Below are 67,482 nucleotides of genomic sequence, written 5' to 3' on the forward strand. Positions count from 1 at the left end.
AGACAGACAAGCACAGTCGATCGAACAAAAATATCCAGAATGGTTCTGCATCTGTGAGTAATTTACCTTCAAACGGAGAAGACACTTCAGAACTGGTGTTGGAGAGCCGATCAGATCGATTTAATGCAGCATCAATGTGTGTATCGATATCAGCAGGGACACAAGCTTGTTAGAACACCGCCTGTCTTACACTGTACTAGTACTGTAGTATTGTGAAAGTAAAATTCACATGTACAGCAATGTATGAGGTTTTCATTTTTAGCATATTTAGAACAGTTGTTTTAACACAACACACACACACACACACACACACACACACACACGTCGTCGTCCTCCGCTCTATCCGGGTCCAGGTCGTGGGGGCAGCAGCCTCAGCAAGGAAGCCCAGACCGTCCTCTCCCCAGCCTCTTCCACCAGCTCCTCCGGGGGAATCCCGAGGTGTTCCCCGGCCAGCAAAGAGATATAATCCCCCCAGCGTGTCCTGGGTCGGTCGAGGCCTCTTCCCGGACGGACATGCCTGGAAAACCTCCCGAGGGAGGCGTCCAGGAGGCAGCCTCACCAGATGCCTGAACCACCTCAACTGACTCCTCTCGACATGGAGGAGCAGCGGCTCTACTCTGAGCCCCTCCTGAATGACCGAGCTTCTCACCCTGTCTCTAAGGGAGAGCCGAGCCACCCTGCGGAGGAAACTTATTTCGGCCACTTGTATTCTCGTTCTTTCGGTCATTACCCATAGCTGATGAGCATAGATGAGGGTTGGAACGTAGATCGACCGGTAAATCAAGAGCCTCGCCTTTTAGCTTAACTCCCTCTTCATCACAACAGACTGGTTTAGCACCCCCAAGACTGTGGCTTCGGCCCCAATCAGCCTGTCAATCTCCTGCTCCATCCTTGCCTCACTGGTGAACAAGACCCCGAGATACTTGAACTCCTCCACCAGTGGCAGGACCTCCCCCCGACCTGCAGTGGGCAGGCCACACACACATAAAATGGAATTAATTTTTGCCGTCCCTCTCTGACTAATGTGTTTTTATATTCCTATTTTCAGGAAATCTTTGAGTTTGTCTTTTGCACGCTTGGGCGCAAGCGTTGCGGTGGGATCGCTGACGATTTCCACCTCATCTTTAATAATAATAGCAGCTGCGGTTGTTGGAGGAATTTATCTCATTAAACGTAAGTGATTTCATTTCAAAAGAGAACTTCCCCTGACTGATCGTCACGCATCTCTATACACTTTATAGTGTTGACTAGAACTTTTGTTTGTTTCAGGAGGGTGTGACAACCAACAAAAGCAGAAGTGACAGGATCATTTTCTACCAGTCACTGCAAAAATGTACCAACATCACGAATATAAGAATATTGTGATTTGTTTGACAATGAGAGTTTGGATACTATGACCAGAAGTGGGTGGCAGGTCATTTTGAACTGTACTGCTATTAAAGTGATACTACACAATGTTACCCACCCAACCAAACAGGAGACACCTGGAAGCATTGGGAATGGAGCCAAGTACACCACACACACACATTCAGTGTGGAAACGTCCCTCACATTTGGTCATAGTCCAATCATACCTGAAACTGAGAAATGTCCCATTCCTCTCTGGTATCTAAACTTGCCTAGACGTCTGGTAAACAGGATGAAGCCATCATGTCACACGAACACACACACACACACACACACAGCCTGACTACACTACAGTATAAAAAGACATGTCATATTCTGTATCGTTGGAAGATATCTCTGACTGCATTGCTAGTAGGGCTGGACGCTATGAATAAAGAGATTCCCCATCTGGCACCTGAGACTCAGTCCTCTGATTCCTCTCATCCTCCTTTTTCCGCCACAACAGATTCACTCCATGTATTGTCTGTGCTTTGATGTACTTGTGATTTCGAAATCTTTAACCTAAATGCAAAGCTGAAAGTTTGACATTAACAAGCAGACTTTACACTGTCCTGAAGTTCAGTGTCATTTATCATTAACTATTATGGCCAATGTCAGGAGACCGATAAGCTGATGTGAGTGCGAAGAAAGTAATTTTTGAAACATTGGCACTAATATTGGAAAAAAAACCTCTCAGTGGTGCCACATCAGCCAAAGCAGAGAATGAAGTAAATCATGAGGTCAAAACCCTGACAGTAACTGAATCAATGATCTTCCTCAGAATCTAAATACCTCTTCAGAGTAAATATACAAATTTGTTTACTCCTATTGGATTTTGTATTTAGTGTAGTTAGCCTAAGTCACATGACCTTTAAGACCCAGTTGGTCTTTGCATATTGCGAGCCCCCACCTGTAGCGTCATGTCTGTCAAGTCTCCGTTCATTTCTGCACATTTCACATTTGATGTCTTCTCATTCCTGTTTTATTTTGAAATCACCGACCCTGTGTCTCCGTTCCAGATCCACCTCCTTCACGCCCCTCCCCCCGTCTTGTCACACCTGCTTCCTGATTGCTCTCCACACCTGCCTCCCATCTCCCCTGATTACCTCTTGTATTTAACCTCATGTCTCCCACTGGCTCGTCTCCGGTCCTCGTGCGTATCACGGTCACAGTCTGCTCATGTTTGACCTTGCTCGCTTGTCCTTTGACCTTGCCTTTTGCCTCCTGACCTTCTAATACCTTTGCCTGCACCTCTGAACTGACTACCTGCGTACCGGAACAAACTCACCCTTTGGTCTCAGCCTGGTCTGCATTGTGTGTTTGTGTGCCTGGTGCCCCTGATACAGATTATACAAGAAAGACAAATATGTCGGAGTGAAATAATAAAGTGAAGATGGCAATAATAACAAATTCATAAATAAACAAACCACTTGACATTTTGTAGCTGATTTAAGAGAGGAGGAAGTAAAAGCTTTATATGTTGAGCCTTGGGTTTGATGCACGCGTGTGTGGTGCTTGTACTATTTGTACCAGATCAGATGTTCCAGGAATACTGCAGTAAAAACTACAAAATATCCACGATGTTTCTGCATCTGTAATGAATTTATCTTCAAATGGAGAAGACGCTATTTAGAACTGGTGTTCGAGAGCCGATCAGATCAATTTAAAGCAGCATTAATGTGGGTTTCAACACAGCAGGAACACAAGCTTGTTAGAACACAACCTGTCTTACTCTGCATTCTAAAATGAACAATGGAAAAGTCGAACATATGCTCATGTGTAAGGTTCGCATTTGTAGTATTTTTAGAACAGCTACTTTGACACACACATGCACACAAGCAAAGTGAGAGCAAATGAGATGGAAATGAGGTACAGAGCAGACTGAACAAGCAACATCATCAAATTAATTATCCCCAGTGTCTGAGCGCAAGAAGTGGTGTGTTCGTGTGTGTGCGCGCGCGCGTGTGTGTATGTGCTGACTATGAAACAGAATAGAATAGAGTAGCTTTGTCATTGCAACATGCACAGCAAAATTAAGTGCGGTCCTTATTTAGTGCAAACAGCTGAAAGGCAATAAATAAACAGAATAAATATATAAGGGGAAAAAACAAATAAAGGTGTCATGCCATACCAAGTACACAGCTTGTACTCTTAGTGTCATGCTGCTGTTTCTTAGCTTTGCATCTTCAAGTGATACTTCTACCATAAAACTTTTTTTTTCGCCTTTTCAAGTACTCGCGAACAGGTCTCTTGAGTTTGCAAGGACGTTTTTTTTTTCGTACTTTTCTCGCCCACAAATGCAGAAAAGGCCAGCCCTGTTTATTAGCTTCAAGCTAACAGTGACCGGTGCCTAACAAGAGCAAAGCTGATCCACAGTGTCAATTTACAAAGTCTCCTATTTTCAGGGATAAAAAAAAATATCTTTGCCTGCCACAAAGCTTAGCCTGGATTCTGGAATTAAATGTGGAAGGTTTAGCAATGTTCTCCCCATATGGGGTTATAACAGCAGTTGCCATTATTGGAATATACTTCTACTATCGTAAGTGATTCAGCCACATACATGCAGTGTTTACTAGAACTCGTTTGTTTCAGGAAACCATGACAACCAAAATAAGCAAGTGGCATGACCATTCACTATCAATTCAAAATGCAAAATGTGCAGTCATGACTATGACATGAGAATCACGAACGGCACTCATTCTGTGAATTATGCTTACTTGATGTATTGGCTGTCCTATTACTTACTTGTTATTTAAAAACACATGTGTACTTGCTGCTATGCTTCAAGACTTCAGGATCTATAATCCAACAACCTTTTTGAGAAATTCCAATCTGGCTTCTGCCTGGCCAGCAACACAGAACCAGTTCTGGTCTGGGTCACAGGCAAAGATGGCTCCCCATCCCTCCTCATTCTAAATGGTACGACTGCAGCGTTTATCGCCACGTCCTCTCTGACCACTTATACCATACGATGTTCTGACTCCACCCTGTCCTTATTCTGACCCTACCTCTATGTAAGATTTGATTTGTCTCCCAGGAGGTGCAAAGCCCCGGGCTCACCCTGTGACCTTTGGTGTCCCTCAAGGGTCACTCCTCGGTCCAACCATTTAACAGTCTTCGCATTCCCCCTTGGTTGTTTTTTAAATTAGATTTTTATCATATTGTCAGTGGTGGTTTCGCGTGTATCTGTTTGTGGTCCTGGTTTTCCTGTTTGGGGCTCCTCCATGAACAACAAAATTTCAACCCACCACACTTAATCATTCAAATTCAATCAAAAGGAACACAATGGGATTCCTTTTGATTACTTTTTTGTACAAAATGAAATGAAAACCTGAATCACGAGGTTGGTAGTAGAAAGGAAACCAACACTTCCTCATGCACCTGAACAGCTAAATCCCATGGACTGCAACAGAAAATAAAACAGAAGGGTTTAATATAAAAACAACTTTAATGAGCCGAGTTCAATCTGAAGATTTCTCAACTCTGGCAGAGCACAAATATTTCAGATCTAAAACGGACTGAGTTGTTGACCTAATACACATCAACTATGTTCATGTGCTTGTGAAGCATTCAGCCTCTACATGTGACTACTGGAGGGTTACCAAATTCAACTTAACGCTGTTGTTGATGAACATGTGTGCCGGTGTTACTGTGTGTGTCCTGGTTGATGGTGCGTGTCTCTGGTCTCAGTTCAGCTGTGGCCTGATGCTGGAGGACCAGGCTGAGCTGGTGCTATCCCATCAGAATGCGAGGACGGGTCTGAGACAGAAACAGAAGAAAGGCGTGAACCTCCAGTCGAGTCGGATCGCACTCGTGATACCAGCAGATCAGACCAACGACAACTGAAGAACACTCACACATGCCATTGGGAGCTCCAGGGTGTCGAGGGACCATCGTCTGGGTATTTCCTCCACTGGGAATCATCCGGTTGGGTATGGACTGGCCTGAAAGAGGGCGGTGGCACTAAACTGTAAAAAACTATACTTGACTTGCATAAATTCATATTTTTTCAACAAAGTTTATTAGTGAGTTTTTTTTACACTTTCCCAAATCACTGTTTGGACGAGTAGGAACAGAGGTAACCTAAACCGTTCTCAATATGAGCTGGTTTGTTTTACAAATGTTCTTTTTAAAATTGACTTCCCTTAAGGTTTTGTTTTATTTAAGAATAAAAGAATGAATTCAATATCGTGCTCTATGTTCAAACGTTCTTCAATTGAAAATCCAATGTATGACTAATCTACTGTGCAGACGGTGGAGGGAATAATAAAAATAATATCATTACCTAACAGACGAGACAGTTTAACTTGTGTGTCTTTAATGTGTGGATGTATGCTTTTATTCAGAAGCTGAACCTCCTATGTGTGTAATGTCTTGGGAGGTGTTTGTTTTCTGTGTGAGGGTGTGTGAATATGTTTGTGTTTGTGTGTGTCCAGACCTGAGAGCTGCATTGTGTATCCAGGCTGGCCCTGCTGCTCCCTCTGCTGACGAACCTTCAACTCTGCCTGCTTGATCTGCTCAGTGTGGAACGTCTGTCTCTCTGACAGAAGCTGCTGCCGCTGTTGCTCCAGCTGCGACACAAACAAATACACACACACACGCGCGCGCATACACACACAACTGGTATGAGATAAGTATGTTGCTTCTAGATTTGTCTTTGCAGAAAAGAAATAAGATGTAAAAACTTAGCCGTAGCACAGCATGTGGACTCACAGCCTCCTTCTCGCGATCCATGATAGTCTCCAGCTCTTCAAAATGTCTCAGCTTGATCTCCAGCTTCTTCATCTGGGTCTCCACCAGCAGAGCCACCAGGGACTTGATTTTTCTCTCTTCTACTGCTGCCAAGTGCTGCGAGTAGCGGAGTTGAAGGAGAGAGCGGAGGCATTATAAATGAGTGCAGGACTGGTTGTTTCAGTGCTTGTGACAAGGGAGTGAGAGAGGTGGAGGAGGAAAAGATAACGAACATGAAAGAAGAAGAGTGCTGGAGCTGTTTCATCAACTGTTTCTAGTGTGGAGTGTGTATGTGGCCACACAAAAAAAAACACGTTTTTCGGAGTGCCTTTTTTTGTGAGTTCTCTCTAAGTGGTTAACCTCTCTGAACTTTTCTAAAACTCGCTGTTATCATCATAGTTGTGTCGGGATTCATCACCCTGGCAACCATCAGATCTGAAGAGAGGCTTGTTCTTGCTTTATCTGTTTATCCCAAGCAAGATATTTCTGATTAAAAGAGAAACAAGCAGCCGAGCAGCCCTAATTCCTTTCTGACTATGGTAACTTCCTTATGACCACTAGAGGGCATAACATCCCAACCTCTACTACAAAATAAAAACACATTCAAATGTCAAACTACATTAATAAAATCTTCAGCGCTCAATGACTGACACGGCAAACTGTTGTCATGTGATGGTCATTACTATTACAACATCAGATACTGTAGCAAGGCAGCTAGTGTGCCAGCCACTACGACTGCTACTGAGTCACCATTAAGAAGAAGTAATTCTCCCAAAAGTTAAATATCTACTTGTGGACAACTGCAACACTCTTTCCTGTGAAACTCCAGTAGTGTTTTGTGGACTACAAACATTCCTCCGAGCAACTGTCTGCATGAGGGGGAGTTGATAATGATGCAATTTTTAATTTTTGGATGAACTATCCCTTTAATATACAAACAGACTCTAAATTTGGGAAGAGCTGTAAGTGTAACAACACATTCACTCAACAGCGTTGTTTGTTACCAGATCTCCAGATGTGTTCTGACATAGTTTTCTTAAGAGCTCCCCTCCAACACAACTGAGAAGCCTCGTTTCACAATGACTTCCTGGGATTGGTCAATTTAGAAATGAGAGGATGAGCTTTACCTTGGCCTTTGTGGCGGCTGAAGCCAGAGCAGCTGCTGCTGCCGTGGCAACGCAGCCTTCAACCAGATCCTGCTCCATCACTCCCCTCCCCTCGTCCCCTTCTCCCTCCTGCCGCTGTACACTCTCATCCTCGTTTCCCCTTCCTGGATCAAAGAGACACTTTCTTTAATATGGATGGACATGCACACATTCACACAGTTTCATCTCTCCATACCATCTCTCTCCTCTGCGAGTAGGTTTTCTGCATTCTCTCCCTCCACTGTTGCCCCACCGGGCTCCACCCTAACAGGGATCTGAAACAGATCCGAAACACACGCGTGCGCACACACACACGCGCGCACACACACACACACACACACACACACACACACACACACACACAGAGTTATTAACGACAATCATCAGTGGGTAGAATACAGCTATAAAACTCTCGTGTGTGTATCACCTGATGAGAGCTGGCATTTGTCTCAGTTTTTGCTGCATCCAATGAGTCTGGAGGATAGAAAGGAATAAAACAATGCAAAACAAAAGTGTCAAAGTCAAAACAAAATAAATGTTGTTTGAATGTGTGTGTCCTGTGGATCGTCTTCAGACCCACCTATCTTGTCAAGCTGGTTCGAGGTTTCAGAGATTTTATCCACTGATTCCTCATGGACCCGAGAAAACTCCTCTGAGGACAGAGACACACAGTCACCACACATTCACTCTTCATAAAAACACACCAGCTATGTCCATTCATATCAACTCCCTCTGTCTCTCACCTAATGCAGCCTTCGCCGCCGCTGATGCTACCCGTGGATCCACCACGGATGCCAAGAAGGCCACGGTGCTCATCACGGGGTTCTCTGATTGGCTGAAAGGCACGGGCTGGTACGCAAGTGGGCCAAGGGACGCCGAGGAGTCCTCCAGATAAGGGTCTTCTATCGGCAGACGAAGGAAGTGGAGGATACATTCATCCTGCGTTCTGGAGCCCACATGCTCGGACACTTTGTTCCAGTCATCTCTGTACACCTCTAAGGCCTGAGGAGAGAGGGAGTGAAGTACGTCTGCTTTCCCAAACGAGATGTGTGCCTCTCACAGTGACCTTGGCCTTTGACCACCAAAGTAAAAATCATTCAACAGCTTCAATCAACTTGAGCCCATTAAAAAAATTGTGAAAACTCAATTTGTTATATTATTATTGTATCTTACTTTGTTCTGCTCTACAATGTAGCTTCTAAAACAGAAATATAAAAATACAACTTATTCTCATCTTACCTCTAACAACAAGAGCGTCTCTTGCTCTGTCCATTCCCTTCCTGCACTCGCTCCTTTAGTCTGAGACAGACACCAGAAGAATAACGTAGGAAAAATAGTAGCATCCGTTTAACTCCTAACGTCACACTGAGCGAAAGAGGAATGAGTAAAACATGAATGAAAGATAAATGTCAACAGTGTATGCATGATTATGCACCTTTGGGTGCTTCCTGGCGTAGATGTCTGTACGCAAACCAAAGTTCTGGCAGTCTGACGGCTTCTCTCGGCTCCTCTCTGGGAAATACAGCATGTGCTGCGATGCCGAAACCTGCAGTGAGCGAGAGCCAGAGGTAACATTTATCAGGAAATAATACAAGGAGTTGTTTGCTCTGCAAGTGTGTGTGCGCGTCTGTCTGTGTGTGCGTGCGCTTTACCTGCAGGGGTTTGTGTTGTAGGGGGGCCAACCCGGATGGTGTGTCAGCCAGTACGTTGAAATGAGGGGTGGGTGGGGGTCCCATGGGAAGAGGTCTGCTCTCTGCATCCACCTGGTAGTTAATCAAACCCCACTGCTCCAAAAATGCGTGAACCCTGAACACAAACAATATGTTGTTCTTGTTCATTTTGACCCCACATATGAAAAAATGAACTATAAAGACTAAATCCCATCTGTCCTCTTGTACTAAAAGATAATAGCTTGTTTTTTTAACGGCAGACCCATTTTCCACACCACATGCCTTGTGTTTCTTCCCAGCAGATTTAATTTTTTAACACATTTGCATAACAGAACACCCACATAAGTTACCATAGTCAGCTAAAGCGGTTGATACTGCACGGTGGCAAACGCCCGCACACATTACCTCATGACAGCACAGACGTCTCCAGTCAGGTTGCGTCTGCAGGACGTTGAGCTGAGGTATTCCTGGGGGTTGAGCCGGTACGTGTCGATCATGAAGTTACGGTAGGCCAGATAGCTGCAGTGTGCAGGGGAGATGATGCTGTGAGATCCATTCATTCTTGGATTTTTTTTTTTTTTTTTTTGGAGTATCTTCCTGATGTGTGGGTGTCAGCAGCACTCACATTTCTGGAGACTTTGACTTATTCTTTCCATTGAAGAATTCAGGAAGTGCACGCTTCTCTATAGCGTGGATGCTGACCAAAATAAACACAAAGCCAGAGGGTTAGCTGAAGGTTTAGAGATGGGTGGCACTGGATTTTTGTCAATCTGATATTTCCTTGTCATTATTGTCTATTGTGTGTGTTACTCACCTATTATTGTTGAACCACGATGTGTAGCTTGGTATTATGATATGATGCGTTTGTTCCGTGATGTTTTCCTCTCCCTCCGATAGACGCGATATCTCCACTCTTCCCTCCTCATCCTCCTGGTGAAGCATCCACAAATATGAGGTTTAGTCACATGAATTCATTACTGAAAAAAAAAGAATAATCAAGACAAATGATGAATTTATTTATTTACCCTTCCTGGGAAATCATCCTCCTGCTCATCTGAAAGACAAACATTGAGGGAAAAGTGAAAACCCACAACGAAAGAGCAAGTATTTTATGTTAGCTTATTAGCCTCAGTCCAGAACCATCAATATCAGCAATCAAGACAGAGAAGTGAAACTCAATGGTCAGCCTTTATTCTCAGTGCTAATAACTGATGTGTGTGACAACTGCTTAGTAAACACAGTTTCTACAGCTTCGAGACACTAAAACACTCTGGAGAGAGTGAAAACAGGGTGAAGGATTCCGAAGCGTCAACTCTTCTGAAAACTACTAAAAGACACATGGAGGCTAACGTGTTTTCTTTTTGTGTTCCTTTGTGAACATGAAACAATTACCCAGGTCTGCCATGGTCCCTCCTTTGACAGGTGTATTCTCACTGTCCTTTTTCAGGTTGACTACAAGGGGGGGGGGGAGAGAGAGAGAGAGAGAGAGAGAGAGAGAGAGAGAGAGAGAGAGAGAGAGAGAGAGAAGGATATGAAAAACAAATAAATTAGGGTCTTTTCTTGGTTGGTAAACAAGAACATTTCTTGTTTATGGTATCTTTGAATACCATTTTTGGGTAGTACAACTTCCTCCATGTTGGGGACAGGAGTAGGGTCCTCCATATCTTTGGTCAAGTCCTCCTCTGGTTCTTCCTCCTGTTGTCCACGCCTTCTTCTGCAGACACACAAACACACACACACACACACACACACAAACATGCATTTAATGATGAAATTGTAGAGAAATACCATACAGACAGCTGTTTGAATAAAACATACCCCTTCTTTCCTTTCTTCCTGCCTTCAGAGGAGGGAGGAGATGGGGAGCGTCTTCTCTTTTTGAAAGGGGTGGACTTTGAGTCCTGAAAGAAAGAACAGAGAGAAAAGGGGAAAAAAACAAGAACCCCGTTTAACAAAAAAAAGAAAGAAAGAAAGAAAGAAGCTGTGCGTTCTGGTCAAACCCCTACTCTCTGTGCTGTCTCACACACCTGTTCGTCCCGTAGGTGAATGCGCTGACGGAGGATGATAGGTACGTTCCTGTCATCCACACAGTAGTCTTCCTCGTTCATCCACTCGTTGAAAACATCTGTGTCCAGAACCCAGCCAGCATGAACCTGGAGAACATGGACACACCCAAAAAAAACAAATACCAAGTAGGGAGTTCAGTTGCATTTCATCATGAAAGATCATACGTGTCGTATGGTGAGGAAGATCAGTGTAACAGCTGCATATATAAGCTCACCCTCCAAGGTTTCTCTGGATGTGGGGCCTCTTCAACCTCTCCGTCAACATCACTTGAAGACAACCAGCTGTCATAGCTATTGAAAAGACAAACAGCGGTCATGTACTCTGTTTATGCGGGGAAATTTGAATATGTGCTTGCGCATTACCTGTCAGGGTGCATGCCCCAGTGTACCAGGGTGTGGTTTTGTTTTCGCATGACGGGGCGCATCCACTCATCTGAAAATACGCATATTTTAAAAAAAAAAACGTATCCAGTAAAATTCTGGCACTTTTACAAAAATATCACGTGTACACACATGGTCAGACGATGACTGACCTTCCTCTGGAGAAGCAAGAGAGGAATAAATGTGGTGACTGGCAAGTGCGCGGTCCTCGGTGAGTGCACCCTGCAGACGCACAAAATGTGACTTAGTGGCACACACAGTAAAAACAGGAACTGAGAAAATGCTGTCTGCAATGCGGAAACACTAGAGGCAGGGAAAAAAAATGAAGTGACTAAAAAATAAGAAACAAAATAAACAGCTAATTATTCTAAAAGGGAAAATATTTGATAGAAAAATAATATAAAGGACTTATTAATGCAGAGAAGGAAGTATAATGTAAACAAATAAAATAAATCAATCAAATATATATTAAAAATGATATGTCATCAATAAATATGTAAGGAATAAAAATAAAGGTATTTAATTGAGAAAAAATATAAAAAGACTGAAAGATAAAGAAATAAGGATAAAATCATCAAATAATATTTGTGCAATTATTAATAAAGGATGAAAGATTTAGTGAAATTACTAAATTAGATTAATAAAATGTTAAAAAGGACAGAAAGTATCAATGTGATTAAAATAAAAATAAAGAGGTATAAAAAAAAGACAGTATAATTAACAAGACCTAACTCAGTGTCATTTTAATATTTAGTTATGATTTAGTCTGTTTAATAATCAGTCCACTCATCCCACATTTTGTACCTGGTGCTTGATGATGATGCCAGAAATTCTACCAGCCAGGTCCTGATCCAGTGTAGGGTCCAGATAAACCATCGGCAGTGACATACAATTGTGCTGTTGATACACAAAACACATGAAGTCATTCATCAACGGGGTGTCAATTGTGGGCAGGTGTCTATGTGTGTGTGTGTGTGTGTGTGTGTGTGTGTGTGTATCTTGGTCACCTGCATCAGTGCCTTTTCAATCATACCAAACATCTCAACATTCCGTTCAGTTCTCGACGGATTCTGCAGGTCAAACCTTCGCCTGTCAGGAAAAAAGTTTATCAATGTCACAGCAAGGAGGGATCAACAACTGCAGAGCAGTTTTGTGAGGGATACTGAAGTTTACGACTCACCAGCCCTGTTCAGCCTTGAACTTGTAAGCAGTTCCAAGAATATGACAGAGTCCACCCCCTGGCCGCAGGTCCAGGAAGCATTGTGCCTGCACATAAATAGAAAAAGTGTGTTTTTGTTTTGCATCTCTCAGCAAGTCTTGTGAGAATTAAAGATGCCATGCTTTCTTTCAACCTTTTAACCAATGAAGGCAGTCTTTTGTCAAGTGTTACTATATATTTGTATCCTCTGAAAGTTAAATGTCCAAACTAACTCAAGTACTTTCTACCATGAAAGGTCATGGAACTATTCAGCAGTGTATATCACTTAAAAATGCAAGAAAAACACTTAAAAATGCACCACATAAGTTGGAGACTGCTGACACTAAAAGGATCGAGTATTTCAGTATCAGTAAAATAAGTGAAACGTGACTGTGATGAGGAGAACCAGCGAGAGAGAGACTTACGGGCAGTTTAGTGCGAGCAGGACTGTTAACTTGTCTGCCAAAGGCATCTTCTTGAAACTGGAGAAGCTGCAGGGTTACTGCAGCCAGCGCTTGACATGATGGAGCATCCACCAGAACAAACTATGCACACACACACACACATTTGGGCTATAAATAATAGTATTGATTATCACGCTCTATCAAAACATTAACTTACGTGCCATTTATCTCGCCAACTTAACAGCTGCATTTGCGTTACTGACCTCCAGGATCTATCTACTGAAATAACGGAACATTTGTTGGTGCTTTATATTAATCAGCCCTCTTTATAAAATGTTATCTATTTTGAAACGTTTATTTATAATTTGGGTCACAGGACCTGCAGGTTGGGTGACTAGCTAGCTTTTTAGCCAGCTTCCTCGCAGCTAACTACCTTTTTGTAGTGCTTCCCGATCCACTGTCGCACTACCTCCAGCTGGGCTAAAGTATCAGGACTCTCCCAAAACCTGGCCGGCGGACTGCTGTCTTTTTTACGGTGTGTGGCCGTCCCGGAGCCGGCGTGGATTGTCCCGGAAAGCTCAAGGTTTGTTCCCCCGGACATTGTGGCCATAGTAAACCGAAATTATTCCCTAACAGGATAACAAAACTAGCTAGCGCGTTTGCTAGCTTCTGTTTTCTCAGTTTCTCTCGCGAGAGCCAACGCGATCATCGCAGTTCGACATAAGATTTTACTTATTTATAAATTTAAATTTTCAAAAAATTTTCATGTGCGTTGAATTTGAATCGTTTGCTGTATTGTTTGAAATAAAATTAGCGTACGATATCCGCAAATATTAATCTATACGAAGCAACATATACAGGTTTACGACAGGATAGTGCTTTTATTTTGAAGTATTTCAGTTATTTCAAGGAAATAGTGGCGAGACATGTAAACAGACGGTTAGTAGCACATTTCTGTATATTTTTGCTGTTCATCACAAACAAGCCTTTAACGTAATTTATTTCCTGATTTTGTGTGAAACATTTTATTTAACAATGACTTGCTGGCAGAACAATTGAATTATTTTAATGCGGCAATTTCTTTTATGTCATAATAATAACTAGAGACTTTGACAGGGAGGTTTGCTGAAAAAACGGAACAACCTCAACCGGGCTACAAAGTATAGGTAATTGAATTTAAGTGATATTTTGCTTTCCGTCGTATTATGAAATCCTCAGGACCAAGTAGACACTGTGGTGTTTAACAAGTGGCGAGCACCGCGGTGAGGAATCTCAATTGTGTCTTCTCTGTCCGTGTGTTTCTAGACGCTGAGATCCTATGGGTGTCCAGGGTCTTACCACCTATGTGGAGGGAAACAGCCACTTCTTCCATGATGTCAAACTCAGGGACAGCCGCCTGGTGATTGACGGCTGCAGTCTCTACTTCCGTCTCTACTTTACTCACGGTTTGGACCAACAGCATGGAGGCGACTATGATGCGTTTGCGTGCCTGCTCATCCAGTTCCTCTGCGCTCTTGCAGCCTGTGACATCCAGCCCTACGTAGTTCTGGATGGAGGTATCGATGCTTGAGTAGCTTTTATTTCATTAGCAAACACGCATTTAGTGGATGCAGTTATAGTTTATGTCAAGAATAAATATTAGGGATCCACAATATTGTAGGCACTTGATCCGTGTTGACAGATATGTGTATTTTTTTAATATACTGTATATATATTGGTATCAGCCCAGTTTTTTCTTCTTGTTGTTTTTTACAATGTTTACACGTGTCGGTCTGTGTTGTAGGCAACTCCTCTGTGTCAGTTTCCTAGCAGAGCTTTCGGATCTCATGCAAAAGGCTTCTTCCATCCCTTAATAAACAAACTCTAGAAATTCTACATTTTTTGAATATATATTTAATTTTCTCTCTTTTGTTAATAAGGTATGGACCCCAGTGATAAAAAGTTTGCCACTCTGCGGCAGCGTTTGCAGTCCAAGATAAGGGAGGCTGACAGCATCTCTCATGGCCGGAGTGGCTCGGTTCTCCCCATTCTCACAAGAGATGTGTTCATTCATGTTCTCATCCAGAGGGGAGTCCCGCTGGTCCAGTGTCCAGCCGAGGCAGACTGGGAGATTGCCTCGCTGGCTCACCAGTGGAAGTGCCCCGTTCTGACCAACGACAGTGACTTCTATATCTTTGACCTGCCAGGTAGTGACAGGAACATCGACTGATTTTGATATTTTTTTCATCACCCTTTACATGTCATGTTTTCTTTCCTTAGGGGGTTATCTGCCATTCCGTTTTTTCCAGTGGACCAACCTTAATGGTAAAGCCTCACACCGCTACATCTCTGCTCGCTGCTACACCACCAACAATCTGTGCCGCTGGTTTGGGGGTATGAACCGGGAGTTACTCCCCCTTTGTGCTGTTCTGACTGGCAATGACTATGGGAGTCCAAAAGATGCCGAAACACTCCTTGCCCTGATAGATGTGAGTAATCTAGGGAGAGGTGGAGGTCGGGGTAAAAACAGAGCACCTGCATCACGCATTGAGGGCCTCCTTCTCTGGCTGTCCTCTTTCTCTTCTTCAGGGGAGGCCCTGGCAGAAGTAAGCAGGTTAATGGGGGAGAATGACGGTAGGGGTAAGAAAGGAGCCAAAGGTGGCCTTAGCTCACAGCTATGGGCTGGTATGCAGGAGTACCATATCACCCCTCAAAGCTCCTTGGCTCACTGGTTCTCAGGGGGTAAAGCAGCTCCAGGAGGGCAGTCCTATCTTCTTGCACAGCTACCAGAGTGGCTGTCACAAGCTGCAGCACAGGGGAGTTTGGCTCCCTTAGTGTTGGATGCTGTGGTGATGCAGAGGGTATTGCTCATTCCACAGGTGGAGAACAGCAAGTTACCAAGCAGCCACTGTAGTGCCAGAGCTATCCGCCAGGCTATATATGGGATATTACTGCAGAGAGGCCAAGACAAAGTGACTCAAGGGAGGGGTGGAAATACTCAGCTACCGAAGGGCTCAGGAGTCAAATCACAGGGTAAGAGAGGTGGGAGAGGTCGGGCTGGCAGGGGACAAGGACCTGGAGGTGCAAATGTTGAGTTTAGCAGTGAACAAGTGGCTGGTGCAACCGCTGTGCAAAGTCAGGGCTGTAGCGCTCCTATGTGTGTGGAGGAGTTCGACCGTCTTGACTTGAACTTGAAGAAGAACCAAGTGCAGGCCAATCTCAAATCCCACCTATGCCTGGATATACTCAGCCAGGTAAACCTGATAGTTGTGTTCTGCTTGCAACAGTTTTGGCCTGGATCCTGTGAAAATTATTCACGTGAGTTGGTTATCTTTCAGGCTCCTGTTGCAGTTCGTCTTGGTACCCTGTTAGAGGTCTTAGGAGTGAAGGAGTCTGCATTGCTTCCTGTTCCTCCCCACTTTAAACTAGCTGTAGCAGTGACAGGCTTCTGGCTCAAGGAGGCTGTCCCCACACCCTCACAGCACCAACTACAAGCTTTGGTGCTTGGCATGGTTTATGGAGAGCTGTCCTGGATCAACCAGACTGGGTCCAACCATTACCAAGATGCAGGTTAGTCATATAAGGTGGCATATTTCTTTTAACTCCTGAAGCACAGGTTGTGGTTTTAAAACCTGAAAGTCCTCCAAAACAGTTCCACAGATGAACTGGCCCGCAGAGCGCCAGGTGTTAACAGGGATGCAGCGACAATGTGTGAGAGCAGGGGAGAGGCGGGGCTTGGATATCGGAGTGGCTCACAGTTTCAGCCAATGGCAGGCTTGCCTCTGGAGCGCCTTGTCTCTCAATCAGCTGATGCTCCTGCCATTGCCTGTTCCCTATCTTCCACGGTAAGATATAAAATAATTTACACATTGGTTGCATTTACAACTTATCTACACCAGAAGGTGAAGGAGAACTACTGTGGCAGCTAATAACTATTTTCAACTTATAATTAACTTGTCAAGTATTTATTATGCTTCTGCACACTACAGCTGAGCCATCACATTCTTGTCAACATGATATCTCTGAAACGCTTGTCCACTTGGACTTAAAGATGAACTAAACAGATTTTGCTGAAAGGTGAAGGTCACTGTGACCTCACTTCCATCCAATTCTTGTGAATTTATGTCGGAAATACCAGGAGGAAATTTCATTACATCTTCACTAAGGCAGGTATGCATTGTGTTGAGTGAGTTTGACGTGTTGCTTCAAAAGTCACCAGTGAATTTTTTTTTTTTTTTTTGCGCATATGTTGGTGAGTTGGTTGCCTTCCTCCCTGTGTGTCACCCCTTCAGTTTGTTCAGCGGGACCTTGGTGCACGGCCTCCTCAAGTATCTGAAAGGCGGCCGAGCAGCTGAATCCCTTCTAGCCGGAGGTTCCTTTTCTGGACATCTCTACTTCACCCTGCTGCAAGCTGTGAGGAACTGCAGCTACAAAGCCCATCCCTCTTCAGCAGCACCAGGCGGGAGGGGGAGAGGCAGAGGACGCGGTAGGAGAGGGAAAGGGAGAGGTAGGAGAGGAGGAGGGAGAGGGACCGAGGAGATAAACAACAGGTTTGCTCTTCTTCTGAGTGAGGAGGATTGGGATGATGACGACTGATGAGGAGGTATTTGCAAGATAGGGAGGACATTCCACAATAGGTTCTAAAAGATGCTCAGGGAGGAAGAAAAACAATTTTTTTTGCCACTGAGTTTAACTTTAGAACCATGTTGCACTCATCTAACTTTAATCCATTGCTCTCTGCTGTGCTAAAATGTTCTGCTGCCTGTTCAAATCATGCGTTCATGTATCAAAGACCTCGCTAAATCCTGCAATATTTTAACAGATTTATGAACTTTTATGAATATCAAAATAATCCATGTTGTCAGTTTCAACTTTCTTATTCAATGTCCACATTTTAACAATGAACAGACGGACGTCTTACTATCTAAATCTGGCAGCTATTGTCATGTCTTTGTGCCTTAACGCAATGAATTTGATGCGCTACAGATGTTTACTCATATTTAATATTAATAAAAAAATACAGAAACTCAACGTTTTTAGCGATCACATTCAGATACTTATTACTCGATCACATGGCTGAGAATAAAATGTTCATTCATTCTCCAAGTGTGTTTTAAATTAATTAACCAAAACAATTACAATATACAAGTTTATAAAGTTTTTTTTCTGACCATTTGTCTTTTAAAACCCTATCATCTCCGCTGACTTCATACACACTTCCTTGTTTCCTATGAGGATGAGGAAGTTGAAGCAGATGAAGAGGCACCAGGAACCGTGTGTGTCTGAGACTCAATGAGGTCCATGTCCTCATCTTCATTGACCCCACATGTGTCGACCACACAGATCAGGCAGCTGGTGACGGGAAAAGCTCGCACCTTGCTGCATGTCACCCACCTGAACACAAAAGAAATTGGACAAAAAAATGTTTTTTTAAATCATTTCCTCGTGTAAATGCGCCGCTGATGTAAAAGTGACAGATTTAATGGGAGTTTAGTCTTTAGAAAGTTTCTGTGGTGCACACACCTGTCAGAGTCAGTGTGGTACTCCAGCACATGTCCGAGCCGCCCTACTCCTTGGAACCCTGCCAGCACGTAGATGACATCAGCAACTGCCGCACACTTCACAGTTACACCTCGCCAAGGCATCGGCGAGGCAGCACGCCACTCATTACTGAGAATGTCGTAGTACTCCACTGAGTCCAGTCCGCCTAAAAATAAAAACAAACAACAACACACACACACGCAAAGTTTTATGTTTTATACTTGCTACAGTTATTACATTGACTTGTATTACTACTCATTATCAAGTAAAGTAGTCCTGGTAATAATTGCCTTATTACCCATGGCCCCCTGCCCCCCAACAGCATAGATCCTGTTGTTGACCACCACTAGCCCATGGTTCTTCCGGGCCTCTCTCATCCCACACAGCTCCCTCCATCTGAGGATATGAAGACGGAGTAACCATTAGTAGTAGGTGCTGATCCATAATGCAAGTGTCCTTATATTCATGTAAACACACACACACACACACACACACACACACACACACACACACAGTACATAACTAGGTGTTATAGCTGTTTGACTCACTGCTGTGTGTTGGGATCATAGACCTCACAGTTGTTGAGGATCCTGCCTGAGACATTGTTGCCAACTGTCCCTCCACAGACGTAGATGAGCCCGTTGGCCTCCACGGAGCCGTGGCTGCAGCGCGCCATCAGCATGCTGCTTTTCACCTGCCATGACTCCGTCCTTGTGTCATAGCACTCAAAAAGATCCAGGGCTGAGCTGCCTATGCGCACACACACGCACACACACCGAGATGATTCAGTACGTCAAGACAAGTGTGCTACTCCTCCCATAATAGTGCTCCACTATCTTTGAAGCCATTCATTCGAGAGCTCGCTGTGCTCACCCACTTCCGATCCTCCAGATGTGTAGATCTTGCCCTGGGCAGCACAGGCGGCCAGGCTATCGCGAGGTGTGGGAGGACCGAGCTTGGAGTACCAGCTGTCCTTCAGGACGTTGTAGCAGTCCATACGTTTAATGGGGAAAAGCTGCGAGCCGCCCAGGATGTAGACCACATTGTCCCAGAAGACAGCTGTAGCGTCCCGGCGCTTCTCAAATGGGCAGCGGATATCTGACCAACTAGAGTCCTGCATGGAGACCAACGTCACATATGATTCGACTTCACTGCACACTGTTAGTTTCCGCTTAACATGATTCAGCAACAAAATTCTACGATGCAACTTGACTGCAGCGTGAGTACAATCTGCTACCTTGGGATTGAAGTAGCGGCAGGACTGCGGCTGCGATCCTCCAAACAAAGCAATTCGATAATCGTGCTTCTTGCGTCGCGGTCGGCTGCTCTCCCCTAGATCCTCCCTGTCCTCCAGGGACAGCAGGTGGTAGCGCATCCCACCTGGGATGGAGCAGAAACCACAGGCAGGTTTTGTTTGTGTTGCAGAAGAGCAGTTTCACTCTACTAACTGCCATATTTATAAATGTATTCACAGTGATGATCAACTTAGAACGTGTAAGTGTGTGTTTCTACGCACTGATGACCATCTTGAGGCACTGGGGGTTGTCCTGGATGAGGGGCTCTGCCTGCACCGTCTTGGACAGGAAGGTTTTGGAGACCAGGGGGAAGCGAACACATCCCAACACTTCCACCATATACCGCTGTCGGTTACACACATCGTACTTCAGCCAGCGCATTGCTCCGTCGTAAATCTGTACGTAAATCAGATTAAAAACACGGATTAAAAACAGTCACTTCAAAGCTCCCCAATATTTCCATGAATCTAAGTGAGCAAATTCATTAATTTAACTTAATCTCTTGCAATTTGAGGGCTAAGAAAAGCCCTTTGGTATGCAAGGACATTTCATGCATGAGGCCCGTAAAATTGAGTTGCAACAGATGCGTACCTGGGCTTCGGCCCGGACGGTGAGTTTGTCCTGATGCAAAAGATGTGTGAGCTGCTTAACGTCCAGTTGCAGAAACTCATCCAGTTTGTACACTTCAGTGAAGTGAAGCTGGAAAAAGTCCTCTGCTGCTGCCTTCAGCTCAGGACAGTCCATACAGTCGGCCAGGGATGAGATTCCTACAGGAGCACGGAAAAGGGAGCATATTGCCTTAGAGTCACATGAATTCTTAACATAACGTGAGACAGAATCAACCTGATGGCATTTACGTCCTCACCCAGGCAGTTTGTTGCATCTATCTGTCCTTTGAGGAACTCCACACACATCTTCTTCACTGGCTCAATCTGGTACTGGTTGGCTGCATCCAGCAGAGACTGGACATTACTGCTGTTTACTGAAATCCTGGCACACACATATACTGAGTTGGTTCTGATGACAACGCAACATGATGTGTAAACATAGTAGCAGCTTGAACAAGGAGAACTTTGTGCAAAGTGAGGGGAATTTTATGAACGATTATGCTCCCGCACTTTTGTCATCTTTATGTTTTCATCTTACCGAGCTGTGTAGATAAATTCGATCAGCAGCTCAATAATTTCAGGCTCAGCACTCCTGAGTTCTACCTCATGGGACATCGACTCCATCATGCTGGCTGGAAGTCAAGTGAAAAGATTACAGACATGATCAAACACATGTGGCATCGTGCTAAGTAGTGACTGGAGTTCTACCTGTGGTTCTCGTTGACATTGTTCCCTTCAAGGTGCTTACTTGAATACAGGTGCTTATTCAGTGTCACAACCTCTACACCAACTAAGTTAAATCCTTTTCTACATTGATCCATTAAGGCTGAATAAATGCACTAAATATCAAGTGTGTGTGTGTGTGTGTTTGAGTGTGAACACTTACTGGTGAACATGAGGCTGAAGAAGTGGCTGGCAGCTGCAAGCACTACTCTGTGGGCTGGGAAGTGTTTCCCCTGAACCACCAGGGTCACATCACAGAGGGTACCCTGACACACACACACACACACACACACACACACACACACACACACACACACACACCTCAATAATACACTTTTATTCATTTGTATCTCTACAGACCCCTGGAGTGGCCAAAGATTTTTTGAGAACATCATAGAAAGCGATATGTTACCTCGAAGTGATTAATTCATTGCCATGTGATAGAACTTGTTCACTCAATTTAGTTGAGATCACAAGCAATAACTTGTTCCCTAAATTTTTCTGTTTTACATTTTGAACGAGTTGTGGCCTAAAATAACAACATTAAAGGAACAAGTTACATCTCGAAGCCTCATAATAGGTGCTTCCTTTCCCTATGGCCCATCCAGAGCTCCGTATGTCTCCCCCGTGTCACCCTCTCTCACCTGCTTCCTCAGGTTGTTCATGCCTCCCATGATGCTGGACAGCTGTCTATACTCCTCTTTGGTAGCACATTTCCTCTCGCTCTTCTTCTTGGGGCATGACGCCTTCTCTGGAGAAGCCAGTCCCGTCATATCAGGCTGGTAGAGGATACCTTCAGTCAAATAAAAAATAAAAACCCGTCCACAAGCGATACCATTAGTGCGCAGCTGCCCTCTCTCCGATGCTAAGCCACTGAGGCTAACTGCTAGCTAGCCAGCAGCAGCTAGCTGTGATTTAATATCTTAAAAAGCCTCCGGTTTAGCTACGACTTCACCATGAAAGCTCTCGGAGAATACCGCAAGTTATGGCCTTGAATATGGACACGGGGTGGAGATAAAATAAAGAACAGTGCGTTCACTTTTACATTTTAAACTAACGCTTGAAAGGATGGGGCAGATTTTTCTTCTACGGTTTAAAGTTTGATCCATCGTGCTCATGTTTGCCCTCCATCGGCAGACCTGACACACTACACGGGAACCTGCAGGATTGCGGAACTGATTAGTTATCTTTCAACAATGTTTAGAGAGAGAACATTTCAGTTTCAGAACAATAAATTATAGTTTTTAATCTAATATGAGAAGTAAATATTCACGATATCAGAAAGGGCTGTACAGCCAATGATGACCGCAGTTCCTTGTTGACGCAGCTCTTCTCGGGCGCACCTGTCATATCTGTACAGTTATGGACAAATACATAACTCGGCAGGGAGAAAATCTTTTCAACAGTCGCATGACGCTGACGTCATTTGGAATGCGGACTCCGTTGTCAGAAGTAATTGACCCGAAAACATAGTGTGAGAGCAGCAGAAAATGCTCCGTTTTCTCTGCTGTTGCTGCGTCCCAAGTGAAAACTCCGCCAATGAGGTAAGTGTTCGAGTGCATGAGGTTATCTACGCGATCGAAAGAGAGAGAATTGAGATGTTTCCCTCGGGTTTACGCCATAAACTTTATCACTGCTTTGCGTTGCCGGATTACGTTACTGACAATTGAACGAGAGGACTAAAACAGTATTGCATCTACAAGTGTCAGATAAAAATGTCACAAAAATGTTAAATTGAATTTAGTAACCTCATTGATCTTTCACCACTGATAAATACAAAAATACAAAGATGATAGTGTTGCATCTTGGGTTGTCTGCTATATGAATTTGTTACGACGTGATAACATGGGTCCAGGTGGTTTTTGGCGGCCCAAAAGCTATTATTAGAAGGAAACACTGATTCTGAGACTCCATGTCAACTTCGTTCCTTTAGAGGCAGCCTCTCTTACAGCCCTCACAACCCGAACCATACGGAGTTGAATCAGTCAGGAAGACCCGTCCGGCACACAGTGGTACGTTGTTATGTTCCTTCCAGATGTGTGTTTTGTTTTTTTGTTTTTTTCAATCAGAAGAACCAGTCAACAGCTCCTGTTGGTTTGTGTGTTGGTTTTCCTGCTAGATGCCCAGGCTGTGAGACGGATCGGTCGGCTGGTGATGAGGCGGGTGTGCGTGCCAGAGTTGGATCAGAGGTTTTCTGACATGGCCGAGACCTTCAATGAGCAGCAGGAATACTACGAGTCCATGGTCCGACACGTCAACAACCTGCGACAGAGTTGCGGCTGTCCTCAAGATGATCGCCTGACTATATCTGAATGTGTGGGGAGGATCAGAGAAGAGCACGGTGAGTGAACCTTGGAGAGGTCAAATTATCCCCAGGCTGCAGAGTCTCTTTGCTGTACTCCTTCCACACCTCTTTCCAGGGGACAAGTACAGGATCTCCATCAAGATGAAGGGCTATGTCTTCTACCTCTGCGTGGTTCCTTTGGGGTCAGAGGTCGAAAGCCTGCTACTGCCTCCAGATCTGCGTTTTGCTCAGGATGAACTGAAGTGCATGTCTGAGAGCACTAAGGCCACCATGTCAAAGGGTGTCACACTTCAAGAGCTGATAGGTTGGCTGCTCAGATGCAAGGATCAAACGTCTGAGCAAGTGATGGCCGCAGCGGCATCGTACCAGGAGCAAGGAAGACTGACAGAGAACCTGGAGGAGAACATGAAGGAAGTGAGGAGGGCGAAAGAGTTATCGCTGAAATACAGACAACGAGCCGGAGAAGTCCTCACTGAGGCTGCAGCGATAGCAGGGGCTCATCTGTAGTTCATACAACAAAGTTCAGTAAAGATTAAATTTTTCGACAGTTGGGGGCATAGACTGTCTGGAAGAGCTTCATCTATGGTATTTGTCATAAACACAACTCATAGTTAGGATCAGAAATTACATAAACAAACTTGAGGTCATATCTGCCTTTTTAAAATCTAAATACAAATAATCAAGAATGTGGTTGAAACTGACAGTCATATTTAAAACGCAGGATATTGTGGAGAGTTGAATATTCACTAATACATGTAATATCACTTGAAAACACTAGAGAGCGGTGCACAATCACTTTTATAGTTTATAAGCTTCTCACGTAGAAATGTTTCAAAATAAATTACTTTTGATAATATAATTGTTGAATTATTGTGTCTCCTTCGTCAGAAATACACAAGAACCATGAAAAGAAATGTTACTGGTCCTGTTTGTTACTGTAACGTTCAGACAGAACAGATTTTCTGCTCATTGTCTAAGAAACCCCATTGTCTTTTTTTTTAAAAAACTGATTAAAACAGCTGCTATTAATGTGAAAGCCAGAAGATACACGGTTATTTTCCATCTTGATAATTAATTTCGGAAAACCCATTATTCCAAAGGTCATCGTCGAGTTGCTATGCATTATTAATCAGATAGAGACAGTTTTAGAGTTCTGCCTTTTCCTTCAGCTTAATAGATTAATTTAGTGTGATTTTCCAGGATTTGGCTTTAGAACACAGTTGTTCATTTTCAAAGTGTAACCTTTACGCATAAATGAACACACGTCAAATTCATTAAACAAGCTTTATTTATGCATTGTACACGTGTTCTCTGAGTATGTGTTTATATCTTCCCGTGTTATGGTGATTATATGGTGTTAAGATTGAAATTAAGAAAACTCAAGGTCCATAAACAAAGGCGTATTTTAAGCCTAAGATAAGCAAATGTAATTTAATTAACACAAAAACGATCAATATAGGGTGTAAATGCTGCCTGTTCATCATTTCTTACTATCATTGAAACTTCTGCCAATAAATTTCTTGTTAATGTGATCAATTAATCGTTCCTAATCTTTGACAGATCACTGCTGTCAAAGAAAGAGCGGTGACTGTTGTCTACAACCTACGCTGATCATGGAAATTATGAACGTGCGGCCTTACGTCTAATTTGATTGGATACTGAATTTAAGGGCGTGGCATGGTGGTTATATACTCTTCTCTCATTGGCTCAAGCGCTTGTCTGTCTGAGGTTTTGAGTCCTTTTTACCTAAAGGTGGTTTGAGTGGAGAAAGTAATGAAGATGGAAGGAGCTGATGTTGCTGAATTATTGAGGCGATTTATGGAGTAGGATAAGTGATACCCGTTACCAGACTTGGCGGAACGATACAGGACAGCGATTCCAGGAAAGTGACAGATAGCATGCCAGTAAGTAAACCGTAACTTGCCCAGTTTAGTTGGTGTCGCGCCTTAGCCGAGCTAGCCAACTAGCTAATCTGAAAGCAACCGTAATGACAGTTCGAAGTCATTCAGCAAGCCGACACAGAGTGTGTGTCGGCAGGGTATTTACGGAGAATATCCGGCTGATACTGGCTACCAAGAAGTCTGGTCGAGCTAGTTTTTGCAACCGGTGACCCGTGACAGAATTTTACGGCGCATCAACACCAGCTAACGTTATGAAGTGTCAGTGTGACAAACTAGCAGGTTAGCAAATAAAATGAACTAAATGTCATACACATCAACAGAATACATATGAACGCTTTTAAAACCATCCAGCAGGTTAAGCAGCTGCTGTAGCCATGGTTATATACGGGAGAGACTTTGTACCTGACTTTACCTTCTTGGGGAACGTGTGTGTGTGTGTGTGTGTGTGTGTGTGTGTGTGAGAGAGAGAGAGAGAGAGAGAGAGAGAGAGAGAGAGAGAGAGAGAGAGAGTTTGGCAGCACAAGACAAACATTGCAGACCGGTATGTTTGATAAAGCCTGGCAATCATGTGATCGAGCTTTCCTCCTCAACCCCTTTTGCAGTTCAGGGTTTCCTGTATGAGGGGGACGAGTATCTGCTCTGTATCAGCTGCTCCCCTCTTGTACAAAGTAATTCAAGTTGAAAAACACTTGTCTATATTGTGATGGACCCCTTTTTATTGTTTGAATGAGTTACTGTCTGTGGCGTTCTTCTGAGGTTGTTTGTCATGTGGGAGAGGCTTGCCTTTGAGCAGGAGACCGGTTTGTTGAGTAGGTGATGGCGTCCTGTTAAAAGTGGTGTCATTAGGATATGAATGTGTGTACTACACATGTTAAACTACACTTACACACACTCACACAAACAGCATCCACCGTCTCTGGTTTCCTAATGCGTTTTGACAGGGAAGCCCGGCAGGGCATTGAGCAGGGAGAGAGTGTGGCCTCTGCTGTCATCCAGCATCACTGATTGTCATCCATGCCTGTGGTCTCGTGAAATATCCTTGCGATTTGAGCTGCTATTACATTTTATTGTGTCAAACCTGAATTTTTCACAGCGTGGATGTGTTACACAGACATAGTTTCTCCGCAATGTATAGACATACATTCAGCTCCACGAAAAATCTTTGCACCTATTTGAAAATTCTTGGACATGAGATACACAGAATGGGGGGGGGGGGGGGGGGTGAAAGGGAACATTGAAATAGACTAAAAATACACAAACCAGTTCTGTTAATCATCAGTCTCTTTAGACTTGCTTGCTGAAGGAGGACAGGGAACGGGGGGGGGGGGTCGAGAGGAGGCTGAAGATGCATCACCGGCTTAGAGGCAACGAAGAAGAGAGCGTAGGCCTCTATAAGAGGATTCCTCCCCGTCAGATGTCTTTCTCCATCTCCCTTGGAAGCAAAAACTACACACACACTGACCACAAACTCTGTTTTCATGTCTACTTAGCTTCAGGCATTCTTGCTCTCTATTTGTGAGTTTGAGAGAGGAAACAGTTACTACCTCCCCCCCCCAAGCTATGAGCAACCTGCTATTGAAGAAGACCCTAGAGGAGGTGGGAGGGAGTGATGTAACGGGGTTAACCTCAGGCCGAGAGAGTCCAAATAAACAAGGGAATAAAAGATGTAAGACAAAGGAATGTTTGAGATTCGAAAACTGCTATAGAATTTGAATCATCACAGTTTTTCTCATTGCTGCTGATGAATAGGAAATTGTGAACCCCAGCCATAATGGAACCTTTGCCCTTTATGACCGCAGTTATGCAACATAGCCTCCTCCTTTACTTGGACCCCCCATACCTCCTCAAAATAGTTCTGTGATAGCACGACGCTGAAACAAGCTTGCAGCGACATGTCCAGTTTGCTGACTGTTTACAACTCCCCTACTTTGGAGAAATTGAGTTGAGGGACATTGTTATAGTTCCTGTTCCTGACATTGGTTCCACAGTCATCATGGTTTAAAGGTTAAAGGTTTCTTTATCGTCATTGAACATTTCTGCACAATGAGATTTAGTTAGACCCATCACACAGCAGCATAAATAGATCAATAAGAACAGAAAATAAATAACGGAACAGAAAAGACTACAGGATAGTGCGGTGAGTCCAGTGATATTGTAGGTTTGTGAATTGAATGTCCATCACAAGTTTTCAATGGTGCCGAGTAAACCTGAGGATATTTCAAGTGTTTTCCAGCTCTTCGTAGTCCTGATTTGTTGAGGGCCTAGAAGAGTCTTTACAGTAGCTTGTGTGGCTTGCATCACTGGAAAAAGCAGCTTGGGCAGCTGTGCCTCTGGCCAAACCAGCCTCTTTCTTTCTTCTTTCCCTCCATTCAAGCCTTCATTCTTATTGGCCGACTCATTTCCTGGAAAAAAAAAAGAGAAGGTTCAACGACATATGTGTAATAGGAAATGAGGTAATCAGCTGGGAGGAGTGAGTGTGTGTGTGTGTGTCTGACGGTGTCCCCCGTTGTTCATTCCCACTTGGACTCATCTCAGCATAGTTCTCTCCACAAGCTTTCTCTGACAGGTAGGTTCACACTTTCCTATGGCAGAATAGAGGACTCACTTTGTAGAACTGGTGGCAGTGCTGAGAACTGGTGGCAGTGCTGAGAACTGGTGGCAGTGCTGAGAACTGGTGGCAGTGCTGAGAACTGGTGGCAGTTTTTGTGTCAGTCCACGTCAAGGACTTGTGATGACTGATGGGTTTGGCTCAGTTGTTAAGCAGTGGCTGTCAAGACATGCAAGCACGCTTACAACAAGGATTGGGAATGTAAATTTACAGGAGAGCCGTTGGTGCCGGATGAAGTCTTCGGATTAAGAATGAATGAAATTGAAGCGTGTGTGTGTGTGTGTGTGTGTGTGTGTGTGTGTGTGTGTGGGCACATGTGTCAGGCGGGGGTGTAAATTCAGAGGGAATGACGAGCTGTCAAGTTTAGCTAGCTCACAGGAACAGGTTTTGTCGAAACAAACATTGAATACACTCACACTTTGGCAATACTGAGACATTCTTGTTTCATTTGGCCAGACATTGGATCCTCTAGAGCTTTGCAGTTGTTTAAAAAGAAAAAAATAACAAAGCCACAGCAAGACTATAAAGTACTTTTTGACTCATTTCTTGATCTTGTGTGTGTGTGCATCTTTTTTTTTTTTTTTTTTTTTAATCATGCGTTTCTCACAGCCTGGCTGGTTGCCAGGGGCATCAGAAATGGAAACCTCATGAAGTCTTGTATTGACCTCACTCCTTTCGCCCCCAGTAGGCTGACTTAGATTCCTTTTATCCCTCGTCTCTCTATACATCCAATTATCTCTCCCTCAATTCATTTAACTATTGATCTCGGCTCTATTAATGCGCCTGCAGTGCACAGCGGGGCTGTTCATCTGGCATCTAGCTGTTTATCACTGGAGTCGCTTGTTACTCGTGGCTGTTAAGCCTGTGCAGCCACTTAGCTTTAACACTGCTTATTCCTTATTCATGTGTGTGTTTTGCATTTGCGTACAGTGGTCACCACGGTTGAGCTGCACAGAAGCATCTCGCTGGTTGCTGGTTCATTATTTGCACTAGTTATTGCACACTCTCTCGCTTGCATTGCTTTCTGTCGTGATCGGCGAGTCCGTTTTGACGTATTGCAACACGTACAGCAGACTAACACGGAGGGCTACATCTTCCTAATAACATAATTGCTCTTTGGTGTTCTCTCCCGAGGTACTTAATGTTCTGTTTTCCTCCACTTGGCCTGCCATCAGTAGAGCCTCTTGGGGCCTGATGTGCTTTTTGTTTTACAGTTTCTGATTTTACAGAATTCACAGTTGCTATGTGTGTAGCTTAATTGTTAAAAAAAAAAAAAAAAAGGTGTCGGTAATCAGTTCCAGTGATGTATTTTAGGGTTTGTACTCTTGTTGTCAGTCAGTGTTTTCTGACATGAATGAAAAGTAAAGGCTTTAACTGCCTTTTTTTGGAGGAGGGGGGTGGAACAAAACAAACGCATTGTCTGTGTCACGTCCATGCAACACAATGGAGGCAAAACCCCCCCCCAAAAAAATGGAGTTTGTGCGACTTGAATTTGTTTTCATAACACGAGAGTTCCGTAGATGGAAACTGTGACTCATCTACTTCTATATACCTGCTTCTGCTTGCGTTGAGGTGGAATTTCTCAGTCTCCCACAACCTTGATCAATACATGTGCTACAGGGAGATGTGATGCATACAGTGGCAGAGATGCGTCCACTGGTCCATGGTCTTGTAAATCCTACTGCGTTGAGAACTCACTTCGAGCAAAAGACGAGGGAGAAGAACTTAACGTTTGGTAGTTCTTTGTTTGCATGGATATGCAAAATATAGGGTATCAGATGTGTTGTATATTAGGGTTTCTAGAAATGTTGAATCTCCGTCTGTAAATACTGGTTCACGATGTACCTTGTTGATGGCTGTCACACCTCTTTATATCCATGCTTCACAACTCCAGCGGTTAAATTCTTCCCCTTTGGGGTTGCCTTTTTAAAATCAGTATTGTAAGTAACTGTTGCAGCCCTACGGATAGTTTCTCACGAACTACTGGAACAAAATAATAAATGGTGAATGTGACTCACTATGGAATGCATGAGGGCAGTGTGTCATAAGCCTGTTTTGATCGAACCCCGGTGCCGTCCGGTTTGGGAAAGCAATCATACTGTAGTGTCAGCCACTACTCCCAAGTGACCTCAGCCTGTTTCTAAATAAATACTTGAGCAGTTTGATGGCAGTGACGGCGCAATCTGACCCTGATTCAACTCAGTCGCAGGAAACGAACAGAAATGCAGAGGATTATGGGCTGTCTACATCTGTTCAGATGTAAACGAAATGACAGACAACAGGACAGGAAGAGGACCGACGTGGACTCCTGCTGGAATCTGATGTTTCTAGAATCTAGACATCTGGGCTGAAGAGTTTATATTTTCCTCTGCCAAATTGTTTGACCACTCATTTAGACTTCAGCGAGCACATTTCCAGCTCTGCTTCTGAGCAAATGTAGTTTTATTCGTTTGCTCAGCTGTAACTTGTGCACCGTGAAACCAGGAAAAAATTACCGATGCAAATCACTTTTAATTTAATTTGCTCTAGTCACACAGACCAATGTTGCAAAAGTGCCCTGAGATTACTCTGTCGCCACTTCTGATGACACTTCAGTAATAACTGAATCGGCAGCATCGCCGGTGAGTTTCTCAGCTTACAGATGATGCAGATGATACCCCAGACAGAGGTGGCACAGACGGGTAATGACTTAAAAACAACTCCGTGGGAGGAGAAATGTCCTCTTGCAAGACTGACTCAGCCACTCTCATCTCATCATCACAGCCTTCCCTTATTTTGTCAGCGAGCCTGCAATTAGAGCGAACATGCTGGTTTTGGATACTGCTGTCCTCCTTGTTGTCTCCACTAGCGTGAAAGAACAGAACAGCAGATTGCCACAAAGGACTAATTTCTCCAAATGGAGGCTGTTCGGCTTTATAATCCTTCCCCATTTCATGAGTCACTTGCTTTCCCCTCCCCTCTTTGTCATTTCTGGCCAGAAATAGACACCTGGCCGCCATGGAGGGACAAAGCACCAAAATAATATCTAATACCATTTGATGTGTGAAAGACACATAATAAATGAGGATGCTTTGGTTAGGGAGAGAGAGAACACAATGTTGAGCAGAGGGAGCATCTGTGGATTATTGTTGAAATATTAGCTTTCACTGTTGGCCTTGGTGAGCTTGAGTACTTTTTAGACGGCGTGGGCGTGTGTCACAGAGGAAGAGTTGATTTCTGTCACCATTCAGCAGCCCATGTCTGAGGATGTTTCTGCATGACAAGCGTGCACATAGAAGGACTTCTCCACTCTTGCTCTTTTCATCAGCCTCTGGTATGAGACATACCAAACATGGACTTCATGTCCGCATGCAATGGCCAATTTAGCCTTGCGCTTGTAGTTTGAGAGCATGGAGCTCAGCCACGACGCACAGCCCCGATGAAAACGGGCTCCTACTGGAGAAAAGATGATTCATCAGATGTATGGAGATGATGCCTCCCTAGGAAGAGATGGTCTCTGTCTGACAGTTGAACTGCAGAGATGGTTTTAAAAGACCTATTAGCGCAAAGGGACTTTGATTGTGCAAATCAGTTTAATTTGCATTTAATCTGTTGATTGTGATTGCTTTGTGTGGTCATTTGTACATCCCTGACTTTTCTTCATCTGGTGCAGTTTGTGTTACAAAGAATCTTCTGGGAAGCCGTTCTTGAAAACCGTCTAGAAAAGTGCAAACACTTTTTTTAAAATCCTGATTGATTGGATGAAACATTTGTCTTATCACATGCTAACGTCAACTAGATGGGAGACAATCGAAGACATCCTATCCAGATCATTCTAAGTGAGTTTTCCTCACAGCAAAACATGAGTGTCCCACTCTCCATTACACGAACACTTGCAGATGTATGACCTGATACCTGCAAATCTAATGATAATCCTATCAGTCTTAGTTGAACTCTTAAGTATAAGACAATGTAAGCAAGTTATCAGGCTTAATGAAGTTGATTCACATCAGCATGTGTCCGTATTGAACCAGGCAAGAATGATTAGTAACCTAGTACAATGCGCACTCAGACATGCAGGGTAATTTTATTCTGAAAAGATTATCTGAAAAATTTGGTTTATTCATAATTGCAGTTTTTGCGAGTTAAACTGAAACAAAAGCAATTTCTTCTCTCTATAACCCCCCCCCCCCCAGACTCCAGTTTAGAGGACGTTCAGTTTATCTGCACTCCCTGAGACACACACACACGATATTAATCCCGCTGCTGCTAGCCGAACAGTTACATTCCCGTAAACCTCGTCAGAACGACATGCAAACGATTCCACAGTTCAGAATTCCCTTTCCATCCCACAGTAACAGAAGCTTCTACACATCATCACGGGTTGGAATCTCTTTATCTAAAAGTACAGTTGGAAAAAGGGAAAGGTCGGATGAGGACTAAGGCTTTTGTTTTCTCTGTGGGATGAGTAACCCATGGCAACTGTTTCTGAAGACTCAGGACCCATGTCAGCCTTTTGTTATTGTCAGCATCACTTACCTTTATTTATTGTAATAGTTTACACCTTCATGCTCTGAGACAGTAATCTGTGTAATTCTAACATAATGCAGTCTACTCTCTTGGAAGCCATCTTCAAATAGTTTTGTCCTTACTCATCTTGTTATAAACCACCTGTTCTCTTTTTCTTGTGATGACATCATGCCCCAACAGTACAAGGTATTTGAAAGTGTTGTTTTTGGTAACTGATCAAATTTGATGCAAAGCGCGCGCGCGCGTGTGTGTGTATGTATGTGCTGTGTGGTTACAGTTTGAATAATGTCTAATATAGTTTGTGGAGCCAGATTGAACAGATAATGGATTGATTATTGTACTGCATGCAAAGTGATGGCTTTCCCGATCGTCCCTGCATTTGTTGCGCGTGCTCTGCCGTCTGCAGCTGTGATTGCTGGACTGCAGAGAAACTAACAGTTACTCGTTTACACAGAAACGGGAAGAACTAAGATCAGAGAGGGCTGGAAGTGACGTTGGAGCTGCACGCTGCAGGTTCAATGCCTGGAAAAGCATAAGAGAGAAGTTAGGATGCAGACAGTGTTGTTGTTGATGGTGTGGGGAAGAAAGAATAACTGTGGGTAGGAAGCTATGGTGAAGGGAGCAGAGCACCACAAGTAACTAACTGGGAGCCAAAGCAGGTAAGAGTCTGTTTCTCATCTCTCTCTAAAGACTTCTCTCCTGCACAGCCTGGTTATTAATTGGTGCAGTTCTGCCGTGCCACAGTGTTTTTCATCATCCACTCTGAAGCTAGCCAGGCTTCTCTGTGCGTGGGTGACTTTCGATTTGCGAGCCGGAGTTGAGCACAGGTTAGGTACTTGATGCAGTGTGTCTGGAGGGGAAGGAACAGGGAAAGGAGAGACTTGAGCTTTTTCTGTAGCCAGCATATGTTGCCTGAAGCGTGTGCATTCACTACTCACCCTTGTCACTGCAATGTTTGCTGTTTTGAAATGGATGTTAGCAAGACGGCAAATAACAGGATCTGACAAATGAGGACGGAGCCTTTTTTCAAGCAGCTCATTTGTCTTCCTCACACTTGCCTCCCTTGGGATGTGGAAAAGGAAATCCTCATAAAGTACATCATTAAATGTTAGGGTCAGACTTTGGAAACGTGTGTGTGTGTGTGGTGTTTGCGCAAATGTGCTGTATATTAGCCACATGTCAACAATTTTGCACAACGTGTCTTTTGTTTTTCTCTCTAGGTAGAGGTGACTCCACTTCAGATGAGGGAACATGTTGGCTATGGACCAAGGAGTGGTGGAGGAATGGCTGTCAGAATTTAAGGTACCGAGCGCACGCATGTGTGTGTGTGCGCGCAAAAGGCAATATGAATGCCTCACACACACTCTGTTCTTCTCAGTAGCTCAGCACACACTCATGAGTATTAACTGATCCGCATCTGGTGCTAAAGCAAAGGAAGGGGTGAGATTTCTGCATTAACACTAGAGGACCGGTCTGTTCTCTGAATATAACCAGAGTAATGTGACTGACAGGTTATCTTCAGCACTGTAAGGGTCAGCCTCACATGCTGCAACCGTCTTGATTTCCAAGATTAAAGATGTATCCACCATTAAAAAAAGCTGGCAGTTGTGATGTCTTTCATAATTATTAAGGGGACATCATTTGAAATTTGATATATCAGAAACATGATAGCAGGATACTCAAATTTAGTCAGTAAGCACTTTTTTTTTCTATTACAAAATCAACTTTTTTTTTTTAAACAAAAATGGTCTTTTTTTTTTTTTTAATACAAACTGACACAAAAGACTTTGTCGCAATAACAATTATTACCTGAAGGGGGTTATTTTGGTGTGAGGTACTGGGTGATCTGGACCCAGTGCTCCGTGAAGCAGAGACAAAGCAGCGAGCACTTTGTAACTCTGATTAAACCAGATGTAATTAAAGCAACAACAACAACAACAAAAAAAAACCCTCATTGTAGTGCATAGTTACAGCATGAGGAATTCAGCTGAGGAGGTGGTGGACCCAAATGGCTTCCATAGGGCCGGAAAGGAGAACACCATCAGTCTGATTTTAGCTGCTTTACCTCCTTTGCTGGAAGGCTCTTTGTTTCTTCACAGAGAAGTTTAAAAAAATCCAAGAAACAAAACTTGAAACACTTTTTTTTTTTTTTTTTTTTAGTCACAAGTATATACAAATTTTAACCTTTCGTGTGTTTCAGACCCTCCCTGACAGTGCCGTGTCCACCTATGCCGCCTCGCTGAAAGAGAAAGGGTCCCTGGTCCCTGCTCTCTATAAGGTCATCCGAGAGAACTACAGTGACGTACGTACCCACACAAGTATTTTTCTATAAAGGCTACTGATCATATAATACCTGTAACCAACGCTGTCATGTTGTAACATCCCCATGTGCGCTTCTGTTGTGTGGGTTGTGTGTCGGTCCTCAGCTGCTGGAGCCAGTCTGTCACCAACTGTTTGAGTTTTACCGGAGCGGTGAGCCACAGCTGCAGCGTTTCACGCTACAATTCCTGCCAGAGCTCCTGTGGAGCCTTCTGTCCGTCAGCGCAGCCAGGGACCCGCACACCTCCGGCTGCATCGAGGCCCTGCTGCTGGGCATTTACAACCTGGTAGGGAGAGAGCAGAGATGGTTTTGTGTGTGTGTGTGTGTGTGTGTGTGTGTGTGTGTGTGTGTGTGTGTGAATATCAATGTCACAGTCTGACTCGTTATCAGTGAGCTGATAATGTTGTTTCATGTTTTATCAATCCATTATAAGGAATAAGCACTTAGATGTCCTTCATAGCAAGTGGGCGGTAGACTTGAACACCTCTGAGGACTGAGTCATGCATTTTTTTTTTCTTACTTTATGGTCTTTCTGTTTTGAGAGACAGCTCAGCATGGAGAGTGATGGGAAGTGTGGGTTAGAAATATGGGAAATGAAACTCTGAAAAACTCAATATGGACAGCCTGAACCTTGCAAACACCCTTTAAACTTCCACAGAGAGAAGTTTGTGTTGATTCAGTATTCATCCATTTGGGCTGTTGATGTTCCATCTATGAGCAAGAGGCAGTGTCATCTATCTTCCTGTCTGAATATAAGAATAGGTCAGCTGTCACTCAGCACACTCCTCATCATTCAGTTGACATTCACATGCACGCAGGACACCAACACCCTGGGGTGTGTGTGTACAGACTGAGTGGGGTAATGGAGGGAATCCAGAGGTCCACACACACACACACACACACACACACACACACATCAGAGATGAGTGTGCTTGAGGAGATAAACACAAGCTCTCCAGAGGTGGAAACAAATCCCTTGGTTTTCCTCGCCCACAGAAACGTTTTCTTTTCCTGTCTTTCTCTTTTACAGGAAATAGTCGATAAAGATGGACAGAGCAAAGTGTTATCTTTCACCGTCCCCTCCCTCTCCAAACCCTCAGTGTACCACGAGGTGAGACTCACGCTCAAATGCACAATATCTTCCTAATTTTGACAGAAAGGTTCAGTCAAAATGTCATCTCCCCACCTCCAGCCTTCCACCATTGGCTCCATGGCCCTAACGGAAGGAGCTCTAGCCAATCACGGCTTGAGCAGGGTGGTGTACAGTGGGCCGCACCTTCAGAGAGAAAACTTTACTGCACAGAACAGGTAAACGGCTTGCTGTGAGGCGGATGGTGATGTATCGGCAGATTGTGCTTGTTTTAAAAAAAAAAAAAAAAAAAGACTCACGTTGGCTGCCAGTCTGCCTGCCTGTGAACCCCTGAAATAGAAACATGCCAAGGAATGCTGAGAATGGTGAGAATCGGTTTGCTGCTTTGAAACTGAACTGTGCAACGTTAAGCAGAGAACTATTACAGTGACTCCCAACCGCTCTCACTGTACAAAGTGATGGTGTGTTTAGCTGCTGACATGTTCAATTATGTAGCATAGCACACTGGCCCCTGTGATGGCCGGGGGCACTTGTCCAGCTCTGTTGTTTTGATAGTTGTTGTGTCCTTGTTAGGGTTACTGATATATAAATGGGGAAAAGGGGCCATCAGCAACCAAACCACTGAAGGTCTGAGTTGTCAGCCTGGTCCAGAGATCTGTGCCGTGAGGTCACATGAAAAAGAGCGCAAGTCCTTTAGCTAGCAACTATAGTCTTACACTGCATCAGCCTGCCTTGATAGATGATGACTCTTGTTTCCATGTGTATGCAGCAATGTACAGTAGTTTCAGCCAGGATTGAATAACAAAAAATGTCTAAATCGGTGCATTTTTACAAACTGGTATTTCTGAACGGACGTGAATTATGACGATACAAAATATTTTATTTCTTTACGGTGTTTTGAAACTATTGTATGGCAGCTGAACTTGAAAACTCATATGACTTGTAGCGATGAGGTCGGGCATTAAGACGTGCTATTTTAAGTGTTGTGTTTGTGTTGTTGAGATTTGAGGTGCTGACCTTCCTGTTGCTGTGCTACAACGCTGCTCTCAGCTACATGACCTCCACCTCCCTCCAGTCCCTCTGTCAGCTCAGCTCCAGGTAACTCATGTACCAGCAGATATGATATTGACTCGGGTCACTCGTACTAAAACTGCAAGGCACTGTGATTAATGTTTGTAAAGGCTCCTTCCACACACACACACACACACACACTCATCTGATCCTCTTACACTCTTTAGCGATATCTTGGTGCTATCTGGCAGCGGTCCGTGAATAGCTGCGACGTACACACATCCCAGCTCAGTGATGTGGATAATCTGCCAACTGCATCTGAGCATTTCTCAGATAACCACACAGCTAAAGAGAAATCAGTAGATTTGATTTCCTCCTGTGTGTTGGCTGTCGCCAAAACTGTAGCCTGCTTGAAAATCATGAACTATGTATAGTTTATGCAAAAATGTATTGATAAATATTGAAACAGGATGTTGCTTTGTAGAGTGCATGCAGCAACCGCAGCAATTTGCTTTAATGGAACTGCAGTAAATTGTGTGTTTTCCCTGTCTGACTGATAAAAACACTCCATATTTTTTATTTGATTTTATTTTTTATTAATTATTCCCCAGGGTGTGTATATGTGGTTACCCACGGCAACAAATGCGGCGCTATAAAGGTATTAGCACACGCCTGACAGTCACATCAGAGTTCCTGGTTCAGCTCATCACAGGGATACACTATGCCTTGTGAGTTCACACACACACACATACCTGCACACACCCACTCTGTTTACATGAGCCCCATGTCTGTGCCAGTGTTGGGGTCAATAACTAACATTCATGTGCTGTGTGTTCATGTGTGTAGGTGTAATGGGGAGGTAGAACTGGGATCCAAAGCGCTGGATGATGTTCTGTATCGGGCCCAGCTGGAATTGTTTCCTGAAGCTCTGCTGGTGGGTGCAGTAACATTTCTCTGCTACTGTGGCAGCATCACCCTCTAATATGTGTGTTATTGGGCCTGTTAGCGTGCGTGTGTGTCTGAGTGTGAACACTGTGCAAGCATGTGACTTGGACGCACATGCTCGTCTGTGGTTTTGATTCATACACAGCACACTATGCTGTATTGTGTTGGTCGGTTTGTGTAAGACGGCAAGCGGAGTGTAATCCCACTAGATTATTTACATGCTTTCCACTCTGCTCTGTTAATCTGTAATCCTTGAGGGAGTAGAGGATTGAACCTAAGCCTGCAGTATTACTACACAAGTCCAGGTGTATTCTTCCACAACAACCAAAACACTCAATTTTTGGATTCACACTGATGAGACAAGTGTTAAAAATCTGTTTTTAAAATGAACATGATTATGCAGGGATTGTATGAACACACACAGTTTTGTTTTGTTTTTTTTTGTTTTTTTTGCCTTGTGTGTTGTTTGGATTGTGTACTTGGAGCAGTGGAATGCACCAGGTGGCTCCTAGCTTAGCATAGCTCGGTGACGCGTTGCTCATGAGACCAAAGTGTTGCAGCCAGCGAGACAAAAGGCATGTTGTGCTGTGATTATGATGCCCTGTACCTCACATTCCACTCTCAACTGTTAATTTGTAAGACTTTCCAGTGAGAGAAGAGGATGTCATGTAAAGACTTGTGAAAAGAGGGTTCTATAGAATCAATAGCCTGTTTGTCAGTTGTGCTCGGTCTACACAACAGAGTGTTTTACTGACACAACGGGCAAAGCTGAAAGCAGACTAAACATGAGTGGTCGGATTCAGCTCTTTGAATGTATCGATCACTCAGCTGCCGTCGACGGATGCAGAGTCAGACAAAATGGAAATATCTGATTTTTCAGCAACGATAATCCTTCATGTTACAGTACATGCCCGTCGTTAAACGAATGAATAATAATCATCGTACGAAGATATGTACTAGTGGTCATAAATTAATGAAATACATATTATTATACTAAGTATAATAATTCTAGTAATGATATTAACAAAAATAATGATAAATATTACAAAATCTTGTTACGGTCTTGAATTTGTATCGTATTATTCATGATTGATATTATTTCTGTTACGAATAGGAGAATAGCAACATAAGAATACAATAGTAACAAGTAACAGCAGTGATATTATATGAATAATATGACAATTAAATAGAAATATAAATAATAAGGACTATAATTATATTTGTAATGATTACAATCACTGCCGTTACTGTTCTTTAGTAGTTGCTAGCAGCTTGAAGAGATCGTAGTTTGTTGAAATTTTGTGGTCTTGCTAGGTGTTTAGTTCGGATGGATTGTAATTTAAAGTGCAAATGTCACTTTTTGAAAATTCAAAACCAGTGTGTGTCCTACCATCCAGTGATAAAGGGGGATTTAAAAGAGTGCAATGTCAGTGAGAAGAGCTTCACCTCCTCGGTGTCTACGGGAAGAAGTTATTTTTACATCAGTTTTGGATCTTTAAAAACAGAACTTGTTGCACAAACCGAAGAAAAAAAATCAGGGGATCATTGTTGCATCCACATTGGTTGGTTGGACCAAGTGCAGCAGAAGAGTAACCCACTGCCAAAAGTAAATGGTTGTCAGTGTGTGTTTCTACCATCCCTCAGGTGGGTAATGCCATCAAGTCGTCTCTTCACGGCGCAGCGCTGAAGAGCAACACCAAGGAGGGTGCTCGGAGTATCCAGGTAGAGATCACGCCCACCTCCTCCAGGATCTCCCGCAATGCTGTCACCTCCCTCTCTATCAGGGGACACCGCTGGAAGAGACACGGTGAGACACGTTTGCAGGGAGAATGTAGGGATGAAGATGTCTGTGTAGGTTCTCATTCATCCAGGTCATCGTAGATCGAAGCGAAGTAAAATCTGGTCAACTGGACGTAAGTTTATCTTGAAGACGTTTCACCTCTCATCCGAGAGGCTTCTTCAGTTCTAGTGAAGAGTGTGGAAACTCCAGCTTATAAACCTCCAGCTTATAAACCTCCCACGTAGGTTTATAAGCTGGAGTTTCCACACTCTTCACTAGAACTGAAGAAGCCTCTTGGATGAGAGGTGAAACGTCTTCAAGATAAACTTACGTCCAGTTGACCAGATTTTACTTGGCTTCGATTTAGGGATGAAGATCAACGCACTGAAACGCACCGTCGCACACCTCACAAAGGAGAGAGAGACAGATGCTTAGATCTCACCATTGCTCATTCACCCCCATCATTCTCACTGTCCTGCAGTCATTGTGAACACGTGCCGTCATCACTCATCGGCTTCTACACTCATAGGTCGCCCTCATCTTGCTGGTCAGGCGAATGTCGAATCTTCTCGCTTCAAACCATGACTTGTGTGTGATCTGCTGGGTGGCAGCGAAGAGTCTGATCAGCATTCACAAAATGTGAGGAGGCAGAGGAAAGTTAGCAGACACAGAGGCTTTATGGAGGACAGGATTGTTTTCATACAATGCAGATGAGGGGCAGTGTGTTGTCTAGTTTGGGTAGTGAAAATGTTAGATGAGTGTTTGTAGGTAGTAAAAATCTGCAGATGCAGAACAGAGGTGCTGTATTTTTCTCAAACACAAAAAAGGCAGGTAAATAACTGTTACCTGAAGGCTAACACCCCTTTTCATGTCCCCGATCCTGCTCGTGGGTTCTTATCAGAGCTTCATTTTGAGCAGACGAGGGGCAGAACCATGATAGAACTGATGATTGTGTAGGGGAGACCGAGAGTGAAATGTTCCATTCAAAAACTGTGTTCATATTCGTCTCCATGTAGCTTTTACTTTGACCATGTGTTGTGTTCTGATCACTATGATTTCTGTCTTTTTATTTTTTCTGCCATTACATTAATTACCTCTGTGTGTCTTGTGTTATTGTGGTCGTGTGTGTCTGTGCACATGGCCGTCTTTTTGTTTTTCCACGTGCGTGTGCATGATATGTCCGTCTGTCCCATCTGTGTGCGTTTACATGTCTATGTATTGTCCCACTACCCTCCCTCCTCCCACCACCAGAGTCCCAGGAGGTGAGTGTAGACAGTGAGGCCGCGCTGGGGGGCGTGGCCATCCCCGAGATCAGTGTGACAGGGGTGAGCGGCGAACGAATGCCCAACGGAGACTCCCTGCGGCCACGCCCTGACGGCCGCGCTCAGTCTGATGGTGAAATTCTGGGAGCCACCCCCGAGGTCAGCCTGGACTCCCGAGGTCATGACTCCAGCACGCGGGGTCAGGAGGTCAGGAGGCAGAAGTCTGTGAGGCGACTGGTGGAGAATGAGGGTTCTGGATCAGCCTCCATAGGGAGGAACCAGTACTAAGGTCCAACCCCTCCTTCCCCCTGCCCCACTCCTGGGGTAACCTAGGTAACTGTGTGTGGGGGCGTGGTCTGAAAAGCTGCATGATGACTCCCCCCCCAATTTACCTTTTATTTATGCTGGGCTCCACCCCCTTTCTACGCCTAATTGCACTATTCCTCACATCTGTCTGTCCAACGTCACTCAGTCATTTACTCTCTCCTTTGTGGCTCAAGCTTCCTCATGATGGTGAAAGTCCCAAAAATCTGGTTAATTGTTTACAATCTAATAGATGAATAACCTGACACAACTGCCTAATAAACGAACGTGCTTGGCTTAATCTCTTAATGAAACTGATATGAAAATTTTGAACATAAAGTGGATGCAGAAATATCAGTTTAAGGAGTGATCGTTGTGCAATAAATGGGATTTCTGCATGAACTACAAAACCCTTTTGCTCTCTTGTAACCAGTAAAAGTTAATCTAAAGCAGCTTGACACTAAAGCCCAGATATGATTCACGCTACAAGTTTGTTCTCAAGCGTTCTGACTGTTCCCAGCGGAATCCATAAGTTTCCGGCTCTCTTACAGCACGCCTCGGTCCGCCTCGACACATCACCCCTGGGTTGCTCCCGGAAACGTTCTGATAGTTGGCTTGAAGCTGAAGGGGGATATGCAGGTCGTTAAGTATTTTCGAAGCTACAGATGCTCGCGTTGGCTACGTTTACACAGATGGCAACAATCAGACCATGGACTTTATTCTAAATAAGACACTATCACCTGAGTTTGTTGTAGAATATTCCTGTCAACAGGCTACAGATCAAAGTCCGTCTGACTGGACGGGCACGCCCACATTAAAGCTACATTCTATGTCTGACTCTTCTTCTGGACTTTGACCTGAAACTATTTGTCGTGTTGTACCCTAGTATATATGGAGTGTTTTCTTGGTAACAGTGCTAAAATGTCAACTTGGAGGTTAGTGAGTAACAACCGTGGGAAGATGGACCATAAAGTTGCCTGACTGTTATACTTGGTGGAAAATTGCAAAAGCAATTATGTGACTGAGACCCAACAGCAACCTTTGCTCAGGTAGAGGTTGTTAGAAAATGCTCTTTACGTAGCAGCGGCTTATCTAGACTATCATCTGAATCGGGTTAATATTGGCGTCTGTGTCAACGTAGCCGATTTGGACCTGAGTCTGATACCTGGTAACCTGTTCTGACTTGATCTAACATCAGAGATGCTAACAGGACCTGCCTATCTGCGTCTGCCAGCTGTTTACCGGTGTTCTGTTACAGTGGTGGCATCAGAGCAGAAGTGTGTGTCTTCCACTCACATGGGTGTGCATGCATACCTTGCAATATGTTTTGTGTGTTTTTTAGAGTTATTGAGAAGGAGACACTTGTATTAGGGTGTACTTGTGCATTTTCTTGCTTTCCTTCACTTCCCCTCTGTGGTCTCTCCTAGGCTTGTGCTCGTAGACTGACTGTCCTATTCTGCCTTTGGGACCAAACCTGCTCTCCTCTGCCAATAATCCACTTACTGTTGTCTCACAGCACTGCTGGTTAAGCTAACCTGTGTGCCAGACTGGTGTAGAGAACTTAAATTGCCTCATGTGAGGTGGTTAACTTCTCCTGATAGCTGAAGTGATGTGTGAAGGCGCCACCTGCTGGGAGACAGTAATAGAGCTCCTCTGTCATTCAGATCACAATACAGATCACTTAACATAATGAAGCTGTTGCCTTTGAACCAAAAAGCTCTTGAGTACTGGGTCTGAATGACAGATGAAACGGCAACCGTCCGCCGGAATTTAACTCGTCTCCTTTCCTTCTGTGTGTCTGTCTCACAGACGCAGTGGATCTGGGTTCCCCGGATGAGCTGATGGATATTTCAGAGGTGGATGAAGGTGTGTGGCCAGCAGGGGTGGGGCCTGACATGACTCCACCCACCATAACGATCAGCAACAGCGTCACCACTTTGAACCTTGGGGCCAAGGCCATGAAGAAGTGTCGGCTTGGTGGGCGCTCCAGCAAGGACAAGGACAAAGACGCCAGCCCTTTAACAACAGGCCGGGCCGCCAGCGAGAGCGCGGAGCTGTCCGTCAAGCGACTGACGCTCACTTCTAGCCAGTCGGTGCCCAAGGGGGGAGCTCTCACCAGCCTGACGCGCACCGCCAGCGCCGTCTTCTCTCGCTCCTTTGAGCAAGTGGTGAGCGGCAATGCCCCTCCCTCCAGCAACCACACTGCCTCTGAAGCCGGCCGCTATTCATGCAGCCTGCAGGAGGAGGGGATGGGCTACTTGCTTCCGGGGCCAAACCACACGCAGCGCTCTCCCAGCATCAGCGTGCACCTCGGCTCTGACCTTTGAAAACTTTTGTGACTCTAAACTACATGAACCCTCGTGACCCTGTGACCCTGCACCTGTGACCTGGAACTCCAAGCCATGCCAACTACAACGGACCACAACCACTCCTCCGTCATCACTCCACTTTGGCGTTTTTGTTTCTCTGTGCTGCAAACCAGCATACTGCCGTGCTCCTGTCAGACAGCCAGAGCACCAGAGGCTCCCTCGGCTGAGAGCTCGCTGGGCCCGATGAAGACATGAAGTTAAGGATACGACTCCTGGCTTCACTGAGGTTAAGAGGTGCACTGTTACTGTTTGGACAAAGTTGCCCTCCTGTGATAAATGAATAGACTTACAACTAATCATGAAAAAACTGTGTGGAAAAGTATTTGGAAAATATTTTAATCGGCATTTGTTGCCTTTGCATGGCTTTTCCATACATCATTCTTACCTTTACCTGGTTTGTCAGAGTGTCGATGTTAATTGTGTGCGGGCATGATTTTGAGTGTGTGTGTGTGTGTGTGTGTGTGTGTGTGAATGTGAATGTTCAATTATTTTTAGAATAAAGGCTGCTGAATCTCTGAACAAGGTATGATCCTTCTAATTATGAAAAAGTGTTTATACCATTTTTTTAAAAAAATGAATATAGCTCCCTTCCCATAGCAATACAAATTTCAGTGTTTTACATCTTATGGGAAGATTACCCCGACTCCCTCATCTGCACTCCTTTTGTCAAGTTACAGCTACGTTTCTTAACAAAATCTGCATTCTTCCCTTCAAGGAACACACCAACTTTTTGGGAACTATGCTTATGGTGCATCTTTCCCTCAAGCCAGACAAGAAAACAGGTACTCTTCTCTGCTCTGCTGCATGGGAGAGCTGAGACCCAAAAGATTAGCTGACCGCTAGTTAGCTTAGCACTTCGACTGGTGGTGACCTCAGTCTTTCCTACACAGCTTCCAAAACCTCTTGTTCCTCCTATGTATTCTTTTTTTTTTAATCAGCTCTTACAATGAGGCTTATGAGGTGCTGCATCAAATCACTCCACTCAGTCAGGAAAGTAGTTCCAACTATGCGTCTGATTCTAACATTGCAACTGATGCGTTTAAATAGTCCATCCTATTGTTTTCTTTAACACGTGGAAAACATCATGGGGTCACAGAACGATGGTCCGTCAAATGAAACAAAGTGCATCCTAACTGCTTTGCCTCATTTGCAGTAAAAACAGGGCTTTGGGTGGAGGTAGAACATGAGATGAGGGCTGTCAGTAACTGACGAGAAATAAAATGGCGTCACTAACGATGTTTCCTTACATTCGCCCTCCTGGTCACTCATAATCATCACATAGATCAGAGACGCTGCTTTTGGTCATTATTAATTTGTCCATACCTGCAATAAGTAACTGTAGTTCTAGAAGAAACTCTCCGGGAGAAATTGATTCTTATACCATGGTTGCCAAGGAGATATCTCTGGGTCACTTCACACAGTTAGGATCCTTCCTCAGCAAAACAGGACTTTTTTTTTTTAATCAGCACAAACCTAATTATATTAATGCAGGGAAAGAATTTTTTGAATTCTATTTGTATGCTAACACTTTCCATTCACTACCATTTATTGTGCTAAGCTAACTTGTGTTCAGCTGGTCTCTGAGGGTCTCAGCTCCCTACTGTGCGAGTACACACACACACACACACACAGAGGAGAGAAGGGAGTGTATCTTGTCTGGTTCTGGAGTGGATGACATATAAAAGCTATTCCAAAAAAGTTGGCGTGTTCCTTCAAAAATCAAAAAAAAAAAAAATCAGCAAGTAGAAGTTCTTTGTTTACAATCGCACAGTATTGTCATGATGGAGAAGCAATATTTGTGTTCTTCCCTCGCTTCCCTTTCGCACCTTTCTGAATTGCTGTGTATTTGGCAAAATTAAAGCCTCCTACTGACAAATGTTGAGAAGGTTTTGATTTTTGGGAGACAATGAGTGTATATGATTTAAAATTTTGCACTTGAAGGAGAAAATGAGTTGTTATCAGCTTTGGTATTTTCTTATGAACAAGAGAGGTTTGACTCTCAACTGTGGTGTTTTCCTGTGAGAGAGCGATTCTCATAATTGGCCTCCGAAAGCTCGACCAAAACTGAAGCTGTTCCTTAGTGTTCTGCAGTGAGAACGTGAGGGTCAACAAGGTAGTGTCCGGTTTACTTTTGGATTCACCCACCATTCCAGCTGTTGTAGTATTCTGGCGATGTGTCGTTTCCCTCGTTGTTGTTGTTGTTGTTGTTGTTGTTTACCACATCGTCATCATCATCATCATCATCATCATCGTCATCATCATACTACAGGACATGACGGTATGCTCTTGTACCCAAAAAGGAATAAAACTCCACCCATCTGCTCCATTTGACATTCAAAGCATTAATGCTAGCCCTCGCCCCTCCTTAAAGCAAAAGTGTATTTTGTCATCTGTGTACTAGCGCTGTCGAGTGTCCATAGCTGGTGGTACAATAACAATCATCATGTTTCTGTATGTGGGTCTACAGAATGTGAATGCTCTTTTTGTACATCATACTGTTGTACTAAGGTTGGTTTCTATTGGCCTTTTTATGTCTGAACATGCGTAACTCACTGCTACAACTTCTGGGAATAAAGTCTTTCTATTCTTCGCTCGTTTACTTGATTTTTCTCTCTTCACTATTAAAAAAAAACCCAACCAATTATAATATTACATATTCTATCAGGACCACGATGAACATCCAAGCGCACCCCTTAAAAAAGTTGATTTTTAATTCATTGATTCAAATGTGTGGCACAATTTTGATGTTTTGCATAAAAAGTAATGTATTCAAAGCCAGACATGGATTGCGGCTCACAGGTTTTCACTTGTATGTAACATTAGCAGGAATCTGTACTTCGGTGTCAAATTAAGAGTCAGTGTCATGTACAGGGCCCCAGTTCAGATTCAGAGGAAAGTACATAAATGTGGAAATCAAGATTCCAGATCCTGGAAGTCTGACATCAGCCTACTTTGCCTGGTTGGTGAGCTGCCCTCATACATTTTGTGGTACAATGTAATATTCCTGACGAAATATATCATGTCAAGTTTTCATAAAACAAAATTGCAACAAATTATCAAAACTATGGGCTTCTTCCCTCAAACAGTATGTAATAATTTAAGAGGTGGGTGAGGGTCCGTTCCAGCTATCCCATGTTTTAAACTATATTTAAAACTTGTGGAGTCAATACAGGTGAAATTTAACTCCAGCGGGTCAAACTAACTCGCAGTTACACAATGTGTCCGCCAGATGGCGACACTCACCTAAGCATGTCAGGCTGGTCTGCGTGGTTCCTCTGCGTGTTCTCTCTTCCTTGACCCTCCTTTGCCGCAGTAGCATCCTGGGCTCGCTGGCTGTAGCAAAAATAATGGCTAAACTAAGCAAAGAGACCAAACAGCGGCTGCAGCAACTGTTCCAGTGCGGGCAGTTTGCCATCCGATGGGGCTTCATCCCGGTCGTCCTGTACCTGGGTTAGTATGAGCACAGGAGGAGCGGAGGAGAGGCCTCTCACATGTTAGCTAGCGAGCTAGCTTAGCCCATTGGCCCTCAGGTGCGCAGTAATTCAGTGTGTTAGCGAGGGTCCGTGAAGGTCGGCTGGTAAACAGTCAATTTAGGAAACTACAAGGTTTTAGCTCCCCGTGTGTTACATTCACACGATGTCGTACAAAGTTGTGCTTTGACTAAAACGTTCGAAGAGTCGTAGATTCGTGTTTTTCCAGCTGAAATAGCACTTAAAGGTCGAATCATTCACCTGCATGTTGACATGGCCTGTTTGTCTCTGTTGGTTCATTTGCTTGTTCATTCACAAATGCTTCCAAATAGAAGATGGGAATTTTATTCTCCCAAACTTGCTACATTTGAAAACTTTGTTGATAACCAGATGGGGTTTTAAAAAAGTTTTTTTTTTAAAATTTCACACTTTCACTGAAAGCCTGAAGCTTTCCCAGGTTTAAGTATCAAGGGGAGAAAGCCTTGTTCCATGGTTGATCTCAGCTCTGTCTGCTCTATTCACCTCCTGAAAGAGTGGAATCTTCCATTTTTTTACATCTGTAAAAAATAAGTGAGAGCCCATTTCTTCCTGGTGATTCATCTGAGGCCATCTTTACTTGAGCTCTACTGAAAACACTCAGTTTTGCTGAAGAAGGTCAGCGACATCTATGGAAGGAGTAATCCGAGGAATACAGCCTGGAACACAACGTGAACCCTTTTTCTTTATCCCACTGACATCTGTATTTTTGCCCTCAGCTGTCGTTAGAGCAGAATCTCCTCTGTCTCTTTCTCAATAACTAAAATGCCCCCCCCCACACACACACACACACAAACACACCAGTCACATCAGAAGAATGACTGTCTTGTATAAATAAGAGCACTTTCCTTTTAACAACCTCTTTTAAGCCCCAAATATATAAAGACAGAAATGAAGTATTAATTGTCAACAATGAAACTGGAGCCAGTGTTACCGCCAGCTGAAGGCTTATTTTTCCCACTGCATCACGATGAAGTATTGGGGGCAGGGAATGAGGGGGAAAAGAGAGGCGGAGGAAAAAAAAGCAAGTTTCTGAGCAGATGACAAACTTGTCAGATGGTTGAATTTAGTCACATTAAATGACCTAACTTAGCAGTGACTGTGGCTAGACCGCAACTGTGTGTGTGTGTGTGTGTGTGTGTGTGTGTGTGTGTGTGTGTGTGTGTGTGTGTTCGTGTTTGTGTTAACCCAAACAACGGTTACAGTAATTAAACTGATGCTTTTAACATTCAGGTGATGAGTTCAAGCTCCTGTTTGGTGATTTGCTGGCAAGACTTGAAACTCCCCCTAGTGGAGATGTGAAGTAGCGCACGTGTGTAGAACTGAAACGCTTGTGTGCCCCGGGCAACTGTCAACTCTGTGATGAAATAGTAGGACTGTTGCTATTTAAAGGCTTTGCTCAAACGCCCTAGTTCCCAGTTAGTTGAGTCAGCCAGCATCGCGCTCGGACCTTGCTCTGCCTGAAGAGCCATGGCCAGTAATTAATGTTATATATGGCCTGTTCCAAGAAGTCAACAGTCACAGTTGAAAAACACTGTTTGATTTGGGGTTTTTTTTTTGCATGCAGGAGATGTAGCGGGGTTCTAAAATATCTAACTGTGGGTCAGAATAGAGACGGGGAAGTTGTCGTGACCTCACAACCGGTGGAGTTGCCCTTGACGGTGACGGTTTTTCTGCCTTCAGCATATTGGAAACACCAAAGCTGATGTCACGCTCTCCTTTTCCGTCCCTTTCTTTTCTATTTGGGCTAGGAAGCATTCTGCGTTGCAACCATGTCTCTTGCTCATGAATGAGTTGTGCAATATTGTGTGTTATTACTGTTAAAGGATGTTTCTGTGAGTGAAATTGCTGTTTGTTGAAAAGGGTTTTACTGATGCCAACGTATATTTGTTGAATATATTAGTTGTTGAGGTTATTTCTTAGTTGTCAGCGTTCCTAAATGTAAGGCAACATTGCACCGACACTACCAGTCAATAGTTCAGACGCGCCTTCTCATTCAGGGTTTTGTCTTCATTTTTACTACTTTCTACATTGTAGATACATACTGAAGACATCGAGTATGTGAAGCAAGATATATGGAATTGTGCAGCAAAGTAAAAATTGTTAAATAACTGTAAATATGTTTTATATTTTAGATTCCTCAAAGTTGCCTCCCTTTGCTTTGTTGGCAGCGCTGCAAACCCTTGGCCGTCTCTCGCTGAGCTTCATGATGTCGTCACCTGAAACGGTTTTCCCTCCTCAGGTTGGCCTTGTCAGGGTTCACTTGTGGACTTTCTTGCCTTCTTGACGGGTTGGGACCATCAGTTGTGTTGTTCAGAAGTCAGGTTGGTACACAGCTGACTGCCCTGTCTGACAACTGTTAGAATTCATATGTGGCAAGGACCAATCTGCTAAGTGAAGAGAAACCACAGTCCATCATTACTTGAAGAACTGCAGGTCAGTCGGTCCGGAAATTTGCAAAAACTTTGAATGCGTCCCCGAGTGCAGTCGCAAAAAACATCAAGAGCCGTGACGAAACTGGTTCACATGAGGACCGCCCCAGGGTAGGACGACCAAGAGTCTCCTCTGCTGCTGAGGATGCGTTCATCAAAACTGAAGGCACACTGGACCAGCATGGCTACCACAGCATCCTGCAGCAACACGCCATCCCACCCGGTTGCCTTTAGGCGGACCGTCATTTATCTTTCATCAGGACAACGACCCCAAACACACCTCCAGGCTGTGTGAGGGCTATTGACCAAGAAGGAGAGTGATGAGGGCTGCACCACATGACCTGGCCTCCACAGTCACCTGACCTAAACCCCATCCAGATGTTTGGGATGCAGATGGTCAGCAGAATGAAGGCAAAGGGCCAACAAGAGCTCAGCATCTCTGGGAACTCCTTCAAGACTGTTGGAAAACCACTTCAGGTGACGACCTCATGAAGTTCATTGAGAGAACGCCAGGAGTGAGCAAAGGGTGGCTATTTTGAAGAATCTAAAATACGAAACACGTTTTGAGTTATTTCACACTTTTTTGTTGACTCCACGATTCCACATGTGTTCATTCATGGTTATGATGCTGTCAGTGAGAATCTACAATTAAAAAGTCATGAAAATGAAGAGAAACCATCAAATGAGAAGGTGTCCAAACTTCTGACTGGAAGTGTACAAAGGCAACGTAGAGTTTCAGTCCGGTGATTCTTTCCAGATTCTCTGGAAAGAATCACCGGAGAGACGTATGAACACACACGAAGGCGGAGGCCGTGAGTCATGCTGTTGCGATGCAGGGCGCTGCAGTTCATAGTGCAAATGCACTTTCATCGCATTACAAAAACAAAACAAAACTGGGATCTGCAGGTTCTTTGGTCATCATGTAAACCACTTCCCCTAAAATGCCGCGTCATGTTTTTTTCACTTGCAGGTTTCAAACGTGGAGCAGATCCAGGAATGCCTGAACCCTCAGTCTTGAGGTGAGGATGGGCGGAAGGTCAGATGTTTGACATCAGAAACGGCACAGAGAAACGATCCCGATTGCTGGTGGTGCAATTTTCGCCAAATGTGTGTCAAAACACCACCAAGCATAATTGTAATCGAGAAGGACGTTTCAGAATGTCTTGATTTGAAGCCACGTCACCTCCCGACACCATTATCGTTTCAGTTCAACGTCAAACACAACAGGACCTTCTAACGTTGTGCATCCTACTGCATTCGCGGAATCAGTTGAAATAATCCCAGTACTGGCAGAGTGGAACAGGGTCCATCCTCTGTCCCCCACTGCACCTGGGATGCGCTCAAAGCTCCGCCGGAGGTGGGAGTTGAAGGTCATCCCGACAGGGATGGGCCTATCAGATCTGCGCGGCATCGAAGACTTAACGTCCTATTTCTCGGCGATTAAGAAAGAAGAAAAATGGATTTACTTAACAATTTAATGGCTTTTTTCAGCTGTGCTTCTGTACATAGACCCAGTAGTTTCTGTGTAAAACCGCAGATGCAGCACTGAAATCATCATCCACCCAGCATGGATATTTCTGTTGTCAGAAAGTGCACCGTGAAAGTTGAAACCTCCCGTTGTATCTTTGAAGAACTTTTGTTCTTCCCGGTTCGTACGCTGAACCATGAGAATCCAACTTTACCAGCAGTGACAAGAGCAGGACACATTTTCCCTCATCATTAGTTAGTCTGTCTAACCCAACTCTGTGTGTGTGTGTGTGTGTGTGTGTGTGTGTTTTTGTTCTAGTTTGCTTTGGGGTTGAGGAAAACCATCTCCAGACAGAAGACTTCCTCCGTCAGACCATGTGACCCACCTCTTCCATGAAGCCTGAGCATCTTTGTCTTGTTCTTGTTGTTGTTGTTTCCTCTGCACAAGTCAAAACTCAGTGTCTGAACAGTTGAATGTTAACCGTTGCTGGATCGTTGTTTTGGCGGCTGTGTATGGAAGGACATTGGCACTGAGATCATTTGTAGCAGATGCTCTCTTTGCTATGTGATCTGAGCTTTTTCTCTCGGTTTCAAATGAAATGTCTGAATATAAAACAAATATAAATTATTTTCTTTTGTTGCTCTTCTTAAACAGATTCAAAATTTTTTCTTGTTGGCTTTGGTGTTTACTCTTTATACTCATGATTCCATCCATCCGTCCGTCCATTTTCTATACGGCGGGGTTCACCCTGTACAGGTCGCCAGTCCATCACAGGACCATCAGGAGCAACTAGGGGCTCAGTATCTTGCTCAAGGGTACTTTGACACGATCGGGGGGGGGGGGGGGGGAGTGAGGATCGGACCAGCGACTCTTCGGTTGCTAGACAACCACTCCACCCATGATTCCCATTTACATATTTTCCAGCCTCCATCTGCATATACAAGCTGATCAAAATTCCCAAATGATGTCCGTACGCGTTTCTACTCTGCGGCAAAGTGACACCCTGAAGCTTCATTTTTGCCTTGCAAATGAATTTAATTCCAATGTCTTCAAAAATACATTCAAGTCATTCGAAACAAACGCTCCTCACACAGCTCATTGCATCATTACTGGACATATTTAGGCATAATAGTTTACACATTAAAATGTATAGTGTGACATGTAAAAAGTGTTAACAAAATAGATACATTTCTGCTCTTTAAAAATAATTAAATAGTAATTCATAAAAAGTATCAAATCATTAGTTAAGTCTCCCAGGACCGATAACGCTCTTACCCAAATATAAATATTAGCTCAAAAATGGCGGAAGACCCCAGACATCCCCGCTGTTGACTCATGACTTGAAGATGAGCCCAGATTCTGACCACAGTAACGGCGTTTTACTTTGCTACTATCACTACTTTCATCTTTGAAACGCTGACGGAGAGACGCTGATGGGCACCACGTTGTCTTTGGGGAGTCTCCCTCTGAGCATCTCTCGTCTGTCGATGGCGTGCTTGCAATCAACCAGGAAGATGTGGAGCTGCTGCAGGATGCTGTGCGCCGTCATCTTTCCTGGGAACGAGGGGAGGAGGTTCAACGGCTTCAGCAGCTGCTCCTCCTGGCTGCCGTTCAGTGTTTTGACCTCCTGAGGTTTCCTCATCTGGAGGGAGAGGAGTGACAGATTTTTTTTTTTTCAATTGAAAAAAAAAATTAAAGAGCCAAAAATGTGCATTTCAGTGCAAATAAAATAAAATAAAAATGTTCATCTGGGGGTCGTTTGTTTCAACTACAACTAGAATATCAACTGTTTCCATAAACTTAAGTCAAGGCTAAAATGGTTCAACTTGTCTTGGACTAAAACTAGATTAAAATGGTCAAAATAAAACTGGACTTAGTTAAAAACAGGAAGAAGGCGACCCACCATCAAAACTAAAAATAGCTGACAAATTTTATTTTCGATAAAAAGATTGGCGTTTTACTTCTGGACATTCATTTGCTTCCTTTTATACAAAACCTTTAAGGAGCTAAGAATTTCTACCAGTAAACTGATTCCTCTTACTTTTATTGTGGAGAAACTCAGCAGCACGACTCAGCTTTATGAATCAGTAATGCTGTTATTGGCCAATTGGGGACATTCTGATATGTGGGGTTCCATTTTTCTGTCGCAGTTACGCTCATTTTACACTACGATTTGTCCGAAAAAGAAACACGAATAAAGGGCATTGCATGAAATGAAGCTCACACACACACACACACACACACACACACACACACACACACACACACACACACACACACACACGTATTGAGTTATCCAGGAAGCCACAGCATCTCCCACCCACCTTCTCTTTGAGCTCCACTATCAGGAGTTTGATGTAATGTCTGGCCTCTGAGGGGATTCGACTTTTGGGGCATTCTGACTCCACATAGTTCAACAGAGCTTGGTAAACAAAGAGGCCATGGACCAACCTGTGGAGAGAAGCCTCCTGGAGGGAGGAAAGCACCGTCAGTCACCTGTGATGGTCGGTGTCACAGCAGCAGCAGCACGAGGGAGCGGACGTACCATGCTGAAGTTGGAGATGGGGCAGTTTGGTGGAAGTGAGGAGATCTTGTAGTGCTCCAGAAAATTATAGTTGACATCAAGGAATTCATTTTCAAACTTGACAACAAAAAAAGAGAGAGAAACGACGGACGTCATGAACGCAGAGAGACACTTGATGTGAGGATTCATCAGACAGTTGAGCGAAGCTCCTTCTGGGTGAAGCTCTTACATCTTTCCGGTGGCGTGCAGTAGTACTGAGGAGCGAGTCCCAAACTGGGGAGGCCTCCGCATCTTCTTCACCAGAGGGGTCACCTGCTGGGTTCTCAGAGAACGCTTCTGTAACTGGAGCTGCAGGTGCGCGCAGCACCACCGCTGCCAGCATCAGTGCAGAGAGAAAGTAGACATCTGTACGGAGAGCAAGAGCATAAAAGAATGAAAAGAGGAAGAAAGGCAGGAAACATTTCATCCTGGGCTGCAAGTGACTTACACAGTCGAGGGGTCATGTTGGGCTGAGTCAAGTTTCCAGTGATGCTGAGGGCTGCTGAGGCCTGAGGCAATTGTCTCGTCTTTGAGAAGGGCCGTCATTTTATATTCCTCTGACCGCTGGGATTCCCCAACACCTTCCGGCAGCAGGCCACTAGTTTGCCTCTGTCTGGTGCTTGATGAGTCTGATAAAGATTACAACAGGGTTTAATTTCAAAAGCTGCCTTTGTTACTTTCGTAACATTAAAAAAACTAGAAATTCACAGAGTTCAGAGAAGAAGAAGAAAAAAACGTATTATCAGCAACTGTTCTTTTTAAAAGGGAAAATCCCCTCAAAAGTATACATTTACATATTCTGTTATATTTAGCTGAGCTGTCTGATGTTTTTCCATAAACTTTTCCTCCAATATTAGCATGAAATATTTCCTCCTTCACACAACCATCTGAAGTGATCACTGTCCCTTTCCTTCTTGAAAGTTACGTTTATTTATAAAACAAAAACTTTTTGTGACGTGTTTTCAGACGTCCTTGGGTGCTTTAAAAAGCAGCTGTTGAATTTGTAATAACCATAATCGCGCTAAACATTCAAGAACGATCCTATCCCATCCATAGGGTGTTTCATAAAAAGATAAATCTTAGTATCAGAACACAACACTTACGTCACAACTGAACATTTGTGCGCTTGATTTGTTCCCTTTCTAACAGGATCTTATCATTTCACCAGCTGTTAACGCATTCTCTAAACGGTAAAATGGGAATAAGTCGATATGATTTGATGCAAAAAGTTTAAATGAAGTTAAAAAGTTACTTTTTTTTTCTTTTTTTTTTCCCAAAATGTGTGGAATGCCCCAGTAGATTCTGGCCTTGGCCGTTCGTTGGATATCACATGATTCAGATGCCCATCTTCTGAGTTACTAGCTAATAAAGTAGCTCAGCCACACACACACAAAAACAAAACCACCCGAATGAGTACCCAGAATTCTTTTTAAAACCCCCGAATTAAGACCATGGTGTATTTTTTGGAGGGACGAAACAAAGAAGTAAAGGAAGTCTCAGACTGAGGGTTTTTGGGACTTGACTCATGTTTAGGAACTAAAAGTTACAGCTGATCAACTTGCAGCTGCTCCGATTTACACCAGAGCGCTTCTGTCGTGTCGTGGTCGCTCAACTTTCTGGAAATTCATCGCTAAATTGACTAAATCCCCCTTTTCCTGACGAAATATGACTTTTCACTTGAATGAATGACATAAACTTTAAATTAGAAGACATAAATTACACAGTTATTTTGTCTTAAGTAGAGTTTAGTTAAATCCTCCTTTGTTCTGTCTCTCCCTCCCCTGTAACGACAGTGACCGGTTAAGTCAGATTAGTGACGTCATAAAAGTGATGAGGCAAACACATCATAAAAACATGACATTTAAAAAAAGGGCTTGTCCGAGCATGTCAGAGCATGTCTGGAATCACTGTCTGAAACCTTTATTCTGGAGGTTTGTGTGTGTGTGTGTGTGTGGGGGGGGGGGGGGGGGGGGGGGGGTTGTTTATGTGTGAAAGTTTGGAAACCCCAGCTGAAAAGCAGCTTGAAGATTGTGCTGGAAGTCCACTAGAGGGAAAAAAAAAAAAAATCCATATTGGTTTGGTACAAAATGCTGGTTCTTCTTGTGCTGTCAGAAGCGTCTGAGATGGGAGGTCAATTTAAATGAAAGAAAAGCACTCTTGAAAACGAGATTTTCCAGCTTTCCGCGATGCAAGGAGTCGATTTAGGAGAAGTTTTTCACTTTGTGATGAAAAAAACAAGAAGAGATTTTGTGCACACAAGACATAACTTATTCTCATGACTTAATTATTTTGTGGCTGCAAGGGATGATGTGTTTCCACGAATTAAGCCGAGCTCGTCATCTTTTGAGGCCACAAATGCATTCTTCCTCATTGAACGCCTCCAGCGCGCCGTGCGTTTCTGTGAGACTGAGCGTGTTGTGGTAAAATATCGTTTTCTACAATTTCAAATATAAACCTTTGAGAAAACTAAAATTATTATTAAGGTGATGCAATATGATTACCATTCAAGTCAGTTTAGAATCTTTTGTTGTCCTAATCATGCTTAAAAACATGTTCTGTTTTTTTTTTCTTTTAAACTAAGTGTTGGTCTTTGCTATAAGGTCAAATTTAAAAAATTTTTTTTTAAATAAAACCGTGATGTGTTTTCCAAATGGAAGAAGATGAAGATCCACATTGGTAGATCTCGGGTCAAGACTCGTTAATCTCTCGGCTCGTAAACTTTGATCTCTGTCGTGAAATCTTTTTATGCGAGAAGGTGTTTTTACACACCAGAGAACTTTTTCCCTCCTTTAGAGCTTTTCCCTGCACACCAGAAAGAATGTGTGACCTGCGTGTTCTTTTCTATACTGAGAGATTAAAAGGGGTTTAGGCTGTTTGGGTCTTTATGAATTCAATCAGATCGAAAAACAGTAATAATATGAATGTTGGTGTGCATCAACGTACCATTTTATTAGACTTAGAACCCAGAAATGATGCGAATGATGAGTTGCTGTCAGTTCAGTCGGCTCCGGATATTTCTGACAACTCTTCAGTCCTCTAATATCCCCTGATGCTATTCCTGTCATGAATCTTTCCCTCCGTCTGTTAGGACGACTGGTGTGGAACCGAAATGGAAGGATTTCTAACTGGGTCAAGTCAAAAGTATACTGGATTGCAGATCTGCAGTCCTGACGATGATGATGCAAGATTGGGTTTATGTCTACTTTTTCTTAGTGTTTAGGTACTTTCATCTGTGGTTTTTTTGTAAGGAAGTGAACATCCATCTAAGTAGCAGCATTATTCCATCCATCCATCCATCTACTGCTGCTTATCCTGTTAAGGGGGGCGGGGGTGGAGCCTTTTCCCAGGAGCCTTCAGATGAGAGGCAGGGTTCACCCTGGACAGGTCTCCAGTCCATCTCAGGACCAACACATAGAGACAGACAACCATTCACACTCACAGTCACACCTACAGTCAATTTAGAGTATCAATCAGCCTCGTCCCCTCTTGATGTCTTTGGACTGTGGGAGGAAGCTGGAGTACCAGAGAGAACCCACACAGGGAGAACATGGAGACTCACACAGGAACACAGTGCTAACCACCGCACCACCATGCCGCCCTCGCTTTATCTCAGTTCAGTAGGTGTGACTGTGAGTGTGAATGGTTGTCTGTCTCTATGTGTTGGTCCTGTGATGGACTGGTGACCTGTCCAGGGTGAACCCCGCCTCTCATCTGAAGGCTGCTGGGATAGGCTCCACCCCCCCCCAAACAGGATAAGTGGATGGATGGATGGATGGATGGATGGATGGATGGATGGATGATTATTTGTCATAATGACACAGTGCATCCATCTCTGACATCAGGAACCCTAACAGCAACTGCAGTACAGCGCCCTGTTTCATTTGGCTTTTGTGTGTTTATTTTTCTGTTTGATGAAATTCTTTTTAATTCAGACTTTTTTATGAATGAATTGATCAGGTGTATATACGAATGATGTCATCATCACAATCGCAAATACCTCATTAATGTCTCCGGGTTGGGGGTAATCTTTACGTTGCAGAGCTCCAAGTTAAGAATAGAAACATGTAAGCATAGACAAAAATAAAGGAAACTAAAAGTGCACGTATTGTACAGCATACACGTCAGCCCACAGGAGAGGAGCTAGACAAGGAAAGGCAATTATAAATAATAAGGTATTATTAGCCGAGACAATGCACGTTTGGAAGTCCTATCGTTGCCCGGGTGAATGATGACGATGGTCGCCGCACTCATGCGGTCGTTGTAAAATCATTACTCATGGTGGCGGAACTGGCAACAGTTGAGACAGCAGTATCACAGAGTCTTGCTTAATTTCCAAGTAATTGTTAGGTTTTCTGAAGTAAAAAAAAAAAAAAAAAGGGTTGTCAGATACAAGCTTACTGTCCAGGCTGTCCCTCCTGTCAACCCTTGCGCATTCGAGTGATTCAACTTTCTCTTGAGTGTCACAGGAAGGCTCCGTACTGCACCTCCAAGGCCTTCTCAAACCCATTTAGCAGCTGATTTATATTAATATCATCTCCACTCCCCCTCTTGCTCTGCAGCTGTTTTTTTTCTTCGTCTCCTCTCCTCTCTCTTGTCTTCTACTCTCAACGCCATCCTGGATCTCCATATTAATTACACGCAGAACATGCGGTCTAAATAAGTTTGTTCTGCTTTTTGTTCTCAGTTTCATTATCAATGAAACTCAAATTCAGGGAAACTCAGTTCACTTTTCTCTTTATGTGACTACTTTCAATCTCTGGCGGGGACTGCGTTTGTAGGTGTGTAATCCTGAATTCATATTTCCAAAATAATCCTTCAGTTTCTTTCAGTTCGACATCAAACTCTAGAGAATCCTGAGTATCATTTATTCATTCAATGCAACATCGTCCTAAAATACAAGCTGATTTAAATAACTACTCTTATCCCTGCGGGATACATGTTGATATCACAAAGAAAAAGACGTGTAACACAGGGTATTATTTAAAATCTGTGTCAGATAATTAGCCCTGACAACATAAATAAAGATCATGCAGGAATCTTGTGTTTTCTCCTGATTTTTATTTTTTTTTTAATTAATACAGCTTTGAACACATTTATGGGTCAAACCAGATGAGAATGAGTTTCTGTTTTAGGCAGTAAAGCAGTAAACCTTTTATTTTTGTGGGATGTTTGAAGTTTTTGTGTGTCCCAGTTCCAATGCGTTGGTTCCCAGTCGATCAACTTTTTTTTTTCTTTTTCGTTTCTGCCTGCTGTTTTATTGATTGTCTGCTTTTAATTGCGGGTCCTTTGTTTTCCCTCTTTCTTTTTCATGAGCTCTCAGAACGACTCCCTACTTTCCAACTTGAGCATAAAAACGAGCGATCAAACTTCGTCAAGCAGTGAGTCTCTCTCATCCAGGGGTCGTTGGCAGCGATGGCTGTGTGATGATGATGATGATGATGATGATGATGATGATGATGATACGAGCAGTGATGCTTCCTCTTCCCCTCAGTTTGGTTTCACTTTGGGAACTTTTGCAAAAAGCTGCAAGAGAAACAATCAGATGAATTTAATTAATCCCTTGCAGTGTTTTTATGAGTAATGCTGCGAAGCTTGACAGATACGGGCCCTGATTTTGGAAGGTGCTCTGGAAACTTATTGTTTGAGTTGTTAATGAACTTGTAATTTTTCCTACAAGATCAGAACATTTCTCAACTTTCTGAGACTGGTAATGGATCCAGATGCAAAGGGAAAAGTACGAATAAAGTTTTACGTGGAATCTCCGACATTATACAATAAAGACATTTGGTGAAGGCAGCAAAATAAACAAAATCCAGACAGAGTCAAAACCAAGCAATTACGCACAGGTGAGTGAAACGACGTACAGGTGAAACACACGCGGCAATAAGCAAAGGCGGTGAACCACAGGAAATGACACATCTCAGGGAGATGACACTTCAAAATAAAAGAGGAACTTGCTATTGAAAGTGAAAAGAGATTCTTCGGCAAACATCCACGATGATCGGTATCACCTCGTTGCAAACGTCATATATTCTGTTCACTACATACTTTGTACTTATATTTTTAATTACTCTAGAAAAATATCTGATATATTGCGAAAATATGTTTAAAAGGAATGCAGAGTTTGAAATGTACATGTAGACGTATTGTTTTTCCACATATATTTTCATTCATTCATTCAGCCATTCATTCTTACTCTAGAGAACACGAGGCCACGCAGTAGCGTGAGCTGGAGTTACGGCACAGATCTTGAATTCATGCTGCAGTTCACGAGGACCATCGCTAGGCGGCAGTGTCGCAGAAGCGATGATGATGCTGAGGCCCTCCACGTATCCTGAGGCAGGAGGACTTATTGTGGTAACAATGTGACTATCACGGTGGTGTGAGGACCTCATTACCATTAATTTTTATGTTATGAATGATCAGGATATATATATATATATATATATATATATATATATATATATATATATATATATATATATATATATAAATATACATACATACATACATACATACATACATACATATACATATATATATATATACACACACACACACACACACATATATATATATATATATATATATATATATATATATATATATATATATATGTATATGTTCTGAGAAGGATTTGAATTCATGAATTACTGCATTTTTGGGGGGATGTAGCTTTGCTCATGTCCCAGCTGGAACATCAGCATCGCTCCGTGCTGTCTTGTGTTTTATCCAGCTGGTCTACATTTGCCTATGACTTGATTTGGAAAAAATACTTGGAATCTTCTCGAATTTTTTATGCAGTACTTGATGCACTCTACATTCACCATGCTAGTGCAGCGCCTGTTGGAAATGGGCCACTTGTTTAGCCTCCAGTTTTGCTGCTAACAGCTTTCTCCACTCATCCAAGCTACTTCATGCTCAGTCCTTGTTTATCGCTATCAAAACGCTAACATTAAAATGAAATTCAGCTGGGGCGCCCGCCCAGTGGTGTCCATCCCGGCATTTAAGAAGATGAAGATCTGTGCATGGAGTTGAGTTCAAGACAGATTCCATCTTACTGACTGTATTCAAATGGTTTCTAAGGTTCAAACATCTATATATAGTTTTATTAAGCAGCTTTAATAATAGATTAAGGATGTTTTTGAGCTTCTAATGTAGTTCTTTACTTGCAGACACTTTTGAGCTGCCATTTTGTGGCCTTTTAACATGTTCAAAGGAATAAATAACCATTCACATCTGCAGCAAGTCCATGAGCTTTTAGAATCATTACTTTTACAGCTGTACCGTATGCTCATAAACCAGCGGGTGAGCAAATTAGCAGTCCGATCTGATGATGGTGTTGAAATTTTCTGTTAGGGGAGATTATGGTTACAAGCAGTTGAAATGGATGTTCCCAGATGGGGTGGGGGGGGGGTGCATCTCCCATAAGGATAAAGTTGGATGCTCAGACATTCATGAGGGACTTGAAGGGGCCAGATGCAGTGGTTTGGAAGATGCTTCCCGGTTATCTGGCCAGGGAAGATTTCCAGGCACATCCAGCTGAGATGAGGCTGCAGGGCAGACCGAGGACCGGCTGTGGGGATTATATCTCCTGACACGACTGCAGGGTTTATCTGGTTGGTTTGTGAGATTCGGATGGTCTCAACAGGCTCCGAAACATAAATTCAGGGTTCATCCTCTGAGGTCCTTGAACACCAGCATAAAAATAGTTGTCACGATACAAGGACCAAGGACAGGGGATGTAGCGTTTTGTACTGATTTAAAGTACGTCAAAGGAAATTCTGATGTGATTTCTTCTTGCTTTATGAATAAATTTGATTGACTGATTGATTGTTGGATTGATTGATTGACTGATATGAGACAACATCCAAGGTAGATGACACAGACATATGACCATGCTGATAACGTGGCAAGAAAAAGTATTTCCTGAATGTTTCCTTCAAGTTGGCCTCAGGGTGATTTCTCCTCACTCCATCTTCTTTTCTTTTTCTCACTCCCCTTCTTGTTCCGCTCTCCTCTCTCTCTCCATCCATTGTGCTTTTTTCAAGGGCTGCTCTGTCCTCGCCACCTCTCCTGCCTTCCTTTGGTGCTCCACCTTCTTCTTCCATGGATGGAGAATCCCACAAGAGGCGAGAGGAATCGCATCCACGCTTAGTTAACCACAGGCACTCTTCAATATTTAATCAAGAGTGCATTTGTTTGAAGAAAGCTCTGAGTGTGTATGTGTGTGTGTGTGTGTGTGTGTGTGTGTGTGTGTGTGTGTATGAGTGTGAGTGAGTGATAAAGAGAGATGACCATGTGGATACCACATTTGTATGCAGGAGAGAAGCTGGGGGGGGGGGGGTGAGCCTGCACATTTGCGTGTATGGTGACAGTTTGGGGATGAAAGACTTTCCCTGGTCTTTTGGTAATTGGTTCACTATCTCTCTCCACCGGCTCCGGCCCTCCTGTTCCTCCAGCTCTTTCTTTTCACCTCATCTCCACCTTCTCTCCCCATCCCCTCCCCCAGCCATCCATTCTTCTATATGTTCATCATCCTGTCGACCTGCTACACTGTACTGTAGAGTAAACACACTATTATGGAGGGCTCATTCATTCGCGTGCTGTATTTGATTTTGCTGTGTGTGCATATGTGAGTCTGAATGCATGTGCATGAGCGGCTGGTCCAGCGGTCCCCAGGGACCGATGAGCAGGATATTCCATCATCCAAAAACCCAAAGTCCCCTTCTCTTCTTCTTCTGCCTCTTCAGCAATTTGCAGTGTTTTCCTCCGGTCACTTTCAGGAGGCTGCTGGTGCTCGCGGTGTACTAGGGGCGGTTTCAGATAGCGCTTTTGATGCTGCTCGCTAACTCTACCCTAAGAGGGTGAGGAGAGAAAATGCTAATGCACTTCTGTGGTTTGTCAGATGGAAATGTATCTCTGGCTGTCTTCCTCCTATATTTCCTCGTCAAAGCTGAAAAATCTCAGATAGCAGAGGATCTGAATAAGACGGACGACCTCAGCTTGCTATACTGCATGTTTCTCAATACATTTCGCATGTCAAGGTCTCCTTCACCAGTTCTGGATGTTTCCTAAACCGCAACCTAAACGTCAGCTTCGGTCTCCTACCTTGAGGTGAACTAAATATTCTGTGATAACTTATTTCTGCTTTTTAAAGCAACTTGACCACTTTTTGCTAAATACACTTATTGCCCATCATTTTCAGAGGCAGACAAGCAGATAGTTCCCTTGCGCTTCTTTTTTTTGCTCGTTAGCTTAGCATCAGGGAATGCTAGCAGTGGGCAAGGAGAGAAAGCTGTCTCGAAAGTCATCAAATACACCTCTCCCCAAAATCATCTTTGCCTGCATTAATAGATAACTAGGGTTGTGATAAATTTTTGCTGTGAAAATAGTGTTGAAATTTACACTGTGTTATTCTATAAGATACATATTGGGGACTACTTTGTCTGCCTCAGCTTCCTGTCCCTTTATTGCTATCGCAGCTTCCAGAACCCGCAGTTCTGCAGACCAGGAACAGGGTCTTGGTTTGTCCTGAACTAATCCTCCTCATCCTCTCTTACAATGTCGGCCTCAGTTATTAGCACACGCTCTTTTAGTCTTCAGCAATGTTAGTTTTGAGGTGCTCCGTCAAAGGAAAGTAGTTCCGGGTATTTTTCTGACTCTAAAATAATGATGTTTCATAATTTCCGACAGTTTTTTTTAAAAGCGCTATTCGTAAGCACCACCCTATTTCTACATGAGGCCTAGACTTTTGAGAGGGCACGTTATTGTGCCCGCTCTTATGATTCATTGCAGCTAAGCTAACGAGCAGTCAGCCGTGAGTGTTGTTCCTTCACATGTAAGTTACCTTGAATAAAAGCATCAATCAAATGAGCACTGAGAACTCCACTACTTCGCACTTTCCGATGACTTCTGAAGCGCAGGAGATTTCATAAAAACGTGACATCCATATTTATATCTTCATTGTCCCAGCAGAGTAAAATTACTGTCAGTGGTGAAAAGGTGACAGTCTCAGTGAATAATTCAGAAAGTGCTGACACGAATTCAAACTTTTCGATTTTGTTTGATCCTCTTAAGGATCTACAAAACTGCAGAGAAGGATTTGATGAGATATTAAAGTGGGAAGACTTATTTCCAAAATGGTCCCAAGAGGTTAAAAGACACCATATATATAATATGAACAACAACAAGTCAGTGCAAGTTCAACCAAAAAAAAACGTCATTTCACACGAAACAGTGGAAAAAAATAAGTACTTTTTCCCAACAATGTCAACACATAAAACCATTCCAGTGAGTTCTTGAGCATTTCTACGTGCATGTTCCTCAGCTGCTAAAAATGCTGCTGTTACATCTGACAGCGATGATGTTGGTATAATCTGAGTCCCTGAAAGGGGCCAATTATCCCAGATTACAAATCCTATCAGAAAAGCAGACCAGACATCCGAGATATTCCGCTGCACTCTGCTCAGCTCCATGTCATCCGCAGTATCAGCCTCGCGTCCCTTCAGATCTACCGCGATCACATTAATTCACTTTTACATTATATTCACTTGAAATCTTTAATTAAATGTATTTCCAGCCTTTTCCTCCGAGAGCACGGCTCAGTTTTAAGCCGTGCAGTGGATTCCTTCCCGTCCCGCAGCACCTTGCTTGAGTAGACGAACACGCTGCGTGTTGAAAATCTGAATTAAATCCTTGTGTCTCAGGGAAACTGCACACGTGCTCATAATCAGGATGAAACGCACTTTTGTTGTCCGCCATGATGTTTTTAATTTAATCTAACCTTTATTTTATCAGGAGAGGCAGAGAAGACCAGTTTCTTACGTTCCTAAGGATGAACATTTTGCCCTCATGAACTCTTCCCACATTAAAAAGGTCAGATTATCCGGTTGTTTATTGAGTGTCCAACTCAAATGTGCTTGACTTTTTATGAGACAAACATTTATTTGTGTGAAAATGACATAGAAAAGACAAATGTATAACAGACCCATGACTCATGGCTGTTTACAGCTGCTATCACTAATATTAGAAACATCCAACAACTCAAAGCCATCAGATATTAGTTACTTTGCTTGAATGACAGGGAACGGTAGAGAAAGTAAAGACAGAACTGTTTTGTTTTGTAGATTTAAAAGTTTAAATAAAGTGAATACTACAAAGATCGGCTGCACGGCGGTGCAGTGGTCAGCACTGTGGCCTCACAGCAAGAACGTTCCGGGTTCGAGTCCCGGCTCGAGCACAGGATCTTTCTGTGTGGAGTCTGCATGTTCTCCCTGTTCCTGTGTGGGTTCTCTCTGGTTCTCCAGCTTCCTCCCACAGTCCAAAGACATCAAGAGAGGACGAGGCTGATTGATACTCTAAATTGACCGTAGGTGTGACTGTGAGTGTGAATGGTTGTTCGTCTCTGTATGTTGGCCCTGCGATGGACTGGCGACCTGTCCAGGGTGAACCCCGCCTCTCGCACATAGCCGCTGGGATAGGCTCCACCAACCGCGACCCTTAATGTGTAGGAATAAGCGGAGGATGACGATGGATGGACTACAAAGATCGAAGTGAGCAGGTCTTTTTCATCAAGTGAAGTGTCATGTCAAAGATAAGAAATCCCTTAACTGATTTGTTAAAGAACTGAGTTGGCCAGGTACTATCAGGTATTCAGACTGAAGGTAAAATATGACAATCACACGCACACACACTGCTGTCAGGAGACGACAGTGTAACTTTACACTAACTATTAATACTTATGGAAATGTTTTGGGGAACCACTGTGACTCTCCAGTCCACTCATGTTGCAGCTGCTTCTTCTTCAGGTTAAACTGGAATGAAAAGCACCCCCCCCCCCCCCACACACACACACACACACAGACACACACACTCACACAAGCTACTCTTTGTTTACCTATGGAAATTCGAGCCAGGTAATGTGGTGACGTATTGCCACCATGTGTTCCTCCTCCCCCTCCCTCCCCCGCTGCCATTCTTCTTCTTCTTCGTGTATTTGAAACTTCTGGGATAAAACATTTCACAGACGCGCGTGCCAGCGGTGACTGGTTTAAAATATGTCGCGTTTCTTTGTTAAAATGGTCAGAGCGGGACAGGTGGAAGTGATGCAACGTGTCTGTGCACCTGTGTAACCCCCCCCCCCCCACACACACACACACACACACACACACACATTCTCTCGTCAACCTGATAGCGCGCGCGAGCCGTCCAGCCGTTGGGTGGAGCAGTAGCGTCGCGTGCTGCGGAACACAAGTAGGTCGTTACCGTAGCGCGCGGCTCGGTTGCAGATGCAGGTCGCTGACTGTGAGCGCGGGGCGGGGGGAAATGGCGAACGGGCGCGGGCGGCGGTGCGCCGTGTGAGGATACACTAGTCAGGAGCTGCTCGAGGACAGACAGGACAGGACAAGACGCGGGGTGGGCAGCTATGGAGGACTCGGAGCCCGCAGAGGACGGCTTGCTCGCGGGCTTGCGGTGGAACCGGAGCGCACGGGATCAAGCCCAGCTCAAGCACAAAATCCGGGATCTGCCGGGACTCCTCAAGCACGGGCTGCACCTGCGGAAGAAGAGCGTGAGTATTCAAACCGACCGCTGACTGACCGGTTGTCCTTCCGTGGTTGACGCTTGATGCTCAGTAGGAACGGTTTGATCAGCTCAGCCGTGAGTCGTCGCCCCCGCTGCGGGCTCAGACTGCTCGGTAACCCCGTCACGACTCAGGTGTTTGCATTTTCTTACAAGCATTACTGTCGCAGAGGCTCCGTGTGTATGTGTATGTGTGCGCGTGTGCGTGCGCGCTACATACATAATCACAATTGCTGGTGGACACCATACCTTCACACTCCGGTAGTCAAGGCAACACCACGAACCCTGACCACGGTACACACACCTTGTTACAAACTATATAAATCCCATTATTACACACATTGCTTGATGTCGTCGTGTCAGTAATTAAATTACTCATTCATGTGGCCTGATGACAGAACCATTCATCATCAACATCTCTTCATTTAATAAACAAGCATCAGTATCCCATTGAAGATTAAACCTCAGTTATTTATCTTTAATCCCTCTTAAACTAAAATGTTGATGTTTAATGGGTTTATCACTGTTACAGCTGCGACGAATTTAATCAAATTAATTGGCAGCTTTTTGATAAGCTGTTCATTGTCATGTTTTTTTTTTTTTTTAAAGAACAACAACAATAAAAACCCGCCCACATCGCCTGCTATAAACTCCTTGAACGTGAAGGGTTCCTTCATTTCTCTTTTTTTTAAACAACTGCAAACTGAACATCTTTGGGTTTTTGGGTTGTTGTTTTTTTGCTGAAGCAAACAAGACGTCAAGCCAAGATTCCGGATCGACATTTTAATAGACCAAATAATTAACTGAAAAGATAATTGAAACAACAGTTGCAGACCTAATCTAATCAGCGGTATTGTGTCTTTACCGATGTGCACCGTCAGAAGTCCATCAGTGGGTATTTTGGTGCTGTCAGGTCAACTAAGCAGTAAATGTGGGTGAGTCGGAGCGCCCTGATGTGGAAGGAACCCACCTGACGAGCCAAGTAGCTGCTCCGGGTGTCGGCTCGCCTCGTTTTCATTATTGTTCGCAGTCAGAACAAAACGTGTCCCAGTTTTCCTCCGTGGGAATCCGAGACAGGCGAGTGGCAGGACGGATGAGTTCGAAGTACGTGACGCTCGTGTTCCGGAGATGAACGACTCACGTCATGTTCCATCTTGTTGTTGTTATGAAGGGATTTTAAAACGCACCTTTTCATTCCTGCCACCTGTCTGATGAACATTGTCAAACTATGTGGTTGCAATGAACCCTTTTTTTTTTTTATTAAATTCCAGAAAACAACAAGCAAGAAATCATGCAGCAAAAAATGCAGTCCAAGAATTAATGATTTGTGTTTCTGTTCTTGTGCCTGCAATTGAATGAAAGAGAGGGAGACGAGTGAAGGCTGAGTAAATGAAGACATGTT

General features: G+C 43.7%; 8 protein-coding genes and 1 long non-coding RNA gene across 18 annotated transcripts in view; 6 read left to right on the forward strand and 3 right to left on the reverse strand.

Moving 5' to 3' along the window:
- Positions 1–1,793, forward strand: part of LOC147240859 (uncharacterized) — a 1,867-nt gene extending 74 nt beyond the window's left edge. Inside the window, exons 1-3 of the long non-coding RNA XR_015111263.1 lie at positions 1–53; positions 1,049–1,173; positions 1,270–1,793. The exon at positions 1–53 is cut by the window's left edge and continues 74 nt beyond it. This is a non-coding gene — a long non-coding RNA (uncharacterized LOC147240859). The remainder of the gene's footprint in view (positions 54–1,048; positions 1,174–1,269) is intronic.
- Positions 1,794–4,841: 3,048 nt separating this feature from the next.
- Positions 4,842–13,679, reverse strand: smarcc1b (SWI/SNF related BAF chromatin remodeling complex subunit C1b). The gene is made up of 28 exons (XM_086192453.1): positions 13,414–13,679; positions 13,002–13,121; positions 12,559–12,644; positions 12,386–12,467; positions 12,183–12,275; positions 11,531–11,600; positions 11,361–11,430; positions 11,213–11,288; positions 10,959–11,084; positions 10,750–10,832; positions 10,539–10,645; positions 10,324–10,383; positions 9,957–9,985; positions 9,746–9,861; positions 9,557–9,628; positions 9,337–9,450; positions 8,914–9,067; positions 8,697–8,807; positions 8,501–8,560; positions 8,005–8,263; positions 7,842–7,913; positions 7,689–7,735; positions 7,458–7,536; positions 7,244–7,386; positions 6,099–6,233; positions 5,824–5,956; positions 5,243–5,329; positions 4,842–5,144 (listed from the first exon to the last, which is right to left on the reverse strand). Exons 1-28 carry the CDS (start codon positions 13,588–13,590, stop codon positions 5,077–5,079), a joined length of 2,829 nt encoding a protein of 942 aa, XP_086048579.1. The 5' UTR covers positions 13,591–13,679; the 3' UTR covers positions 4,842–5,076.
- aste1b (asteroid structure-specific endonuclease 1b) lies at positions 13,181–18,231 on the forward strand. 8 transcript variants are annotated; one of them, XM_086192454.1, is made up of 7 exons: positions 13,889–13,919; positions 14,085–14,146; positions 14,286–14,536; positions 14,900–15,166; positions 15,240–16,529; positions 16,612–16,804; positions 17,252–18,227. In XM_086192454.1, exons 3-7 carry the CDS (start codon positions 14,299–14,301, stop codon positions 17,553–17,555), a joined length of 2,292 nt encoding a protein of 763 aa, XP_086048580.1. In that variant the 5' UTR covers positions 13,889–13,919; positions 14,085–14,146; positions 14,286–14,298; the 3' UTR covers positions 17,556–18,227. The 8 variants fall into 8 exon arrangements, 7 of the variants coding, with proteins under 7 accessions (XP_086048583.1, XP_086048580.1, XP_086048582.1 ...); XM_086192456.1 differs by having other exon boundaries at positions 13,895–13,919; positions 14,097–14,146; positions 17,252–18,228; XM_086192455.1 differs by lacking the exon at positions 13,889–13,919 and adding an exon at positions 13,926–13,973.
- klhl7 (kelch-like family member 7) lies at positions 17,945–22,452 on the reverse strand. Of its 2 annotated transcripts, none has more exons than XM_086192462.1 (12): positions 21,771–22,451; positions 21,290–21,392; positions 20,942–21,035; positions 20,661–20,785; positions 20,387–20,562; positions 20,017–20,191; positions 19,738–19,880; positions 19,374–19,614; positions 19,049–19,250; positions 18,799–18,896; positions 18,483–18,666; positions 17,945–18,353 (listed from the first exon to the last, which is right to left on the reverse strand). In XM_086192462.1, the coding sequence occupies exons 1-12, from the start codon at positions 21,897–21,899 to the stop codon at positions 18,188–18,190; spliced, it is 1,836 nt and encodes a 611-aa protein (XP_086048588.1). In that variant the 5' UTR covers positions 21,900–22,451; the 3' UTR covers positions 17,945–18,187. The 2 variants fall into 2 exon arrangements, 1 of the variants encoding a protein (XP_086048588.1); XR_015111105.1 differs by having other exon boundaries at positions 18,209–18,353; positions 18,791–18,896; positions 21,771–22,452.
- LOC147240863 (uncharacterized) lies at positions 22,277–24,734 on the forward strand. Its single transcript, XM_086192463.1, has 4 exons — positions 22,277–22,670; positions 23,060–23,138; positions 23,246–23,467; positions 23,547–24,734. The coding sequence occupies exons 1-4, from the start codon at positions 22,617–22,619 to the stop codon at positions 23,936–23,938; spliced, it is 747 nt and encodes a 248-aa protein (XP_086048589.1). The 5' UTR covers positions 22,277–22,616; the 3' UTR covers positions 23,939–24,734.
- Positions 24,735–25,160: 426 nt separating this feature from the next.
- hycc1 (hyccin PI4KA lipid kinase complex subunit 1) lies at positions 25,161–46,118 on the forward strand. 2 transcript variants are annotated; one of them, XM_086193708.1, is made up of 13 exons: positions 25,161–25,335; positions 33,670–33,751; positions 34,650–34,751; positions 34,876–35,055; positions 35,800–35,880; positions 35,962–36,077; positions 36,862–36,957; positions 37,482–37,598; positions 37,717–37,804; positions 39,460–39,622; positions 40,847–41,119; positions 41,155–41,190; positions 42,970–46,118. In XM_086193708.1, the coding sequence occupies exons 2-13, from the start codon at positions 33,701–33,703 to the stop codon at positions 43,485–43,487; spliced, it is 1,821 nt and encodes a 606-aa protein (XP_086049834.1). In that variant the 5' UTR covers positions 25,161–25,335; positions 33,670–33,700; the 3' UTR covers positions 43,488–46,118. The 2 variants fall into 2 exon arrangements, with proteins under 2 accessions (XP_086049834.1, XP_086049833.1); XM_086193707.1 differs by lacking the exons at positions 40,847–41,119; positions 41,155–41,190.
- A 687-nt stretch (positions 46,119–46,805) lies between these two features.
- Positions 46,806–51,586, forward strand: tomm7 (translocase of outer mitochondrial membrane 7 homolog (yeast)). The gene is made up of 3 exons (XM_086192875.1): positions 46,806–46,979; positions 50,438–50,486; positions 51,254–51,586. The coding sequence occupies exons 1-3, from the start codon at positions 46,877–46,879 to the stop codon at positions 51,267–51,269; spliced, it is 168 nt and encodes a 55-aa protein (XP_086049001.1). The 5' UTR covers positions 46,806–46,876; the 3' UTR covers positions 51,270–51,586.
- A 374-nt stretch (positions 51,587–51,960) lies between these two features.
- LOC147240866 (interleukin-6-like) lies at positions 51,961–55,187 on the reverse strand. The gene is made up of 6 exons (XM_086193048.1): positions 54,751–55,187; positions 53,947–54,127; positions 53,689–53,864; positions 53,481–53,576; positions 53,260–53,403; positions 51,961–52,577 (listed from the first exon to the last, which is right to left on the reverse strand). The coding sequence occupies exons 2-6, from the start codon at positions 53,960–53,962 to the stop codon at positions 52,338–52,340; spliced, it is 672 nt and encodes a 223-aa protein (XP_086049174.1). The 5' UTR covers positions 53,963–54,127; positions 54,751–55,187; the 3' UTR covers positions 51,961–52,337.
- A 10,548-nt stretch (positions 55,188–65,735) lies between these two features.
- The window catches only part of rapgef5a (Rap guanine nucleotide exchange factor (GEF) 5a), a 40,409-nt gene continuing 38,662 nt past the window's right edge, over positions 65,736–67,482 (forward strand). Inside the window, exon 1 of the mRNA XM_086194214.1 lies at positions 65,736–66,069. Within this exon, the coding sequence (XP_086050340.1) occupies positions 65,926–66,069 (144 nt within the window). The 5' untranslated portion in view covers positions 65,736–65,925. The remainder of the gene's footprint in view (positions 66,070–67,482) is intronic.

The sequence above is a fragment of the Aulostomus chinensis genome, chromosome 22, assembly GCF_037954235.1.
Source record: "Aulostomus chinensis isolate RoL2024-O1b breed Wild chromosome 22, RoL_Achi_v1.0, whole genome shotgun sequence".
NCBI lineage: Eukaryota > Metazoa > Chordata > Actinopteri > Syngnathiformes > Aulostomidae > Aulostomus > Aulostomus chinensis.

What these genes read in the sequence shown, in the direction of transcription:
- tomm7 (XM_086192875.1), top strand. Translation starts at nt 46,877, where the DNA reads ATGGCTAAACTAAGCAAAGAGACCAAACAGCGGCTGCAGCAACTGTTC. An exon ending in CCCGGTCGTCCTGTACCTGG is followed by an intron (nt 46,980 to 50,437) that starts GTTAGTATGAGC and finishes TTTCACTTGCAG; the next exon opens with GTTTCAAACGTGGAGCAGAT.
- LOC147240866 (XM_086193048.1), bottom strand. An exon ending in CTGCACGCCACCGGAAAGAT is followed by an intron (nt 53,577 to 53,688) that starts GTAAGAGCTTCA and finishes TTTGTTGTCAAG; the next exon opens with TTTGAAAATGAATTCCTTGA. An exon ending in TAGTGGAGCTCAAAGAGAAG is followed by an intron (nt 52,578 to 53,259) that starts GTGGGTGGGAGA and finishes CTCTCCCTCCAG; the next exon opens with ATGAGGAAACCTCAGGAGGT.
- klhl7 (XM_086192462.1), bottom strand. Translation starts at nt 21,899, where the DNA reads ATGACGGGACTGGCTTCTCCAGAGAAGGCGTCATGCCCCAAGAAGAAG. An exon ending in TGAACAACCTGAGGAAGCAG is followed by an intron (nt 21,393 to 21,770) that starts GTGAGAGAGGGT and finishes TGTGTGTGTCAG; the next exon opens with GGTACCCTCTGTGATGTGAC. An exon ending in GCCGCTACTTCAATCCCAAG is followed by an intron (nt 19,615 to 19,737) that starts GTAGCAGATTGT and finishes GTCTCCATGCAG; the next exon opens with GACTCTAGTTGGTCAGATAT.
- aste1b (XM_086192457.1), top strand. Translation starts at nt 14,299, where the DNA reads ATGGGTGTCCAGGGTCTTACCACCTATGTGGAGGGAAACAGCCACTTC. An exon ending in CAACCATTACCAAGATGCAG is followed by an intron (nt 16,530 to 16,611) that starts GTTAGTCATATA and finishes CCTCCAAAACAG; the next exon opens with TTCCACAGATGAACTGGCCC. An exon ending in CCTGTTCCCTATCTTCCACG is followed by an intron (nt 16,805 to 17,251) that starts GTAAGATATAAA and finishes TCACCCCTTCAG; the next exon opens with TTTGTTCAGCGGGACCTTGG.
- hycc1 (XM_086193708.1), top strand. Translation starts at nt 33,701, where the DNA reads ATGTTGGCTATGGACCAAGGAGTGGTGGAGGAATGGCTGTCAGAATTT. An exon ending in AATGGCTGTCAGAATTTAAG is followed by an intron (nt 33,752 to 34,649) that starts GTACCGAGCGCA and finishes CGTGTGTTTCAG; the next exon opens with ACCCTCCCTGACAGTGCCGT. An exon ending in TGTTTCCTGAAGCTCTGCTG is followed by an intron (nt 37,805 to 39,459) that starts GTGGGTGCAGTA and finishes ACCATCCCTCAG; the next exon opens with GTGGGTAATGCCATCAAGTC.
- smarcc1b (XM_086192453.1), bottom strand. Translation starts at nt 13,590, where the DNA reads ATGGCCACAATGTCCGGGGGAACAAACCTTGAGCTTTCCGGGACAATC. An exon ending in GCATCATCATCAAGCACCAG is followed by an intron (nt 11,601 to 12,182) that starts GTACAAAATGTG and finishes GTGCGTCTGCAG; the next exon opens with GGTGCACTCACCGAGGACCG. An exon ending in AGGGACCATGGCAGACCTGG is followed by an intron (nt 9,986 to 10,323) that starts GTAATTGTTTCA and finishes TTTGTCTTTCAG; the next exon opens with ATGAGCAGGAGGATGATTTC.
- LOC147240863 (XM_086192463.1), top strand. Translation starts at nt 22,617, where the DNA reads ATGCTCCGTTTTCTCTGCTGTTGCTGCGTCCCAAGTGAAAACTCCGCC. An exon ending in GTGAAAACTCCGCCAATGAG is followed by an intron (nt 22,671 to 23,059) that starts GTAAGTGTTCGA and finishes TCGTTCCTTTAG; the next exon opens with AGGCAGCCTCTCTTACAGCC. An exon ending in GACCCGTCCGGCACACAGTG is followed by an intron (nt 23,139 to 23,245) that starts GTACGTTGTTAT and finishes TTTTCCTGCTAG; the next exon opens with ATGCCCAGGCTGTGAGACGG.